Source organism: Neomonachus schauinslandi, chromosome 11, assembly GCF_002201575.2.
Source record: "Neomonachus schauinslandi chromosome 11, ASM220157v2, whole genome shotgun sequence".
Classification (NCBI taxonomy): Eukaryota; Metazoa; Chordata; class Mammalia; order Carnivora; family Phocidae; genus Neomonachus; species Neomonachus schauinslandi.
The window spans coordinates 50,820,968-50,893,056 of NC_058413.1; the positions used below are offsets into that span (position 1 = coordinate 50,820,968).

Genomic DNA, 72,089 nt, shown 5'->3' on the forward strand with positions numbered 1-72,089 from the left:
AATTTGTATCCAGAATATGATGGGGCAGTAAAGATTTTTGGGTATGGTGTAGCTAGTGAGAGGGTCTTGTTAAATATTTAAACTGGGGAGGGACATAGAGTCTGTGCCCTAAGAGCTGTAAGTGACTCAAATTCGGTTCTATTATTACACACTGGATAACAATGAGATTCAGTTATGTGATCTGCCTCCCTCAAAATCATACAACAGTGGGTATACGGAAATTTGTGTTCCTTCCACTCAATTCTGCTGTGAATTTAAAACTGCTAAAAAATAAAAGCTATATTTAAAACTACATAAAAAGCCATAAAATCAGTATTATCCCTCAGATCTGATTGGCTGGGTGGTCCCTTCTTCATTGTGCCATAGAGTTCTTTTTTTTTTTTTTTAAGTTTTTAATTTAATACCCATCACGGGGCTAACCCATCCCCCACCCCCTCCCCTGTAGAACCCTCAGTTTGTTTCTCAGAGTCCATAGTCTCTCATGGTTTGTCTCCCCCTCCGATTTCCCCCTCTTCATTTTTTCCCTCCTACTATTTTCTTTTTTTTTTTTTTAACATATAATGTATTATTTGTTTCAGAGGTATGCGTCTGTGATTCAACCGTCTTACACAATTCACAGCACTCACCATAGCACGTACCCTCCCCAATGTCTATCATCCAGCCACCCCCACCACTCCAGCAACCCTCAGTTTGTTTCCTGAGATTAAGAATTCCTCATATCAGTGATATGATACATCATACATGATACATATCCGTGATATGATACATGTCTTTCTCTGATTGACTTATTTCACTTAGCATAATACCCTCTAGTTCCATCCACATCATAGCAAATGGCAATATTTTGTTTTTTGATGACTGCATAATATTCCATTGTGTGTGTGTGTGTGTGTGTATATATATATATATATATATATCTTCTTTATCCATTCATCTTTTGTTGGGCATCTTGGCTCTTTCCTTAGTTTGTGCCATAGAGTTCTTGATGCAACAGATTAATATGATTGATTTGATTAAAAAGAGGCTTTTCCTCAACTATTAAAGTTCTATATTTGTCAACAATATTGACTCCAAATATCTATTTGTGATTGAGCAACGCAACAGGGTGGCATGTGCACTAATGAGTAATCAGAAATCTCTAATTGGGATGGAAGTTTCAGTTGTAATGTTAGATCTGTTTGGTCCAGCCTACTTTTAAAAATGTGGGCTTCTGTTAATTTTTCCAACCCTCATCTTGATCTTGGCAATATTGGTCTAATTATGATGCCTAACAACTTTACCCTGTGTCCACTCCACTCAGATGTTATCTATTGCACATATATCCTAAATCACTGATCTTTAGGCACTGCTGTATTTAATACTTTCAATTGAGAACTGGCTTTTTCAGGAGTTGATCACCTCAGTATAAATAATAACTCTCCTACAGAAAATCTACTCAATTACTAAAGAAATTTGCCATCCACTGATCTATGAAAATGAGAGATTATTTATAGCTTAACAGTCAAAAATCCCTCACAGTTCCATCTTTGAATGTCTTCTTATGGAATTGCCAGATAAATGATCTGAACTTACTGACTTACCTGGCATTGGATGCCTCCCATTCTCATTATACTTTAATTTCTTTAATATGAATTTAAATCATTCTTCACAGATTTTCCAATAAAGCAAATCAATAATAACATACATTTTGAAACCTCTGCTGATTTAAGTAAGCCAAAACATAGGGAATTTTAGCCTATGGAGAAATTACAATGCCTATAAATGTTTAAGTAGAAATTATTTTTATCATATGATGGAGTATCATATATTATTTCTGAGTTACTCTATCTCAGCAAGGGCACTATCCAAATAAATATATAGAAGTTGTCTTTAGTGACAGACAACTGCAAGTGTATTTTGTTTCCTTATTGCAAGGCACTGAGATGATCTCTGTAAATATTTCCTTATTCATGAACAGAGAAGCTTTACTAACTTTTACTAATATATTTCCGCAGATGTATTTTCATTCATGTATATGTATTGATACGGAAATTGCTATATGACCAACGTAGGGATGCTAAATGAGGAAAAATACTAAGTACCAATATCCAGAGTTAAATGAATGAAAATCCAAAAATCTTCCATTGGGAAGATAGTGATACCACTTGTAAACTGAAGAATATGTAAGAATCTTAGGTTTGGAGTACTTAGTAAGAAATAGTACAGTTGTAAGACAGTAAATAAAGTGAGACATGGTATGATAGACAGTTTTCACTAGAGAATAATTCCCCCCAGATTTTTTTAAGATTTTAATCTAAACAGTTTAGGGACTGCCAAATTGTAGGGCGGGGCTTTGAGATTGAAATACCAGAATTTGTGAGGATATGCTGCTTGCTGGGGAATGAGCCGAAGGAGGTTCATTTGCACCAACATGCATTTCATTCAGCATGATGACAAGGTGAGCTTGATGAGTGTGTCAGGAATGGAACAGCTCCTTGAATTGCTGCTGCCTCTCCACTTGTGACACAATTTGTATTTACTTCTGACCTCAGCAGGCAAGAATTGCACCAATTCTTACAATCCACACCCTGAGCTTCCTTCACTTCCTGACATGCATTCAGTTAGTCAGACAACTTTATGACTTTCTCTCCATTCAGTCCCCTCTCTAGGCAAATTCATCCAAACTTCCCTGATGACCTTTCCTTTGCTCTGCACACTTCTCCTGCATGGGCCAACCCCTCTCCCCACCCCATACTGTGATTTGCTGACTATACTTGTCCCATTTCTTAACACCATAGTACAACATTTTGAAAGTCACCCTGGTCCCATAATAAACAGCCCCCCCACACACACACACACACTTTCTTCTTTTTAGGAGCACAACTGAGACTATTCCTCAGACACTCTTTTACTTTACCCACTGATACCGGAGACTGGAGAAATTCTCGACGCCTGAGACCTCAACCACCAGCCAGTGCCAGATTCTTGATTTCGCTGGAGAAAAGAATTCAAAGACAAGTCAGAATAAAGTATAGCAGAAGAAGCTTTATTGCAAAGCAAAAGTTTACACTCCAGATGAGGAAGTGTGGGCAAACTCAGAAAAATCCGAGTTGTGCCAGGTGGATGTTGGGCTCTGATGCTTATGGGTGGTTATAATTTGGAGACAAAATATTCATGTGGTGTTCTGGGAATAGGAGTGGATTTCTAGGAACTGTGTGTAATTTTACTCATGCTCTATGGTAGGTACTATGCGCAGGCAGTCTAATTTTTCTCTTGCAGATACTCCATATATAGACATATAGACAGGGCTTACTAGGAGTCCTCTGGCATCCCAAATGGAGGGGTCATTCTCAGTCATTTGAGAGCTAGCTGGCTTTTTGCATGCATGTATGCCACAATTAATCAACAGCAGCAGGATGCTTGTGGTCACGAGAAACCACAGATCTATCGTAAGTTTGCTTAATCACCACAAACTGTCAGGTGTCAGACTTGGTTCCCCGTGTTTTGTTACTCTTGCAAATATCCAGGGCTTCCCTCTTCTGCCTACCTCACCACTATCAAAGACACTTAAAGATTATGGAGTATTGTGATCAGGAAAAGTAACCCTTAAACCAATGTCCATTGAAACAGGGTTTGGAATATGTATAGCAGACTGAGCATCAATACTGAGTTACAGTGATCCACTTACTCTGCTGTTGAAGTTTCATACCCCAGATTTCTGCTTACTGTGGTCATATGGCCTTCAAGGTCCCTACGGATGAATATTCTCTTTTGAATGTGAAAACATCTGGATGTGTGGGTCAAGGAGTAGGGAGTGTCTGGAGAATGACATTTCTGAATCGTGATATAAACTGGAACACAAGAGGAATACAGGGAAACCAGATTATTGGGGAGTTATGTAATAATTTGTCATTCCTAAATGTTTACTAGGAATCAGTTGTTTTCTGAGAATATTCCATGTATTAACCCACATAAATTTTAACTCCAATCAATATAAGTTTAAGTGACTTGTATAAGGTTAGACAGCTGACAAGTAATAGACCTGGTTTGTCTCCACACACTAACTCCAGAGCCCTCATTCTTAAATGTTTTGATAAATTGTCCTAATGATATGATAGTATATTTGCATTTGTGTATGTGAGACAGTGGATGGTGATTATTCTGTACCTAATATTGGAAAATACCATCATCATTAATTTGATTAATAATGCTGGTCGAAAATCTCCCTTTTAAAAAATTCCATAAAGGAGCTGGTCCACATCTGAGCCTTTCTCTTCCTAATTAACACTTTCCCAGTGCACTTACTCACTGTATATGAGCTTTTACCTCAGAATAAAAATTATCATCACCAGACAAAAGCCCTCTCAAGCTTACCCTGTCCTACCATTCAGTTTATGTACACTCTTTGAGCAAATACATTTTTACATATTTTCCCTTTTTTTGGTCCTAAAATAAACAGTTGTATCTTTTTTCTGTGTTTGTGGCTTCATCAAGAGTTTCACATTTCACATACACTTTCACATTCACACTTTCTACTTTCTCTATCCCATTGCACTATCCCATAATTATTTTCTTTTTTTAAAAAGATTTTATTTATTTATTTGACAGAGAGAGACACAGGGAGAGAGGGAACACAAGGAGGGGGAGTGAGAGAGGGAGAAGCAGGCTTCCCGCTGAACAGGGATCCCGATGTGGGGCTCGAACCCAGGATCATGGGATCATGACCTGAGCCGAAGGCAGATGCTTAATGACTGAGACACCCAGGCGCCCCTATTTTCTTTTTTTATTTAAATTCAATTAGCCAACATATAGCACATCATTAGCTTCAGACGCAGAGTACAATAGTTCACCAGTTGCATACAACACCCAGTGCTCATCACATCACGTGCCTCCTTAATGCCCATCACCCAGTTACCTCATCCCCCCACCCACCTCCCCTTCAGCAACCCTCAGTTTTGTTTCCTATAGTTAAGAGACTCTCATGGTTTGCCTCCCTCTCTGATTTCTTCCCGTTCAGTTTTCCCTCCCTTCCCCTATCATCCTTTGTGCTGTTTCTTATAGTCCACATATGAGTAAAACCATATGATGATTGTCTTTCTCTGATTGACTTATGTGGCTCAGCACAATACCCTCCAGTTCCATCCACATAGATGTAAATGTTAAGAATTCACCTTTTTGATGGCTGAGTAATATTCCAGTATAGATATATAGATATAGAAGATATAGATATAGATGATATAGATATATATACCATGTCTTCTTTATCCATTCATCTGTTGATGGACATCTGGGTTCTTTCCACAGTTTGCTGTTATGAACATTGCTGCTATGAACAGTGGGATGCAGGTGCACAATTTAAATTTAATTTTCCCAATAGAAAATGAGTGGACAGATTATGCAGAGAAAAAATTCACAGTGAAGTGACTGGATCACTTAAAATAGATCCTACCCTCACTTGCAATCTGGAAATTAAAGATTAAAATGAATATGATAGAAAACACATATTGTATTCTTTTTTTAAAAAAAAGATTTTATTTATTTATGTGAGAGAAAGAGTGAGAGAGAGCACAGGCAGGGGGAGAGGCAGTGGGAGAGGGACAAGGAGGCTCCCCACTGAGCTGGAAGCCCCATTTGGGGCTTGATCCCAGGACCTGAGATCATGACCTGAGCTGAAGTTAGATGCTTAACTGACTGAACCACCCAGGCGCCCCCCACCCACCCAACAAAAACACATATTGTATTCTTAACTGAAAGAATGTCAATACTGAAGACAAACCTTAGTGATGTTTGGGTTAAAGAGCAACTCTTATGCACAAATGGTGGAAGGGTGAATTGGCCTATGCTTTAGAGGAATATTGTGTAGTAAACATTATTACCAAAAATAATATTTTTAGTAGAGCTCTTTAACTACTTGCCACCTTAGGGAATAATTTTCAATATGAACATGGAAGTATAAACAGTATTTATCACTGCAAAACTTCCTGTAATAGAAGAAAATTACAGTATTCAAAATATCCATCAATAAAGTAACAGTTAAGTTAAAAAATCTGTGGCATAATTATATTATGGAGTGCAGCACTTAAAATAAATAGCAGTACTTAAAATAAATATATTTATATAATTGATATAAAAGACATCCAAATTTTTTTTAAAATGAAGAAAAATTTGAGTTTTCCATTCATATGGAGACATGTATTTATATATATATATATATATATATACACATATGTATGTATATATATATATGATATGCACATATATGCAACTATATATGTATATATATATACATATATATATATAGTTGACCCTTAAATAACATGGAGCTTAGGGGTGCTGAGCTCATGCTGTCAAAAATTTTCCTATAATTTTTTACTCTCCAAAAACTTAACTACTAATAGCCTACTGTTTGCCCTACTGATAATGTAAACAATTGATCAATTGATTAACACATATTTTGTATGTTATATTTATTATATACTGCATTCCTAGAATAAACTATAGAAAATAAAATGTTAATAAAATCACAAGGAAGAGAAAATACATACACTGTATTGTATTTATAAAAAAAAACAAACACATGTATATATAAGAAAAAAAAAAAAAAACACCTAGGCTGTTCAAACCTGTGTTGTTCCAAGGTCAACTGTATAATATATACACATTTATAGTGAGAATTACCTAAACATAGAAAATAACCTAAAAGAATACTCATCCAAACTAGGAGTCTAAAATGTAGGGTGGATGGAAAAAAGTACAGAAAATGTATAATTTAGTTGAATCTCTGGGGTTTGACTTTTTTAACCATGCCAACGTACTCAGTGTGTTCCTGTCTTACCTGTGTTACTGGAGGCAAGCGAATAAATAATGCAGTTAAAATTGTATTCATCAGAAAAATATATACCAAGAAGTTACAAAGAAGATGTAGCTTTCCGTGAAACATTCAGAAATCTTTCTTTCTTTTTTTTTTTTTTAAAGATTTTATTTATTTGACAGAGAGAGACAGCGAGAGCAGGAACACAAGCAAGGGGAGTGGGAGAGGGAGAGGCAGGCTTCCCGCCGAGCAGGGAGCCCGACGTGGGACTCGATCCCAGGACCCTGGGATCATGACCTGAGCTGAAGGCAGACGCTTAACGACTGAGCCACCCAGGCGCCCCAGAAATCTTTCTATCCTCTTAAAATACCTTTTCTATATCTCTTTGCATAGAGAACTGGTCATCTACTCAATTCATGAAGGTGGTAACTCTGTCTTTGTTCTTCATGGCATTTTCTTCACACATAAAAAGACCTCTCTTGGTAACTTGGTTAGAAGTGGTGACTCTCTTCACATACCAGCGCACATTAGAGTATTTTTCTGGGAACTTTGAACCCTCATTGACATCCATCCTCATGTCCATAGAGCATGTGCACTTACCTGGCTTTTATCTCTTGTCATATTGTATTTTATATTTTTGCATGACTGTCTCCTTTATTATAGTGCACATTGTTCCTTAGTAGAGACCATGTCTTTTTCATATAGTTGCTGCCATTCCAATGAATGAAGAAAAGGAGAAGCAAAAATAAAGTAAGGGAGTGTTATTATTTTTCTGGTAAGTAATTTCAATATAAATTTGACAAAACCAGTTAATTGTCATAAAGTTATTAGAGCCCACACTTATCTCCAAATGCTCTAATGCACTAAGAGTTTCCTGATTATAATATTAAATCTTTCAGGCATAACCAGGGATCAGTCTCTAATGAAATTGGATTCTGTCAACATCTTGCTCCTTATTTAACTTCAGAATTGAGAAAAAAAAGAAAATAGAAGAAAGAAACTCTCATCTTCTTTCCAGAAGAATAAAATAAATGACCTATAATGTCTTCTGGCTAAATCCTACATCCTTTCTATCTCTTTACAATTAATTAATTAATTAAAACAAATAAGCAAACAGGTATTGAGCATCTATGAGGGCTATGTGAGTTGCATTACAGGCATTATCCTATTTAATTCTTTTTTTGTTTTTATTTTATTTTTTAATTTAATTCCAGTATAGTTAACGTACAGCATTATATTAGTTTCAGGTGTACAATATAGAGATTAAACAATCCTATACATTACTCAGTGCTTATCTTGATAAGTATATTCTTAATCCCCTTCAAGTATTTCACCCATCCCCCCACACACTTCCCCTCTGGTAACCATCAGTTTGTTTTCTATAGTTAAGAGACTGTTTCTTGGTTTGCTTCTCTCTTTTTTGTTGTTCATTTGTTTTCTTTCTTAAATTCCACATATGAGTGAAACGACAGTACTTTTCTTTCTCTAAATGTGTCATTTCACTTAGCATTATGCTCTAGATGCATCCATGTTGTTGCAAATGCCAAGATATTTTATATATATATATATATATATATAAATGCACACACATTATCTATCTATAGGAATATCTATATAGGAATTCCTATATCTACCTATCTATCAATCATCTTTATATACATATCCCACATCTTCTTGATCCATTAATCTATCAATGGACACTTGGGCTCCTTCCATAATTGGGCTATTGTACATAATGCTTCAATAAACATAAGGGTACATATATCTTTTTGAATTAGTGTTTTTGTATTCTTTGTGTAAATATCCAGTAGTGGAATTACTGGATCATATCATAATTCTATTTTTAATTTTTTGAGAAATCTCCATACTGTTTTCCATATCCCATTTAATACTTAAGTAATTTCATGGGTATATAATCACAGTTAAGCAAACAAGCTAAGGATGTTCAATTCATTTGCCTAGAACTATTCTAGTATGAATTCATTATACTAGAATTTGAACCCAAATATAATTACAAATTTGTAATTTTTACATTAACATTGTAAACTTAGGAGTCATATAGTTACATATCATTAAGTCAGTAGTAACTAAACTATTAGTAGTTAAGTTTTGGGGAAGTCAACTTAAAAGGTAAGTACTCCAAAGAATTTTGTAAATCTAAAACAACATAGTGCATTTAATACTGCTTTGAGCAGCATGAAACATTGCTCAAATACCATAGATTTCTAAAGTTTGATCAGAATATGGGACTCCTACATCTACTCTCCCACCCCTTCATCAGCCTTCCTCTGATGGACTGAACTAAGCTGAGGCACCCCTGCATGAATTCATCTTCAAGGAAACTGCAGTCTAATTCCAAAGTATAACAGGGTAGAGATGCTGGTGCTTGTAAGACAGGGGAAGTTGTACAATCTTAAGATCCATAGATCCTTTATTCTACTTAGAGCTTTAATCAGTTGGAACCCATCCACTCGTACCATGTATTTAAGCTCAGCCAGCCATCAGAAATACAAAGTTTGCTTTAATTTGTCCGCGTAGGTCTCCCTTAGGCATTCTCTGTTCCTGTGGAAATCCCCACTATCTCACCCTGAGCGACATTCATCCCTCAAGCCCATGGGTTCCTACTCCTTAAGTAGCATTAGTGGGTATGGTTCCCTCAGGCTTCCAGGAATCCTATATAACCAGGAAAACCTCCTATGCCCTCCTATGTTAACATTATCTCCAACTTGCGCACTCCGAGGAAGAAAGCAAATCAATGAAAGTTCATTAAGTGATGGGAAAACAGAAGTGGCTATAGATTCAAGTAAGTCCGTTATGGGGAGGAGGGCTAATCTTGGAGGAAAAAAAATGATCAATTTGCCAACAGAAAGGAGAGAAGAAAATGTGGAGTAAAGAAAAGAAATTGTGGGTAGTTGGAGATAAGGACTTGAGGAAGGTGGGAAAAGGGGATTTTGTAGGAAAATAATGCATAATGTGGTACAGTTATGTGAGATGAGATATGGTTGAGTGTTTTAGGTAAGTGGACAGAGAATATTTGAATAGAATTATGAGAAGGACACTTGGATTATTTTACAGAGAAAAAGAAAGAATGTGTGTAGTTTGATGAATAAGGGTAACAATAATATGTTTTGAGGTCAGAAATAGTAAAGCTATCTGAGAGGCACTCTGGGGGATTTGAGCACAAAGGTAAAGAGAAAGGGGAGTAGGTGCAAAATCACATATATAAATCTATCTCCTTTTCCCCATACACTGGAAAGGATCTTATTAGTAATGACAGTGGCTTTCCTTTCATCCTGAGATCAGTAGGCAGCAGTTAATGTATTTTATAAACAGGAATGAGGGGTGCCTGGGTGGCTCAGTCAGTTAAGCATCTGTCTTCTGCTCAGCTCATGATTCCAGGGTCCAGGGATCAAGCCCCACATGAGGCTCCCTGCTTGGTGAGGAGCCTGCTTTTCCCTCTCCCTCTGCTTGTGCTCTCTCTGTCAAATAAATAAAATCTTAAAAAGAAAAAACAGGAATGATTTACCTTGCCTATCTTTCAGAATTTACTACTATAAGAAAAATTGATTTGAAGGAATGACACAAAAAAGGAACAAATTATATGAGTTAAATGGCTAACCAAACAGTTTAGAGGAGAAATCATGATAGGGGTAAAGGGCAGAAGTGAATTAATCAAATACTTTGGTTATAGAAACAAGAGGACATATTGATGGGTGGATAGGAGTAAAAAGGTTTGAATAATCAAGGACAATGCCTAGTTTTTACATATTATCAACTACACAGCATGAATTACATTTACTAAAATGGAAATATTAAGGCAATTATCAAGAATTCTTTCTTGGCCATGTGATATTTGATGTGCCTTTTAGACACACAAGCAGAGATATCCAGTAGACTGTTTCTTATTTCCCCATTCTTGTTGGAGATTCTTATAGCTCTTCCCACTTCACTCTCTTCTCCGCCCAAAAAAACCTTTTCCTTTCAAGACCTGCCTCCCTCAGTGTTCTTCTAGACCTATCTTTTGGGTAGAATAGTAAAGAAAAGTGAGAAAACAACACATGCTCAGGTGTTGGAGGCATTTGCAGGAGAGAACAGAATATTACTCAGGGAAGCCTGGTAAACATGCTCTGCAGTCTGAGTGGGAGGGGCCCTTTATGAATTATATCCATCTATTTCCTAGTGTGTGACTGAGGGTCATCATAGTACAGAATTGGGACTACTTTCTGAAAGAGGGTTAAAATGTTTCAGTAGCAGTTACAGAACGTTTAGAAGCAGGGCTTAGATTCTAATTCTAATGATTCTTTTTATTTATTTTAAGAGAGAGAGACAGAATGAGAGCAGGGGGCAGGGCAAAGGGGGAGGGAGAGAGAGAATCTTAAGCAGGCTCTGTATCCAGCATTGAGCCTGATGTGGGGTTCCATCTCATGACCCTTAGATCATGACATGAACCAAAATCAATAGTCAGGCGCTTGTCTGACTGAGCCACCCAGGTGCCTCTAATTCTAATGATTCTTATAGTTGCTCAGTAACATTTCTGAACCTCAGGCTACTCATATGTAACATGGCCTCTGTTGATCTCATATAGGTATTTAGTGGTTCAAATATAGTAAGTGTATAAATAATTTTAAGGAGTCTAAAAGTACTCTTGGACATTGGGATATGATTATAATTCATGAATAAACTTAAGGAATTGGATAATGATATCTGTTTTTTCTTTAAGTAGATATCACCATTCATAACTATGAAAGAATCATTGCATGCATTAAGAGGAATAAGGTATAGATGTTTAAGTGACCAGGACTTTAGTAACACACATAACATGCTGTGTGGTTGTTGTGACTGAAGGAAAGTGTGGCAGAAAAAGTATAGATTGGTAAAATATTGAGCTAGTGAAGTGTCTGAAGAAACTGAATTTGTTGTTTTAACATTGCTTTGGCATTAGGGACTGCATGTGGTGGTAGGCTGGAGCTCAAATGTTGACCAAGCTAGTCACATGGCTTCAAGAAGCAGACAGGTGAGGCAGTCACTATTCTGGGAAATCACCATCTACATGAGCAGAGCCCTGAAACTGATATTTATGAAAGCTATTATTGTAACTGTGTGACTTCAGGCAAACCACTTCAGTCTCTAAGCTTCAGTCTACGTATCTATAACATGCCTCTCTTTTGATGTCATTGGAGATATTTTACAGTACAAATGTGATCATTAAAATGTAAAAATTCAAATTGAAAGAGGACTGGGGTAAGCACTTTCATAAATTATTTAATGTAATTATCTGTACCATCTTGTGAGATAGGGTTTATTCACTTTGTAACTGAAAGACATTAAAACTGAATGAAAAAAAGAAGCAAAAACAAGAAAATTAAGGGGATGGCACCAGACTGTTGAAATTATAATGCGCCACTGGATCATAGTCTGAGGATGTGGGGGGTACTAACTTCATTCCAAGACCATAGGGACAGTGAGGCTGAGATTGCTGGTATTTTTCCTGCTTCTGTCAGAAATAGCCCAAGGCCATGTGCAGAGAGGAGCATTAGAAAAAGAGTTGCAAGTTCCAGTGACACCAAAAAGGAGGCTCCAGGATCAACAAGGCTGATGTAGCTCACAAATCAATTGCATCAATGGAAAAAAATGTTAACAATTCACTTAAGTAAAACCCTGGCCTGACTGCAGTTTAAGTACACATAGATGAACCTTGGTAGAGAATATGAAATGGAAAACAAACTCCAAATACCCATGATTGAGTAAGTGAGGTAAGTGCTATTTACCCTTGGATGGGCTTCTGGTTCCCATTTAAAACAGTCTGAGGGCTCATTTATTTTCCTCTCTAATTCGTACCAACTCTCACTACATATACAATGTTTTTGAAGTATCCATTCATATCTTATGATATGATTTGATTAGTCTTATGGGTTTTTTTCCATTGTAGCTAACTATTAAATAGGTATTATGCATTTATTGCCTAAGCTTTTTCTGACATCCGTTCTGAAATGTTTCCATCCAGTGTCCTTGTCAGAGGAAAAAGATTGCTTAACATGGAGAGATCAGGGTCTTGGAAATATCCTTACTTAACATCATACACAAAAATAAACGGCAAGTAAATGATGAATCTGAAAGTAAATAGAAACAAACAAACCTATCAAAATATTAGTAGAAAAGATAGGAAAATATATTATAAATTTAGGGGAGGGAAGAGTATCTTGTGACTGACTCAAAATCCAGAATCAATGGAATAAAAGATTGACAAAAAACTACATAACAATTAACCATGTAAAGGATTAAAAAGTAATATATTAAAAGAGGATGGTGTACTATATGCTGGCTAATTGAACATAATAATAAAAATAAACAAATAAATAAAAAAGAAAAAAGGTTCACAAAAGAGATTACAATAAAAAAAAGATGATGTATTTGGGTAATTTTTCAAAATCATTTTACAAACTGTAGAGATAATGTCTCTACAAAGCAATAAGAGTTAAGAAAAAACCTAATGTAGAAACATGAGTTGCTGTCTTCTAAATGTTGTGTGTTTTTCTTCCTTCTAGGAGCTCACATTTTTATGGTACAAAAATGGCTACTTGGGACAGCCTCGTGACGGGTTCTAACTCCAGTACTGAACAGTTTGTTTCATTCTATCTCACTGGGATTCCTGGCTATGAGAATGCTAATCACTTTATTTCCATACTTTTTTGTGTGTGCTACCTGATTGGAATAGTGGGCAACTGCACAATCCTTCACATCATCCACACAGACAAGAGTCTCCACGAGCCCATGTACTACTTCCTGGCCATGCTGTCTCTCACTGACATGGGCATGTCATTCTCCACCCTGCCCACAGTATTAAAAATCTTCTGGTTTGATGCTAGGGAGATTGAGGTGAATGCTTGTTTTGCCCAGATGTATTTTATTCATACTTTTTCTCTGATGGAGTCAGCTGTGCTTCTAGCCATGGCTTTTGACCGGTATGTTGCCATTTGTGATCCTTTGAGGTATTCCAGCACACTCACCCCACAACGCATTATCTACATAGGGGTCTTCATTATAATCAGATGCTCCATTGTCCTTCCTGTCATCCTTGTTCGTATTCCCACATTTTCCTTTTGTCACTCCCATGTTCTCTCCCACTCTTTCTGCTTGCATCAAGAAGTCATCCAGTTGGCCTCTGCTGACATCTCATTCAACATTTTATATGGCTTGTTTGTTGTTGCATTTTATTGGGGTGTAGATTCGCTAGGAATCTTGTTATCTTATGCTTTCATCCTCCATTCTGTGCTAGGCGTTGCATCCCAGAGAGGGAAGCTCAAAGCCCTCAATACATGTGCTTCCCACATTTGTGCTGTGCTCATTCTGTATGTGCCCATGATAGGGCTATCCTTAGTGCATCGCTTTGCTAAGCACTCCTCCCCCATTGTCCACATAACCATGGCCAATATTTACCTGTTAGTTCCACCAGTACTTAACCCAATCATTTATAACATCAAGACAAAGCAGATTCGCCAAGACTTCCTAAGGATATTAACACCCAAAAGTGTTGGACTTGCTCACACTTAGAAGGGATAAGATTCTCTGTTATTTTGACCTTTGCATCCATGACCTTCATTATGAAGATAACCAGCTTAGAATTTCTTGGACACATTTGGTGTATAGTAAATACATGATAGTTAATAAATTCAACATATCTCTATAAGAAAAATATTGTAATTATTTCTATCATTACTTCCTAGCTTTAATGCATCTCATAATCCTGATATAAGGAGGTTTAGTAAGAGGAAATTCATTTCATCCAAAACATTTATGGAGATATTTTTTGTTCAGGTTTGAGGATAAACCCAATTTTCCATGTTAAAACTAAGACTTACAGAAGTTAACTATGAAAGGGTAACAGAGGTAATATGTAGCATACAGCACCAGTAACTAGGTACATTTTCTTTCAAATGAAGCAAAGTAGACATTATTCTTCAGATTTTGAGCCAAATCATAATAAAATGGGTATTTCAGTTTGGATACAGAATAAAGAATAAGATTGCATTTCTTTGCTTTACTTCTGTTGGAATGAATGTCTGAAAAATCTTGGGCTATGAATGCATTGGGTTAGTTTTCACTAGACCAATCAACACTTCACACTTACAGGGCTGTATACTCATGCTGAGTATAAAATATATCAAAACCCCTTGGTCAGTGTACACTCCTATGAGGAAAAATGTCTTCAGAACTTTAAAAAAATAGAGTAAAAGAGAGATGCCAAAAACTGCCAAAGGCTCTTGCTGTCTCACCTAATTCTCTAGGAGAGAAGAGGAAACAAATTTTCAACATTGAAGCTTAAAGTGTACACTAATGGGAGGATAGAAATGTATCAGAAGTGGGGGGAGGAGCAAGATGGCGGATTTTTGATGACGGCTTCAATTTCCTTAGTGGTTATAGGTCTGTTCAGGTTTTCTATTTCTTCCTGCTTCAGTTTTGGTAGTTTATACACCTCTAGGAATGCATCCATTTCTTCCAGGTTATCTAATTTGCTGGCATAGAGTTGCTCATAATATGTTCTTATAATTGTTTGTATTTCTTTGGTGTTGCTTGTGATTTCTCCTCTTTCATTCATGATTTTATTTATTTGGGTCATTTCTCTTTTCTTTTTGATAAGTCTGGCCAGGAGTTTATCAATCTTGTTAATTCTTTCAAAGAACCAGCTCCTAGTTTCTTCTATCTGTTCTACTGTTCTTTTGGTTTCTATTTCATTGATTTCTGCTCTGATCTTTATTATTTCTCTTCTCCTGCTGGGTTTAGGCTTTATTTGCTCTTTTTTCTCTAGCTCCTTTAGGTGTAGGGTTAGGCTGTGTATTTGAGATCTTTCTTGTTTCTTGAGAAAGGCTTGTATTGCTATATACTTTCCTCTTAGGACTGCCTTTGCTGCATCCCAAAGATTTTGAACAGTTGTGTTTTCATTTTCATTTGTTTCCATGAATTTTTTAAATTCTTCTTTAATTTCCTGGTTGACCCATTCATTCTTTAGTAGGATGCTCTTTAGCCTCCATGTATTTGAGTTCTTTCCGACTTTCCTCTTGTGATTGACTTCTAGTTTCAAAGCACTGTGGTCTGAAAATATGCAGGGAATTATCTCAATTTTTGGTACCAGCTGAGACCTGATTTGTGAGCTAGGATGTGATCTATTCTGGAGAATGTTCCATGGGAACTAGAGAAGAATGTGTATTCTGTTGTTTTGGGACGGAATATTCTGAATGTATCTGTGAAGTCCATTTGTTCCAGTGTGTCATTTAAAGTCTTTATTTCCTTGTTGATCTTTTGCTTAGATGATCTGTCCATTTCAGTGAGGGGGGTGTTAAAGTCCCCCTCTATTATTGTATTGTTGTTGATGTGTTTCTTTGCTTTTGTTATTACCTGCCTTATATAATTGGCTGCTCCCATGTTAGGGGAATAAATATTTACAATTGTTAGATCTTCTTGTTGGATAGACCTTTTAAGTAGGATATAGTGTCCTTCCTCATCTCTTATTATAGTCTTTGGTTTAAAATCTAATTTGTCTGATATAAGGATTGCCACCCCAGCTTTCTTTTGGTGTCCATTAGCATGGTAAATGGTTTTCCACCCCCTCACTTTCAATCTGGGGGTGTTTTGGGTCTAAAATGAGTCTCTTGCAGACAGCATATCGATGGGTCTTGTTTTTTTATCCAATCTGATAGCCTGTGTCTTTTGATTGGGGCATTTAGCCCATTTACATTCAGGGTAACTATTGAAAGATAGGAATTTAGTGCCATTGTATTGCCTGTAAGGTGACTGTTACTGTATATTGTCTGTGTTCTTTTCTTGTCTATGTTACTTTTAGGCTCTCTCTTTGCTTAGATGACCCCTTTCAATATTTCTTGTAGGGCTGGTTTCGTGTTTGCAAATTCCTTTAGTTTTTGTCCTGGAAGCTTTTTATCTCTCCTTCTATTTTCAATGACAGCCTAGCAAGATATAGTATTCTTGGCTGCATATTTTTCTCATTTAGTGCTCTGAAGATATCCTGCCAGTCCTTTCTGGCCTGCCAGGTCTCTGTGGATAAGTCTGCTGCCAATCTAATGTTTCTACCATTGTACGTTACATATCTCTTCTCCCAAGCTGCTTTCAGGATTTTCTCTTTGTCCCTGAGACTCGTAAGTTTTACTATTAGATGTCGGGGTGTTGACCTATTTTTATTGATTTTGAGGGGGGTTCTCTGTGCCTCCTGGAGTTTGATGGCTGTTTCCTTCCCCAAATTAGGGAAGTTCTCTGCTATAATTTGCTCCAATATACCTTCTGCCGCCCTCTTTCTTCTTCTTCTGGGATCCCAATTATTCTAATATTGTTTTGTCTTATGGTATCACTTATCTCTCAAATTCTGCCCTCGTAATCCAGTAGTTGTTTCTCTCTCTTTTTCTCAGCTTCTTTATTTTCCACCATTTGGATCACATCCTAGCTTACAATGGTTTGATCCCTATCTAGCTGAATTCCTGGGACCAGACGAAATTTAAGTCCCCTACTCCTCCACCATCTTGCTCCTCCCCTCTCTCATAATGGTTTTGATTTGTATTTCTCTGATTATGAGTGATGTTGAGCATTTTTTCATGTGTCAGTTAGCCACCTGGACGTCTTCTTTGGAAAATATCTATTCATGCCTTTCATCCATTTTGAATTTATTTTTGTGTATGATGTAAGAAAGTGCTTCAGTTTCATTCCTCTCCATGTTGCTGCCCAGTTGCCCAACACCATTTGTTGAAGAGACTGTCATTTTTCCATTGCATATTTTTTCTTGCTTTGTCAAAGATTAGTTGACTCTATGGTTGTGGGGCCATTTCTGGGTTCTCGATTCTGTTCCATTGATCTATGTGTCTGTTTTTGTGCCAGTACCATACTGTCTTGATCACTAGAGCTTTGTAATATAGCTTGAAATCTGGAATCATGATGCCTTCAGCTTTGTTTTCCTCTTTCAGAAATGTTTTGGCTATTTGGGGTCTTTTGTGTTCCACACAAATTTTAGGATTGTTTGTTCCAGCTCTGTGAAAAATGCTGGTGTTATTTTGATAGGGATTGCATTGGATGTGTAGATTGCTTTGGGCAGCATAGACATGAACAATATTTGTTCTTCCAATCCATGAGCATAGAATGCTTTTCTATTTCTTTGTCCTTTTCAATTACTTTCATAAGTGTTCTATAGTCTTCAGAGTACAGATCTTTTACCTCTTTAGTTAGGTTTATTCTTAGGTGTCTTACTGTTTTTGGTGCAATGCCAGTAGAATCGATTCCTTGATTTCTTTTTCTGCTGCTTAGTTATTGTTTATGGGTATTTCTGCACATTGATTTCATATCCTGCAACTTTGTTGAATTAGTGTATGAGTTCTAGAAATTTTTTGGTGGAGCCTTTCAGGTTTTCTACATAGAGTATCCTGTTGTCTACAAATAGTGAAAGTTTGATTCTTCCTTCCCAATTTGGATGCCTTTTATTTTTTTTGTTGTTTGATGTCTGAGCCTAGGATTTCTTGTGCTATGTTAAATAGTAATGGTAAGAGTGGACATTCTTGTCTTGTTCCTGACCATATGGGAAAACCTCTCAGTTTTTCCCCACTGAGGATGATATTAGCTGTGGGTCTTTTGTACATGGCCTTTATGATGTTCAGTATGTACCATCTATCCCTACATTGTTGAGGGTTTTTATCAAGAAGGGATGCTGTATTTTGTCAAATGTTTCTTCTGCATCTATTGACAGGATCATACAGCTCTTATCCTTTCTTTTATTAATGTGGTATATCATGTTGATTGATTTGTGAATGTTGAACCACACCTGCAGCCTGTGATAAATCCCATTAGGTTGTGGTGAATGATTCTTACAATGTACTCTTGAATTTGATTTGCTTAGAGTTTTATTGATAATTTTTACATCCATGTTTGTCAGGGTATTGGCCTGTAATTCTCCTTTTTAGTGAGGCTTTTGGTTTTAGAATCAAGGTAATGCTGGCTTTCTAGAACGAGTTTGTAAGTTTTCCTTCCATTTCTATTTTTTTGAAACAGTTTGAGGAGAATAGGTATTAATTCTTCTTTAAATGTCTGGTAGAAACCCCTGGGAATCCATCTGGTCCTAGACTTGTGTTTGCTGGGAGATGTTAGGCATCATAATTAGACCAATAATGCCAAAATCAACAACCACAGTTGGAAAAATTCATAGGAGACCACATTTTTAGAAGTTCCTATACCAAACAGGGCTAACATTATAATTGGAATGTCCACCCTAATTAGAGATTTCTGATTATTCATTAGTGCACATCCTACCCTGCTACACTGTGCAATCACAAATAGACATTTAAGAGCCAGTATTGTTGACAAAGAGAGTTTCAATAGTTGAATAAAAGCTTCTCTTTTTAGTCATATTAAACATATTAATCTGTGTCATTAGGAAGAACTTTATGGCACAGTGAAGAAAATACCATACCAGGCAATCAGATCTGAGTGATGATATTGGTTATATTGCTTATTAGGGGGGTTTTAATATAGATTTTATTTTTCATAGCAGCTTTAGGTTCACAGCAAAATTGAGTGGAAGGAACACAAATTTCCATATACCCACTGTTGTATGATATTGAGGGAGGCAGATCACATAACTGAATCTCATTGTTATCCAGTGTGTAATAATAGAACTGAACTTGAGTCGCTTACAGCTCTTAGGGCACAGACTCTATGTGCCTCCCCAGTTTAAGTATTTAACAAGACCTTCTCAATGGCTACACCATATCCAAAAATCTTTATTGCCCCATCATATTCTGCATACAAACTAGTATTTCATCTAAGGTTGCACTACCTCGTTTGTTCCAGACATTGAGGCAATAAGCATTGGAGAATCTCAAGAGCCTTCTTGCCCCTGTATTCCCAAACTGCCATCCCCTGCTGCAGCCTGAGTGGTGGACAGAAACTGAACTGAACTGACAGGGTTACATGCATACACTGTCCTGCATCTATCCTGGGGCCTCATGTCTCAGAAGACTAGAGGAAGACATACGAACTGATCCTTCTTTCTCTGAGAATTAGAACGGTCTCTAATGACAAGAGGAACTCTTCTGCCAGGTATGTGAGGACTGGGGACAATAAAAGTGGGAGGTAAGAGGAAAACACAGAGGGGGACTTGAGAGACAAAAGAGAGGAGGATGGACACCCAGTGAGGTGGAGGACCAGGAGACTGCTCCAGAAGGGAAAGGTCTTCAGTTCATCAAAGGACATAATTTTCACCAAAATACCTTCATTGTTCACTCTCATTCTTATAGTAGTCAAGCCAGACTCAGTCAGACTTTTCAGATTGGACTTGCCCGAGATACCTTAGACCTTTATGGTATGTGATATCTGTGTCCATGGGCAAGATATAATACTTACACAGGGTGACGATTTATTTTTCTGACATGCCAGAATGGAGATTCCAGAGTGTGATTGAGATTGTATCAGATAACCTTCAAAGTCCTTTAGAATTCCAAGTATCACTGCTTTTTAATATAACATTAATTGCAACTCAGAGGTCTAAACCCCAAATTATAACTTCTTCTGATTTTTGAGTTTATAAACTAACTCTTCAAACTCCATCCTCCTCTTCTGAGGAATGGTAGAAGACATCACAAGGCCATGTGAATGAATTTGAAATTAGAGGATCAGAAGCAATAGGAATTAGGCAGTCAAAATGAACCCATGTCACAATAGAAGGAGTTGTGGAATAATAGGCAGAGCACATCCTAGTGAATATGTGGAGTATTGGTGAATATATGTTGTGGCAACTTCAGAATACTAACATGACTGCTCAGATTCCAGGCTCATGGTAGTCCCAAATCTCATTCCTTTTCTTGGAGAAATGTCCCATTTTATCCTGGGATGTATCTGTTTTTTCCTTCCCAAATTGGCAATGAATAGAATGAAAAGTGTATAAGTAAAGCCATCAAAATTACCAGAAGAATTTGGGGGGTAGAGAAAAAAACATGAAGCCATTTATACCTATGGCTATACTGAATTTTCACTGGATGAAACAGAGATGAATCTGATATCCTTCCCTTCCTACCACTCAGCCAACCTAGATCACTTTTGTGAGATGCCCACTCAGGGTGTTTCCTCTCTGGAAGGATATTCCAGCTTCTCCTCATATCTTTCTACCTCCCATTACACTTTAAAGAAATATTGTTATTGTCATTGCTGACTGTCATCATTATCACTATTATTTTATGGTCACTATATGTAAGGCTCTATGCTAAGTATTTTACCCACAGGATCTCCTTTAATCTGAAGCACAATCCTGTCAAAATTGTTTTTATCTACAGTTCACAGATGAGGCTACTTTGCTACAGAGGAAAATAAGACATTTGTCCAACTTAAAAAGTGAGGAAGTGTTGGAACCAGAATATTCCCGATGTGGATAGTCTTGTGGAAGCAGAGGGAGAGTCTGAATGAGGAGGATGGTGGAGAATTGTCTCCTAAAACCTCAATAGAAAGTCATGATGATAAAGCTGCTTCAGACTTGCCTCCAGCTCAAGTATCTTCCAATTTTCAATTAAACTTCAAGTTCATCTCTTCTTTACAGAGGGAGAGAGCTGCTATAAAATCAGAGAAATGGTCTGAACCGGCAGGTTCAGGAAGACAGATTTCTACATTTGGATTAGGGATGAGATATTGGAAAATAATTAACAAAAAGAAGTAATAATATTGGAAAATCTTGGCATTAAAGGTAATGAGTACAAGTCTAGAAAGGTATAAAGGAAGGTGAGAGAGACAGGGCAAAAGAATCAGGAATTGTTGGTGGTAATAAGCCAGGAAGATTGAAGAAAATAGCAGGACCATGGGTACCAGGTCATACAATATGTAAGCAGTATTCAATTGTAATACAAGTAGTCAGAGAGACTGAATTTATCTCTGGCATTTATTTATTTGATTTTTTGATTATGGGTCTTCCACTTCCTAGAAAATTGTGATTATTAATCCTTCCAGTCAAAACTGCTAAATTCAGGTTTTATCTGTGTGGAGCTAGAGAAGATTGAAGGAGATTTGAAGTTCCCAAAGGACAAAGTAGACATTACATGATAGGAATACACCAGTTTATTCTTTTACAATGGGAAGTAATCTGTCTCCTGGATCATAAATTCTCAAAACAGCATTTTGGTGAGCAGGGATTCTTGGCGAGTGATGGGCAATTGGGATGTTGAGAGGTTGCTCATCTTTCTTACTTCAGAGATGTTTTTCTGGACCACAGAAGAAATACTGGAATCCATTGGGGGAAAATGTATTTTCTCATTTGTTCTGAGTAGGAAAGATTTCATATCAAGGTCAGATGCTTTTTCTGAGCATTATAGTTTTTTAGTTATCTTATTTTCTTTTGTTTTTGATTTGAAGCATGAGTTTCTACTCTATCTTTCTTTATAACACATATCTTTTTTTTTTTTTTTTGTAAAAGGTACCACTCTCTAAATGACTAATCAGATCTGAAACTTAATAGAAAGTAGGTTTTGAATCTTTAACATCAGAGTCAGAGGTAATTATACTTTTCTTAAATTGTATATTTTATTACAATAAGAACATTATATATAAAATTCTATATTTCATTATTATAATTTTTTAAATTCAAAATTGTTTTAATTAAGTGTATTTTAACCCATATTTAGTTCCTGGCAATGCTAGTCCAAGACCAAGCCTGTGGCCTCAATTATACAATTGAAGATATGTTAGTGAGACCTGTTTGTGTTAATAAGTACTGCTGACCCATACTTTCTTGAATCCTGTAAAGATACCCTGCGTGGTGTTCTAGTATTATTGAAAATCTATGCGGTTTAGACAGAATAAGGCATTGTGTGTAAATCACTACAGGAGTCATTAAAAAAAAAAGAAGAAGAATTTTAAGATCAGTACCCCTTCCAAGATAATCCTGGAAGAAATTTATAAAATGAGAGATGTAATCTAGAACACTTTGTGTATGTGCTGCTCCTTGTAGTGTCTTTAGAAGAATATTGTCCATATTTAGAGTGGATGTCAATTGGTCTGCATCTGAGAGGCGAGACAAAAGGTCCTTGTGGTCGTGAAGTCCATGTTTTGTTTAACTCACCATGCTCAGCAGGGCAATGAAGAAAGACAGAGCAAAAATGTGGGGATGAATGGAAGAGTGTTTACAGAAGGCACTGAAGTTGCATTTGTTTTGTTTTTTTTCCAGACTCAGATGCTGATCTCATCATTGCCCTCCCCACTGGAGTGGGATCCTGAAATTGGATTATGGTTTGACAGTGAGTTCCATGGCAACCTTAAACTCCAGTAATACCCTGACCTCCACATTCTATCTCACAGGTATCCCTGGCTATGAGGAATTTCACCACTGGATATCCATTCCATTCTGTGTCCTCTACCTTGTTGGAATAATGGGCAACTGCACCATGCTGCATATTGTCTGGACAGACCCCAGTCTCCATGAGCCCATGTACTACTTCCTGGCCATGCTCTCCCTCACTGACATGGGCATGTCCATACCCACAATGATATCACTCTTCAGGGTGTTGTGGTCCATTTCCAGGGAAATCCAGTTCCATATCTGTGTGGTCCAAATGTTTTTTATTCACACTTTCTCTTTCACAGAATCATCTGTGCTCTTGGCCATGGCCTTTGACTGCTATGTGGCTATCTGCCACCCTCTACGATATGCTACCATTCTCACCCCAAGACTTATCACTAGAATTGGAATTGCCGCCCTGCTTAGGAGTGCTTTTGCCATGATTCCACTTCTGGCCCAGCTGGCTTTCTTTCCTTTCTGCCACTCCCTCATCCTTTCTCATTCCTATTGTCTGCACCAGGACATGATTCACCTAGCCTGTGCCAACACCAAGTTTAATGTTATATATGGATTGGTACTAATCACTGTGCTGTGGGGCGTGGACTCTTTGGGTATTTTTGTGTCTTGTATGTACATCCTTCAGTCAATATTAAGAATTGCATCACGTGAGGGGAGGCTTAAGTCTCTCAACACATGTGCATCCCACATCTGTGCTGTACTCATCCTTTAAGTGCCTATGATTGGGCTATCTATTGTCCATCGTTTTGCCAAACACTCCTCCCCCCTCATCCATGTCTTCATGGCTCATGTCTACTTATTGGTTCCACCTGTGCTCAATCCAATCATCTATAGTCTGAAGACCAAACAGATCCACCAAGGAGTCCTCCACCTGCTTTCCCCCACAAAATTCAGTTCTACTATGATGTAGGCATGTCTTCAAGGCAATGATGGCATCCATCTAAATGATTTAAACACATACTGATTTGTGTGCTCTAGGTATGTTGGCCTCATAGTTGCCAATAAAAGAGTAAATAGCAGAAATAGAGGCAAGGGGGATCACAAGAATGTCCTAAAGGAGAAAGTTGATGTCTACTGGGACAATACAGCTTGACTTAACATATGCTTCATAAATTCCCTCTAAATATGAATATGTTGGAGTGGAGTGTGTTAGAAATCATTTCCATCTATTCCCTTCTATTTCCAAGGTCATTTATCCATTAATTTTTCATTAAATATATTAAACCATGTATCTTTGCTTCCTGATACTCTTTATTTGCCAAGAAATTTAATATTATCCTTCTTGTTATATTAATGTCTGTATATCTAATTTTTCTTTCTTTCTTAATAATGGGAAAAATCATATATTGACATAAGAGCATACTAGGGCTTGAGGCAGAAGTTATGAATCCTCATGGTGCATCTGCATCTACACACATGTTCTGCCCTTTCTGAGGATATTTGGTTTCCTTAGGAATAGAAAAGGCCAGTGCTGGTTAGTTACAGCAACACAGACACATAATGACATTTTAATAGCTAATTTTTGAAAGATAAAACTCAAGCAGATGTTCCTAGTTCTGGCTTTCCTTAGTCTTACCTGGAAAAATAAATGTCTTGGCTTTATTTGGAATCCTTAATACTTCCATTTCCATAGATCTTTTTCCTTTATCAAGTGTCCCTGCCTCAGCTGGCACTGCAATCAATTTTTTTATTCCCATGATGATTTAGCACAGAATCCCAGGTTCTTTTTACAATTTATAGAGAAGAATAAGAGAAAGAGATGATGGTAACTGCTATTGGCTTACCCAGGTATCAATTAAAATTCCTGGGCAACTCCTATAATGTTCTTTCCTTTGATCATTCCTGTTACTATATGTAATCCCAATACCAAGACAACAGCTTCCAGTGGTCCAGTATTAACTGTTCACGTGTATGGATACACCACCTTAATTAAGAGATGAGTATATAAAACTGTCATTACTAGCCATGATCTTTGGTATTATACATGAAAAGATCAAAGGAATATACACATTATAAATTAAAATGAGTCTATGTATATATGTTTACTTGAGGGAAAAACAATTGACTCATTAAATACTGATGAGCCAGACAAGTGAGACAATTCATTGTAATGATTAGATAATACCAATAAGATGGTAATAATATTCCATTAGTGAAGGTAAATAATTATGATACTGCTCAGTGGTTAGAGATGTAAAACAATGCAGTTTATCTTTGCATTTTTATTTTCAGGTTAATTATATTTGTACTTTCAGGTACTTCTTAACTCTGAAGTCACATACCCTCTTAGTTCAAAGTGATTTAGTAAGTCACCTATTTTATTTTATTAATTTTATTTTTAAAGGTTTTATTTGTTTACATATTTATTTGATAGAGAGAGAGAACATGTGTATGAGGGAGGGGTGGGGCAGAGGGAGAGGGAGAAAATTTCAAATAGACTCCACACTAAGTGTGAGGTGGAGGAAAGGCTGGAACTCATGACCCTGAAATCATGACTTGAGCCGAAACCAAGAGTCCCACTTTTAACTGACTGAGACACTCAGGCACCCCAGTAAGTCAACTATTTTAATTCACCAATCTGAAATTATCATGAAATTCTTCTATGGACACCCATGAACTACCTCATCCACCAGATTTGAAAAATTATTTAGTATCAGTCAGAAAACACTGGAAAATGCTGCATTTTCCACTGAGGAACATTCAAAGCAGGGTTCAATAATATGATATTCATTTAGAATGTTCTTACATGCCAAATATAGGTCTCAGCTTCACCTTTGCTGTTGATCTCACAGTCATGTCTAATCACAAATGTCCTGTTATTCCCAGAGAAAAATCATGTATGTAACTGCTTTTCCCTATGGCCCTTAAGATTATGTAATTTATTCCTTGTTTAGATTATGACACTGATTTTTTTTTGTCTACTTCATGGTTTACGTCTCAAATAATTTGTGACCATATATTTATTTCTTGATTCTTTCAATACATATTTTGTAGATCTCACTTACCCTGGGTTTCTTGTTAGTGTGGATACTCATTGAAAGATACATTTTCTCCATTAATGAAAGAGATACATACTCTATAACAAAAAAAGAAAGAAAAAAAAATGTTTTCCAGGTAAGATAAGGACATTGAATTCCAAAAGTAAAGAGTTCTGGAATGATATGAAAGATGAAAATGACAAATGAGAAACTAAAAATAACAATGGCAGAAAATGTCCATTGGCTTTCCAGAGTGTCTAGACAGTGTGTCCAGGGCTGGCATTAGATTGTTTACAAGCACGCATGAGGCAATGAGTTAAATTTACAAGCTCTGACTTTACCATACAACCATTAAGAAATACTATGAATTTCCTATTCATGTCCAGAAATCTTTGTAAGTATAATGTTGTAGAAATCTGTTAGTTTGTTGGTTTTCCTTCAGTAGATACAGGAAAGTCATAGAAATCAGCAAAACATGAGATGAGAAACATTTAACACCCTATAGCCTCTGGGAAGTTGAAGTACTGGCTCATGAAGTAGCTCCTTCTTATTCTTGGCAGGATATGCTGCAAATGCAACCCACCTGAGGCAGTTATTTCTCATTCTTGTCATTATTTTAATGACTCCTTGGAGGTAAAAACTATTTAAAGTGAGTACCGTTCAAATCTTCCCCATATCAAAACTTCTCAGCAGTACACTCCCCAACAGATACTGAGTCAACAGCCTACTTTCACTTAAGTTTAGTTGCATAATTTCATAAATCAGAAGAATGCTAATTATCAATAAAAATATGAGATAAAGTGCAGTACCTGGCATGCCATAACACAAGTTCATGTCAGATTTTCAGTCTTTTCTTTAATTTCTGGCCTAGATTTCTAGGCTTTATATGTGTACCTATCATTAGATGTCAAAGAGGTTGAGTCAGTGCATGGTAAAATAGGATAATACATTTCTAAAGTAATACCTGAAGACAAAACTCTCACAAGTGAAAGCTGAAAAAATTATATAATTTCAAAGATAGCTAGTAAAAAGTCATGGAAGAGACATTCATGGAAGATATCATCAGAAGTTACATTGTAGGTTACATGGGGTCAGGTGATAGCATGGCCTCTACTGGATGCCTTATGATTTGCATTATACATCTTCTGACATATCTGCTGGTCCATTGGTATTGGGGCTTTCTGACAACATAGATGACTGAGAACTCACCCTTTATTTGTACGATTATTTATCACCTATCTTTGTTGAGTTACTTGAGGGAAATGAAAAGTCATAAGATACTGTTACTATATTCAAAAACTTCCAGAAGAGTGAGAGACAAATATGTACATGGGGACTGTGAACATATGAATATTTCTCAGAGATATGTGCTTCCTTTGTGCAAGTTAGAAGTTGATTTCATAAGGATTATTCCAGAAATATATAAGTGACCCTAAAGTACTATCTGCTATAATTTCAGGAGATTACCTAGAATTTCGGGTGCATATCTCCTGGGTTTTAACACAGTATACAACAGGGTTGAGAACAGGAGGAATCAATAGGTATACATAACCCAAGATAACATGCACCATGGGTGGAACATGCTTCCCAAAGCGATGGATAATAGATACCCTACCCCCAGCATAGGGATATACACCAGCAACACAGCATAGGTATGGGAGACACAAGTGTTAAGGGCCTTGAATTGTTCTTCCCGGGAAGCAATGCCTAGCACAGTGATCGGAATCTTCACATAAGAGAGGAGAATGAGTACAGAGTCCACTCCAAAGGTGATGAGAATGATGATGAGGCCATAGATGCTATTTATTCGGTGGTTAGAACAGGAGAACTTAATGATACCTGCATGCAGGCAGTAGGAGTGGGAGAGCACATTAACCTTACAAAACCTGAGTCGCTTAATGAGATAGGGTCCTGGGAAGATGACAGCCACAGCCCGTAGCAGAAGCCCCGCACCTATCTTGGCGATGGTGGAATCAGTCAAGATAGTAGTGTACCTGGGTGGGTTGGAGATGGCCACATATCAGTCAAAAGCCATGGCGAGAAGGATGCCTGACTCCATTAAGGAAAACACATGAATGAAGAACATCTGGATGAGGCAGGCATCAAAGTCTATTTCACGATCATTAAGCCAGAAAAGCTTGAGCAGCGTGGGCAGGGTGGCAGCACAGAGTCCCAGGTCAGTAGCAGCCAGCATGGAGAGAAAAAGGTACATGGGTGCATGAAGTGACTGTTCCACCTGAATAACCACCAAGATGGTGATGTTCCCCATTAGGGCAATCAGGTAGAGGGCACAAAACAAAATGGAAATCACTGGATATGAGTCTTCCAGACCAGGGAAACCACTCAGAAGAAAGGGTCTGTAGGTACTACCATTGAAAAAGACCATGATGTGTCATTTGGAATAACCAATAGTCTTTGTGTCTAGAGTAAAACAGTCTGGATTAGCACACCATCACCATGAGCCTTATGTCATGAAGTCGACATTCTGTGTTTATGCTGTTAACTACATAAATTTCCTTCACCACCTATGCAAAGCTGTAATCAAAGAGAAACATGCAGGTACTAGTAAACTTTCAGACAAGAGATCATAATAAGAAACTTATATTGGCTATTTAGTTTCCCCATATAACATTATTTTAATCAAGATATGAAATAGCATATTAAAACATTGTCTCTGCTCTGAGAAACAAACTGAGGGTTCTAGAGGGGAGGGGGTTGGGGGGATGGGTTAGCCTGGTGATGGGTATTAAAGAGGGCATGTACTGCATGAAGCACTGGGTGTTATATGCAACAATGAATCATGGAACACTACATCAAAAACTAATGATGTAATGTATTGTGATTAACATAACATAATAAAATAAAAAATATAAAATAAAATTTAAAAATTGTCTCTGAATTTTTCTAACATTTTCTTATAAAATGTGATATGGTTGCTAGGAAAGGATACCGTAAAACTAGTTTAAGGATTAAAGTCTATGGAAATATGTGGAAAGTTGAGAAAACCTCTCCAGTATTCTTATGCCTGTGTTCCCGCTTCAGTCCTAAGAGAATTGAGTGCTGAAAGTAGTGAAGTGTGAATGTTATCCACACAGAGTTCCTATTTTTGCAGAGAGAACAGCCTCATATCCCTGACTAAATTAGAATCTCTACAAATACATAATCCTGTTTATCAATCCATCTTTATCAATACATAATCCAGGGTCCTGTTAGGAGATGATGCTAACTCCATTATTTCTGTATCTTTATTCTCTTTCAACTTCATCTTGAAAGTGTGGACCAAACAAGAAGACTGGAGTCCAGGAAGTCCATATTCTATTCCTCATCTGACACTAGCTATATGATAGTGATGAAGTTGCTTCTGATCTCTGAACTAGTTTTTTGGGGTTTTTTTTTTTAATATTTAAGTGATGTGGAGTTGAGTAAATGATCTTCTAAGAGCTTTTTCCAAGAGGATCTATTTGATTAAATTTATAAATTTATTTTTACCTGATGGTTATTTAAAAATTGATTATGTACCTTGAAAACCTCTCATTCTAGATATTGCCCTGTGCAGTCAAAATATAAAGTGGACCAGATGACACTGCTATGGAGGTACATGTAGCATGTGCTGGGGAAATCTCCCTAGAAGGTAATGGTGGAGGTCATATTTGGGTGATCATAAATATGAGAAAGAAATGGCCACACACAGTTGCGTGGTGCAAAAAGAGAATTCCAGAAAGGAAGAAAAACCATCAGGCAAAGGAGAAGATGAAAAATTTGGAATTTATAATAACTTGCAGACTAAATTTTGGATATGGATAAATCCTTGATTTGAGAAGCATTATGAAACCAGACTGGAGACATAAGAAATTTTAGGAAGTTCTTTTTTTTTTTTAAGAAGAATTTTAAGAAGCTAATTTTGAAGGAGTGTGTGTGTGTGTTTGAGAGGACGAATGGCATGATCATGTTCATATTTTTAAAAGATGACCTAGTTGCACTGTGGTGAATTAATTGCATGGGAAAATTTTATAATTCTCATTACGGTTATTACCCTGTTTGGGAAGGTGTATGTGTATAACAATAGCTAACTTCTACTGAAAGGACTAATAACATACCTCTGGGGCTATAACACTTTTAAAAATTATCTCCATAAAATATACGCAACCCCTATTAAAAAAATTCTTGTTCACTCTTACTTTTCTGATGAAGTATCAAGCTTTTGGAAGGAAAGTGACTTTCTTCAGAAATAGCTATTAAGCAGCAAGACAGAGTTGAATTCAGAGGAGGCAAGAAAGTGCACAGTCCGTGAATTTTGCCATACTAGTGCTGATTTCCTGAATGGACCATATCTGTACAATCAAAGAAAAACATGGATTCTCCTTGGGTTCAGTAGCTGTGTGGTTTCAGGCAATTAATTTAACCTTTTTGAGCTTAGGTGTTGTACCTCTACATTATGAATAGTAATAGTAATAATATATATAAGATAGTTTTTTGAGAAGTAGATGAGATGACTCATATTAAGAATTTATAACCCAGCCTGATACATAGAATATTCTCAGAAATATTGGTTATTAAGAATATTTCTCAGGAGAGTGCCACATGTATCTTTGCTATATTAAAGAAAACAAATAGGTTGCGTGAGTCTGTGTTGCTGGCTACAGAAACATTTAGGAGGTAAGGGTCATACATTCCATAAATAAGATCCCATGAATTCTTCCTATAATGGTGGCATGGCTTTCCCTACCTACTTACTGACGATTGCTTGCTTGCATCTAACATCTCCATTGCTCATTTTGTAAATCTAGTGAGTCAGAGAAAATTTGCATCTTTAGGAAGAAGTACAGTGAACCAAGATCAAAAGAAAGCAGTGTTCCACTGGTCTTGGTCTCATTATACAAACAGACCTGAAGAGGAAATAAAATCTGTGGATAAAAATGACCTTTTAAACCTCTCCGTTCCTGGAACTTCCGTTAGGAACAAGAGAGGTAGCTGGTTTATCACCATAGATAGTAAGTCAGTACTTTGGGATCATAAGCATAAAAGCAATATTCTTAAAATTATGTGTAGGAGCAGGCAGTTATTTCACTGTGTGTGCGTGTGTGTGTGTGTGTGTGTGTTTATCAGCCTGTATCTCAATTCCTTTGAGGTTTCCCCATGAAAATCATATCTACCTTCCATGAGAACCATGAGTGGTTCCCAAAATCCATAAACCATATGTGGCTATTTTCTTCTGCCACTTCATAAAGCATAAATAAATCTTTCTTTTGTATTAACTGCTGTGTTTTTCTGTTTTAGGTAATATCTTAATGCACATCACTTAGGAGAAATGTTATGCAATTAACATTTGATCCTGTGGAGAGTTTTAAATGAATTACATGGACTAGTTTTTAATTGTACTATTTTACTAATTATAGAATACATGAGCAAGATCTTTTGCTTGTTTTTTTTCACTTGTTAACCTGTTTTTTCACTGCATTTGTGTTTATGGTTGAGGAGATCATTGTTTACCTGACTGCATGGGCACGCACACCTGAGAGAAATAGATGAAGAAAAAAGAAAAGAAAGAAAAGGAAAAAAGCCACAGAGAAACATATAGTAGCGCTGGGTAAGGTTGATGCTGACCTGACCATAGTATATTAACTGAGAAAGACTGCAATACTTCAAGTTATTAAACACTGTGGAGATGGGCTGAAAATACTTTCACTTTAAATATAAATAGGAATTGATATAGTTTATAATGGTGACGGTGTTAATGATGATAATCATAGTGACAACATTGATGATATTCAATCAGAAAAAGAAACCCTCTGTAAGAGTTTAAGTGTGCTCCTTTCTGAGTCTATATGATAACACAAGGCAGGAATATGGGTGTTCCTGCAGATGAAGCAAGTTAACTATTGACCTTCAAGAAAGGAGAGAGGAAACATAGGGAATGGATAGTAAATGTTGCAGTGATTGATTGGATATGAACTTGTTTGAGCAGAAAAGGTCTAAAAAGACAATTGCCTAAAAGTGGTACCTTCAAAATGATCCATCCTTAAATAAATATGTAATCAGAATGGACATCAGTACACACGTTATGAAAATGATACATAGTAACAGTGGTACTGAGGACATCAAAGTTAAAGACAGTGCAGGATTATATGTTATAATACACATAAGCAGAAGATAAAAGGAGGGGATTCTGTCTTTTTTTTTTATTAAATTTTTTAATTCTTATGTTAATCCCCATACATTACATCATTAGTTTTAGATTTAGTGTTCCATGATTCATTGTTTGTGCATAACACCCAGTGCTCCATGCAGAACGTGCCCTCCTCAATAGCCATTACCAGGCTAACCCATACTCCCACCCCCCTCCCCTCTAGAACCCTCAGTGTGTTTTTCAGAGTCCATCATCTCTCATGGTTTGTCTACCCCTCCGAATTCCCCCCCCTTCATTCTTCCCCTCCTGCTATCTTCTTCTTTTTTTTTTCTTAACATATATTGCATTATTTGTTTCAGAGGTACAGATCTGAGATTCAACAGTCTTGCACAATTCACAGCGCTTACCAGAGCATATACCCTCCCCAGTGTTTATTACCCAGTCACCCCATCCCTCCCACACACCCCCCCACTCCAGCAACCCTCAGTTTGTTTCCTGAGATTAAGAATTCCTCATATCAGTGAGGTCATATGATACATGTCTTTCTCTGTTTGACTTATTTCACTCAACATAATACCCTCCAGTTCCATCCACGTCGTTGCAAATGGCAAGATCTCATTCCTTTTGATGGCTGCATAATATTCCATTGTATATATATACCACCTCTTCTTTATCCATTCATCTGTCGATGGACATCTTGGCTCTTTCCACAGTTTGGCTATTGTGGACATTGCTGCTATAAACATCGGGGTGCACGTACCCCTTAGAATCTCTACATTTGTATCTTTGGGGTAAATACCCAGTAGTGCAATTGCTGGATCATATGGTAGCTCTATTTTCAACTTTTTGAGGAACCTCCACACTGTTTTCCAGAGTGGCTGCACCAGCTTGCATTCCCACCAACAGTGTAGGAGGGTTCCCCTTTCTCCACATCCCTGCCAACATCTGTCGTTTCCTGACTTGTTAATTTTAGCCATTCTGACTGGTGTGAGGTGGTATCTCATTGAGGTTTTGATTTGGATTTCCCTGATGTTGAGCGATGTTGAGCACTTTTTCATGTGTCTGTTGGCCATTTGGATGTCTTCTTTGGAAAAATGTCTGTTCATGTCTTCTGCCCATCTCTTGATTGGATCATTTGTTCTTTGGGTATTGAGTTTGATGAGTTCTTTATAGATTTTGGATACTAGCCCTTTATCTGATATGTCATTTGCAAATATCTTTTCCCATTCTGTCGGTTGTCTTTTGGTTTTGTTGACTGTTTCTTTTGCTGTGCAAAAGCTTTTTATCTTGATGAAGTCCCAAGAGTTTATTTTTGCCCTTGCTTCCCTTGCCTTTGGCAATGTTTCTAAGAAGAAGTTGCTGCAACTGAGGTCAAAGAGGTTGCTGCCTGTGTTCTCCTTTAGGATTTGGATGGACTCCTGTCTCACATTGAGGTCTTTCAACCATTTGGAGTCTATTTTTGTGTGTGGTGTAAGGAAATGGTCCAGTTTCATTCTTCTGCATGTGGCTGTCCAATTTTCCCAACACCATTTGTTGAAGAGACTGTCTTTTTTCCATTGGACATTCTTTCCTGCCTTGTCAAAGATGAGTTGACCATTGAGTTGAGGGCCCATTTCTGGGCTCTCTATTCTGTTCCATTGATCTATGTGTCTGTTTTTGTGCCAGTACCATGCTGTCTTGATGATGACAGCTTTGTAATAGAGCTGGAAGTCTGAAATTGTGATGCCGCCAGCTTTGCTTATCTTTTTCAACATTCCTCTGGCTATGCGGGGTCTTTTCTGGTTCCATACGAATTTTAGGATCATTTGTTCCATTTCTTTGAAAAAAGTAGATAGTATTTTGATGGGGATTGCATTGAATGTGTAGATTGCTCTAGGTAGCATTGACATCTTCACAATATTTGTTCTTCCAATCCATGAGCATGGAACGTTTTTCCATTTCTTTGTGTCTTCTTCAATTTCTTTCATGAGTATTTTATAATTTTCTGAGTACAGATCCTTTGCCTCTTTGGTTCGATATATTCCTAGGTATCTTATGGTTTTGGGTGCAATTGTAAATGGGATCGACTCCTTCATTTCTCTTTCTTCTGTCTTGTTATTGGTGTATAGGAATGCCACTGACTTCTGTGCATTGATTTTATATCCTGCCACTTTACTGAATTCCTGTATGAGTTCTAGCAATTTTGGGGTGAAGTGTTTGGGGTTTTCCACATAAAGTATCATATCATCTGCAAAGAGTGAGAGTTTGACTTCTTCTTTGCCGATTTGGATGCCTTTGATTTCTTTTTGTTGTCTGATTGCTGTGGCTAGGACTTCCAATACTATGTTGAATAGCAGTGGTGATAGTGGACATCCCTGCCGCGTTCCTGACCTTAGGGGGAAAGCTCTCAGTTTTTCCGCATTGAGAATGATATTCGCTGTAGGTTTTTCATAGATGGCTTTTATGATATTGAGGTATGTACCCTCTATCCCTATACTCTGAAGAGTTTTGATCAAGAAAGGATGCTGTACTTTCTCAAATGCTTTTTCTGCATCTATTGAGAGGATCATATGATTCTTGTTCTTTCTTTTGTTAATGTATTGTATCACGTTGATTGATTTGCAGATGTTGAACCACCTTGCAGCCCAGGGATAAATCCCGCTTGGTCGTGGTGAATAATCCTTTTAATGTACTGTTGGATCCTATTGGCTAGTATTTTGGTGAGAATTTTTGCATCCATGTTCGTCAGGGATATTGGTCTGTAATTCTCCTTTTGGATGGGGTCTTGGTCTGGTTTGGGGATCAAGGTAATGGTGGCCTCATAAAATGAGTTTGGAAGTTTTCCTTCCATTTCTATTTTTTGGAACAGTTTCAGAAGAATAGGTATTAAGTCTTCTTGAAATGTTTGGTAGAATTCCCCTGGGAAGCCATCTGGCCCTGGGCTTTTGTTTTTTGGGAGATTTTTGATGACTGCTTCAATTTCCTTAGTGGTCTCTTCAGGTTTTCTATTTCTTCCTGGTTCAGTTTTGGTAGTTGATACATCTCTAGGAATGCATCCATTGCTTCCAGGTTATCTAATTTGCTGGCATAGAGTTGCTCATAATATGTTCTTATAATTGTTTGTATTTCTTTGGTGTTGGTTGTGATCTCTCCTCTTTCATTCCTGATTTTGTTCATTTGGGTCATTTCTCTTCTCTTTTTGATAAGTCTGGCCAGGGGTTTATCAATCTTGTTAATTCTTTCAAAGAACCAGCTCCTAGTTTCATTGATCTGTTCTACTGTTCTTTTAGTTTCTATTTCATTGATTTCTGCTCTGATATTTATTATTTCTCTTCTCCTGCTGGGTTTAGGCTTTATTTGCTCTTTTTTCTCTAGCTCCTTTAGGTGGAGGGTTAGGTTGTGTACTTGAGACCTTTCTTGTTTCTTGAGAAAGTCTTGTATTGCTATATACTTTCCTCTTAGGACTGCCTTTGCTGCATCCCCAAGATTTTGAATAGTTGTGTTTTCATTTTCATTGGTTTCCATGTATTTTTTTAATTCTTCTTTAATTTCCTGGTTGATCCATTCATTCTTCAGTAGGATGCTCTTTAGCCTAATGTATTTGAGTTCTTTCCGACTTTCCTCTTGTGATTGAGTTCTAGTTTCAAAGCATTGTGGTCTGAAAATAGGCAGGGAATGATCCCAATGTTTTGGTACTGGTTGAGACCTGATTTATGACCTAGAATGTGATCTATTCTGGAGAATGTTCCATGGGAACTAGAGAAGAATGTGTATTCTGTTGCTTTGGGATGGAATGTTCTGAATATGTCTGTGAAGTCCATTTGGTCCAGTGTGTCATTTAAAGTCTTTATTTCCTTGATGATCTTTTGCTTAGATGATCTGTCCATTTCAGTGAGGGGGGTGTTAAAGTCCCCCACTATTATTGTATTGTTGTCGATGTGTTTCTTTGCTTTTGTTATTAATTGCCTTATATAATTGGCTGCTCCCATGTTAGGGGCATAGATATTTATAATTGTTAGATCTTCTTGTTGGATAGACCCTTTAAGTAGGATATAGTGTCCTTCCTCATCTCTTATTACAGTCTTTGGTTTAAAATCTAATTTGTCTGATATAAGGATTGCCAGAGGGGATTCTGTCTTGAAACAAATTTCAAATATAATGAATGATCACCTTAATAAACTTAACCAAATGAACGTATGTTTTAAAAATGTCTCAGGCCCCATTTTATTGAAAAAATGTAATAATCATCCTCACATGGCATCCTGGCTTACAGATGTGAGATGAAATCTTCATTAACTTATATAGTTTATAAAATGGTATCATTCTCCTAATAATTAAAAATGTAAAGATTTCTTCATGAGAATAAGATCAGGATAACAATTCTATCAATCTGTGGATTAAGAAAGACTGGCTAATATTTTATTGGATTCCTCAGCATTTTTAAACCTGATTTTTCCACCTTACAGTCCTGGAGTCATTCAATGAACATACGTCATGTGTATCCTTGACATCTGGATGATTATGTGTAGAATGAAACACAACATTATTACTTCATTGCTGGGACTGTGACAATGAGTAAAAGGAACCCACATTTACAGACAAGCTGGGAAGCCCTGAGGGGTGCTCTTATGCACCTGCCACATGTTGCAGCCTGCATAACCTGCAAGGGGAGGGAATTCTTTTGACAGGGGAGGATACTTTTCACATAGGAATTTTATCTCTTGCTTTTTTTTAAATTTAAATTTAATTAGCCAACATATAGTACATTGTTAGTTTCAGATGTAGTGTTCAATGATTCATTAGTTGCATATAACACCCAGTGCTCATCCCATCACATGTCCTCCTTAATGCCCATCACCCAATCACACCCTCCCCCCACCCATCTCCCTTTCCCCAACCGTCAGTTTGTTTCCGGGAGTCAAGAGTCCTTATGATTTTGTCTCCCTCTCTGATTTCTTCCCTCTCTTGCTTTTAAAAAAAAGAAAGAGGATTCCCCGCCCCCCCCTCATTTTAACAATAACACCCTAACCACTTGCGTGGCAGCCAATGAGAATCTGCCACAACCTCCAAATCTCCTTCTTCTCCATAAACTTTTGTACAAAACAGCTCTCCCCAAAATCCTCCTAAAACTGAATAAAAGCTTATCTTCCCTTGGTTTCTTCAGACTTGCCTGTGGTTTGATATCATTCGCTTGTCCCAAATTGTAATTTCTCTGCTATTCCTAAATAAACTCATTTTGCTTCTAATACAACTGGCCATTTTATTTTTAAGGTTGACATTACCCAGGGACAATGAACACAGACTCCCCTGAAGTCAGCCTATCTGTGTGGTGTGTAAGTGTGCCTCCCATTAGTGTCCTGTGTAGAACTGGAAAAAGGCAGGGAAGAGGGCCTTCAGGGTGCAGATAAGGATCAACTATAGACTCCTGTGCCTAATGGAATAGGCATTACATTAAAGTAGTGAATAAACAGGAAATGTACAAAAATGAGCTATAAGAGTAATGACTAGAATCTGAAGTAGTACACAAAGGAGATCTGCTGTGCATTGCCTTACCTGACCACGGGTTCTCTGGGGATGAGGATGAGCACCCACCTCACCTGAGGAGGACCTCAGTTCTCTCATGGCCTTATAGCTTTTCCAAATGAGCTCAGCTATAGGCATGTTTTCTGATGTCACAGGCTCCCAAGGGCATGGAGGCAGATGGTGTCAAGGTAAGACACTATTGGGAATTGGAGATTAGGTTCAGAACTAAGATTCTAAATCTTTAGACTTAACATCTTAGTAATAAGAGAATCCAGGATGGGGGTGGGGGTGAAATTGGAGATGAATCCTCCTCAACTGGCTCTGGAGCCTGCTCCTTACCAGAATTGCTCGAGTCTCAGAAGTTTTGATTTTTTTCAAAATCATATGCATGCATTAGAAAAGGAAAGGTAGATCCATCTGGGAGGGGGGAAAGATGGCAAAGGAGTAGGGGACCCTATTTCAACTGGTCCCCAGAATTGAGCTGGATATCTACCAGACCACTCTGAGCACCTACGAAACCAGCCTGAAATGTAAGAAGATCTGGATCTCTACAAACAGAATATCACAGGCAGTTGGTTTTGAGGTAGGAAGCAAAGAGCCGTGATTCTGTGGGCAGATATCGGAGGATAAAGAGCAGCAGGAGGGTGCCTGGATGTGGGGATCCTACACTGCCGGTGAGTGACAGCCTCGCCACTGCAGACGGGGCACAGACTCGCAGACCGGTAGCCTCGGGAAGGGACTTTAGGGCAGCCCCCGGGGTGGAGGACCAGACTGGCGGGGTCGTGCGCACGCCTGCAGCCCCCCGACAGAAACCGGAGCGACGGTCGCGCACACACGAACTGCAGCCTCCGAGATGGAAACCCAGTGCGCCCAGGGTCCCGCTGGTGAACTGCAACCCCCGGGGGTGGGAACCCCGAGTGGCAGAGTCACACGCGCATGAACTGGGAGCAGCTGGCGGTTTTAGAAGCACAAAGGGCAGAGACGTGCCCCGACCTGGAGGCAGGACTGGGAGCGCTGCCGAGGGGCGCACAACCCAGGACGCTGCAGTTTATAGCAGCACGGACAGAAATGGAGACGGTGTGGCCTGGAAAGCTCACTGAAGAACAGATTGCGATCTCTCTGCTCTGAGGCAGAGGGTTGGAAACGGTCCCTTCTGCTCTGACTCACAGAAGAGACGCGGAAAGCCACCAGGGAAAGGCGCCAGAGAACAAAAGCCCCAAAGACTGATTCCCACTGAGCCCATCACCCACCACAGGGGCGCAGGGCAACTCCGCCCAAACAGGGTTGCCTGAGTAACAGCGCGGCAGGCCCCTCCCGCAGAAGACAGGCTGGGAAAACAAGAGGCCAGCAACCCTAAGGTCCCAAGAAAACAGGTGCATCTTGCTTGGGTTCTGGTCAATAATTTGGACTCTATACATTCCCTCAAACACCCATCAACAGAATGACTAGGAGGAGGAGCCCCCAAAACAGAAAAGACTCAGAGATTATGACTTATGCTGCAGATTTACAAATGGATGCAGATATAACCAAGATGTCGGAGATGGAATTCAGGCTAGCAACTGTGAAGACAATGGCTAGAATGGAGAAATCAATTAATGGCAACATAGAGTCTCTAAGGGCAGAAATAAAAGGTGAATTGGCAGAACTTAAAAATGCTATCAGTGAGATCCAATCCAATCTAGATAATCTAACAGCTAGGGTAACTGAAACAGAAGAGAGAATAAGCGATCTGGAAGACAGTATAATAGATAAAAAGGGAAAAGAGGAGGCCAGGGAAAAACAACTCAGAATCCATGAAAATAGAATCAGAGAAATAAGTGACACCATGAGGCTTTCCAATGTCAGAATAATTGGAATCCCGGAGGGAGTGGAGAGAGAGAGAGGGCTAGAAGATGTATTTGAGCAAATCGTAGCTGAGAACTTCCCTAATCTGGGGAATGAAACAAACATTTGAGTCCTAGAGGCAGAGAGGACCCCTCCTAAGATCAAGGAAAACAGGCCAACACCCCGGCATGTAATAGTAAAACTTGCAAATCTTAGAACCAAGGAAACCATCTTAAGGGCAGTTAGGGGGAAGAGAGTCCTTACGTACAGAAGGAGGAACATCAGAATAACCTCAGACCTATCCACAGAGACCTGGCAAGCCAGAAAGGCCTGGCAAGACATATTCAGGGTACTAAATGAGAAGAACATGCAGCCAAGAATACTTTATCCGGCAAGGCTTTCATTTAGAATGGATGGAGAGATGCAGAGCTTCCACGACCGGCAGAAGTTGAAAGAATATGTGACCACTAAGCCGGCCCTGCAAGAAATATTAAGGGGGGTTCTATAAAAGGAGAAAGACCCCAGGAGTGATCTACGACAGAAATTTACAGGGACAACCTATAAAAACAACGTCTTCACAGGCAACATGATGACAATTAATTCATATCTTTCAATAATCACTCTCAACGTGAATGACCTAAACGCTCCCATAAAATGGCACAGGGTTGCAGATTGGATAAACAGACAGGACCCATCCATATGCTGTCTACAAGAGACTCATTTTGAACCTAAAGATACATCCAGACTGAAAGTGAAAGGATGGAGATAGATCTTCCATGCCAGCAGACCTCAAAAGAAAGCTGGGGTAGCAATTCTTATATCAGACAAATTAGATTTTAAACTAAAGTCTGTAATAAGAGACACAGAAGGACACTATATCATTCTTAGAGGGTCTATCCAACAAGAAGATCTAACAATTGTAAATATCTATGCCCCCAACATGGGAGCAGCCATCTACATAAGCCAACTGTTAACCAAAATAAAGAGTCATACTGATAACAATACATTAATTGTAGGAGACCTCAATACTCCACTCTCAGCAATGGACAGATCATCTAAGCAGAAAATCAACAAGGAAACAAGAGCTTTGAATGATACATTGGACCAGGATGGACCTCATAGATATTTACAGAACATTCCACCCTAAAACAACAGAATACTCATTCTTTTCGAGCGCACATGGAACTTTCTCCAGAATAGACCATATACTGGGTCACAAATCAGGTCTCAACTGATATCAAAAGATTGAGATTATTCCCTGCATATTCTCAGACCACAATGCTCTAAAACTGGAACTCAATCACAAGAAAAAATTTGGCAGAAATTCAAACACTTGGAGGCTAAATACCACTCTGCTCAAGAATGTTTGGGTCAACCAAGAAATCAAAGAAGAACTTAAACAATTCATGGAAATCAATGAGAACGAAAACACATCGGTCCAAAACCTATGGGATACTGCAAAGGCGGTCCTAACGGGGAAATACATAGCCATCCAAGCCTCACTCAAAAAAATAGAAAAATCCCGAATTCACCAACTAACTCTACACCTTAAAGAACTAGAGAAAAAGCAACAAACAACTCCTAAGCCACGTGTTAGAAGAGAAATAATTAATATTAGAGCAGAAATCAATGAATTAGAAACCAGAAACACTGTAGATCAGATCAATGAAACTAGAAGTTGGTTCTTTGAAAGAATTAATATGATTGATAAACCACTGGCCAGACTTATCCAAAAGAAGAGAGAAAGGACCCAAATTAATAAAATTATGAATGAAAGGGGAGAGATCACCACTAACACCAAGGAAATAGAAACAATTATTAGAAATTATTATTAACAACTATATGCCAATAAACTGAGCAATCTGGATGAAATGGAGGCCTTCCTGGAAACCTATAAGCTGCCAAGACTGAAACAGGAAGAAATTGACAACCTGACTAGGCCAATAACCAGTAACGAGATTGAAGCAGTGATCAAAAACCTCCCAAAAAACAAGAGTCCAGGGCCTGATGGATTGCCTGGGGAATGCTACCAACCATTCAAAGAAGAAATAATACCTATTCTACTGAAGCTGTTTCAAAAAATAGAAACAGAAGGAAAACTTCCAGACTCATTCTATGAGTCCAGCATTATCTTAATCCCCAAACCAGGCAAAGACCCCATCAAAAAGGAGAATTTCAGACCGATATCCCTGATGAATATGGATTCCAAAATCCTCAACAAAATCCTAGCTAATAGGATCCAACAATACATTAAAAGGATCATCCACCACGACCAAGTGGGATTTATCTCCGGGATGCAAGGGTGGTTCAACATTCGCAAATCAATTAATGTGATAGAACACATTAATAAGAGGAGGGAGAAGAACCATATGGTCCTCTCAATTGATGAAGAAAAAGCATTTGACAAAATACAACATCCTTTCCTGATTAAAACTCTCCAGAGTATAGGGGTAGAGAAAACATTCCTCAAGCTCATAAAATCCATCTATGAAAAAACCACAGCGAATATCATCCTCAATGGGGATAAGCTGAGAGCTTTTCCCTTAAGATCAGGAACACGTCAAGGGTGCCCACTCTCACCACTGTTGTTCAACATAGTACTAGAAGTCCTAGCAACAGCAATCAGACAACAAAAAGAAACAAAATGTATTCAAATTGGCAAAGAAGAAGTCAAACTCTCTCTTTTTGCAGACGACATGATACTTTATGTGGAAAACCCAAAAGACTCCACCCCCAAATTACTAGAACTCATCCATCAATTCAGTAATGTGGCAGGATACAAAATCAATGCACAGAAATCAGTTGCTTTCTTATACACTAACAATGCAACTGTAGAAAGAGAAATTAAAGAAACTATTCCATTTACAATAGCACCAAAAACCATAAGATACCTCAGAATAAACCTAACCAAAGAGGTAAAGGATCTATACTCTAGGAAGTACAAAACACTCATGAAAGAAATTGAAGAAGACACAAAAAGATGGAAAAATATTCCATGCTCATGGATCAGAACAATAAACATTGTTAAAATGTCTATGCTACCCAGAGCAATCTATACCTTCAATGCCATCCCAATCAAAATTCCAATGACATTTTTCAAAGTGCTGGAACAAACAATCCTAAAATTTGTATGGAATCAGAAAAGACCCCAAATCGCCAAGGAGATGTTGAAAAAGAAAAACAAAGCTGGGGGCATCACGTTGCCCGATTTCAAGCTATATTACAAAGCAGTGATCACCAAGACAGCATGGTACTGGCACAAAAACAGACATACAGACCAATGGAACAGAATAGAGAACCCAGATATGGACCCTCAACTCTATGGTCAAATAATCTTTGAGAAAGCAGGAAAAAACATGCAATGGAAAAAAGACAGTCTCTTCAATAAATGCTGCTGGGAAAATTGGACAGCCACATGCAGAAGAATGAAACTCGACCATTCTCTAACACCATTCACAAAGAGAAACTCAAAGTGGATGAAAGACCTCAATGTGAGACAGGAATCCATCAAAATCCTAGAGAAGAATATAAGCAGTAACCTCTTTGACATCAGCCACAGCAACTTCTTTCAAGATACATCTCCAAAAGCTAGTGAAACAAAAGCAAAAATGAACTTTTGGGACTTCAGCAAGATAAAAAGCTTCTGCATAGCAAATAAACAGTCAACAAAACAAAGAGGCAAACCACAGAATGGGAGAAAATATTTGCAAATGACACTACAGATAAAGGGCTGGTATCCAAGATCTATAAAGAACTTCTCAAACTCAACACCCAAAAAACAAATAATCAAGTCAAAAAGTGGGCAGAAGATATGAAAAGACACTTCTCTGAAGAAGACATACAAATGGCTAACAGACACATGAAAAAATGTTCATCATCATTAGCCATCAGGGAAATCCAAATCAAAACCACATTGAGATACCACCTTATACCAGTTAGAATGGCCAAAATGGACAGGGAAAGAAACAACAAATGTTGGAGAGGTTGTGGAGAAAGGGGAACCCTCTTACACTGTTGGTGGGAATGCAAGTTGGTACAGCTACTTTGGATAACAGTGTGGAGGTTCCTCAAAAATTTAAAAATAGAGCTACCCTATGACCCAGCAATTGCACTCCTGGGTATTTACCACAAAGACACAGATGTAGTGAAAAGAAGGGCCATATGCACCCCAATGTTCATAGCAGCAATGTCTGCAATTGCCAAACTGTGGAAAGAGCCAAGATGCCCTTCAACAGACGAATGGATAAAGAAGATGTGGTCCATATATACAATGGAATATTACTCAGCCATCAGAAAAGATGAATACCCAACTTTTACATCAACATGGATGGGACTGGAGGAGATTATGCTAAGTGAAATAAGTCAAGCAGAGAAAGTCAATTATCATATGGTTTCACTTATTTGTGGAACATAAGGAATAACTGGAGGACATTAGGAGAAGGAAGGGAAAAATGGCAGGGGGGGAATTGGAGGGAGAGATGAACCATGAGAGACTGTGGACTCTGAGAAACAAACAGGGTTTTAGAGGGGAGGGGGGGAGGGGGGATTGGTTAGCCCGGTGATGGGTATTAAGGAGGGCATGTACTGCATGGAGCACTGGGTGTTATATGAAAACAATGGATCGTGGATCACTACATCAAAAACTAATGAAGTAATGTATGGTGACTAACATACCATAATAAAATTAAAAAGAAAGAAAGAAAGAAGCAGAAAAAAAAAAGGAAAGGTAGTGGGGGAGGAGCAAGATGGCAGAGGATTAGGAGACCTAAATTTTGTCTGGTCCCAGGAATTCAGCTAGATAGGGATCAAGCCATTCTGAACACCTACGAACTCAAAAGGAGATCAAGGAAAAGAATAGCAGCAACTCTCTGAACAGAAAAGCGATCACTTTCTGGAAGGTAGGATGGGCGGAGAAGTGAATCCGAGACAATATTCGGGAAGACAGACCACGGGGGGAGGGAGCCTCCATCAGCCACTACTGGCAAGTGATAGAGCAGCAGAGCACAAAACTGGAACTTCTAAAAGTCGACTCTGCTGAGGGATGTTGCTCCAGTGGCTAAGCGGGGGGTGGAACCCTCGCTAGGACAGTGTGGTCTCGGGACCCACAGGGTCACAGAATGACCAGGGGTGCCTGAGTGTGACAGAGCTCCCACGTATCGGAGCGGGGAAGCCAGCTGCAGAGACGGAGCCAAGGAGTGGGCTCTCAGCTCAGGGTTGACATAAACTGTGATCCGAGGCACAGTCGGGCCACTACTCTTCCAGCAAGGACCCAACAAGCGGCAGATCCAGGGAAACTCCCCTTCCTCCCCCAGTATGAGCGGCATGGGAGCACACCACAGGACTCTGCTGGGTTTGGAGACTCCAAACGGGGTCGGGTGCAGGGGAAAAAAATGCTGGTCACAGGCAGGGTGAGCATGGAGTGCAGCCCGAGACTGAGGAGACAGGAGTGATTGACTGCTTTTCTCAGCTCCTCCAGCAGAGATTGGGAGGCCACCATTTTCACTTTTGTCCTCCAAAGCTGTACAGAAAGCTTGCAGGGATCAAAAGCACCCGAGACCAAACCTGAGCAGATTACTTAGCTGGGACCCAGCAAGGGCGGGGCAATTCCGCCTCCAGCAAAGACATTTGGGAACCATCGCAACAGGGCCCTCCCCCAGAAGATTAGCAAGAACAGCCAGCGAAGACCAAGTTTACCAATGAATGAGAACAGCAGAATGCCAGCATTAGGGGAATACAGTACATAGCATTCATGGCTTTTTCCCCCCTGATTCTTTAGTCTTTCAAAGTTAATTTTTTTAATTTTCTTCTTTTTCTTTTCCTTTCTTTTTTTTTTTGGAAGTCTTCTTTTTCCCTTTTTTAAACCAACATCTTATCAATCCTTTTGTAAAAATCTTTTTTGTTTTTCATTTTTAAAGTCATATTCTATCCCTTCATAGTAGTTAACATTATTTTGGGTATATACATATAAGGTGTTCTCTCAGAGACAAAGAGAAAATCCTGAAAGCAGCTTGGGACAAGAGATCTGTAACCTACAATGGTAGAAACATTAGATTGACAACAGACCTATCCACAGAGACTTGGCAGACCAGAAAGGACTTGCATGATATCTTCAGAGCACTAAATGAGAAAACTATGCAGCCAAGAATACTATATCTTGCTAGGCTGTCATTGAAAATAGAAGGAGAGATAAAAAGCTTCCAGGACAAACAAAAACTAAAGGAGTTTGCAAACACAAAATCAGCCCTACAAGAAATATTGAAAGGGGCCCTCTAAGCAAAGAGAGAGCTTAAGAGTAACATCGACCAGAAAAGAGCACAAACAATATAAAGTAACAGTCACCTTACAGGCAATACAATGGCACTAAATTCATACCTTTCAATAGTTACCCTGAATGTAAATGGGCTAAATGCCCCAATCAAAAGACACAGGCTATCAGATTGGATAAAAAAAAAAAAGACCCATCAATATGCTGTCTGCAAGAGACTCATTTTAGCCCCCAAAACACCTCCAGATAGAAAGTGAGGGGGTTAAAAACCATTTACCATGCTAATGGACACCAAAAGAAAGCTGTGGTGGCAATCCTTACATCAGACAAATTAGATTTTAAACCAAAGACTATACTAAGAGATAAGGAAGGACACTATATCCTACTTAAAGGGTCTATCCAGCAAGAAGATCTAACAACTGTAAATATCTATGCCCCTAACATGGGAGCAGCCAATTATATAAGCCAATTAATAGCAAAAGCAAAGAAACACATTGACAACAATACAATAATAGTAGGGGACATTAACATCCCCCACACTGAAATGGACAGATCATCTAAGCAAAAGATCAACAAGGAAATAAAGACTTTAAATGACACACTGGACCAAATGGACTTCACAGATATATTCAGAATATTCCAACCCAAAGCAACAGAATACACATTCTTCTCTAGTGCCCATGGAACATTCTCCAGAATAGATCACATCCTAGCTCACAAATCAGGTCTCAACCTGTACCAAAACATTGGGATCATTCCCTGAGTATTTTCAGACCACAATGCTTTGAAACTAGAACTCAATCACAAGAGGAAAGTCGGAAAGAACTCAAATACAAGGAGGCTAAAGAACATCCTACTAAAGAATGAATGGGTCAACCAGGAAATTAAAGAAGAATTTATAAAATTCATGGAAACCAATGAAAATGAAAACACAACTGTTCAAAATCTTTGGGATGCAGCAAAGGCAGTCCTAAGAGGAAAGTATATAGCAATACAAGCCTTTCTCAAGAAACAAGAAAGGTCTCAAATATACAACCTAACCCTCCACCTAAAGGGGCTGGAGAAAGAACAGCAAATAAAGCCTAAACTCAGCAGAAGAAGAAAAATAATAAAGATCAGAGCAGAAATCAATGAAATAGAAACCGAAAGAACAGTAGAACAGATAGAAGAAACTAGGAGCTGGTTCTTTGAAAGAATGAACAAGATTGATAAACCCCTGGCCAGACTTATCAAAAAGAAAAGAGAAATGACCCAAATGAACAAAATCATGAATGAAAGAGGAGAGATCACAACCAACACCAAAGAAATACAAACAATTATAAGAACATATTATGAGCAACTCTATGCCAGCAAATTAGATAATCTGGAAGCAATGGATGTATTCCTAGAGATGTATCAACTACCAAAACTGAACCAGGAAGAAATAGAAAACCTGAACAGACCTATAACCACTGAGCAAATTGAAGCAGTAGTCAAAATCTCCCAAGAAACAAAAGCCCAGGGCCAGATGGCTTCCCAAGGGAATTCTACCAAACATTTAAAGAAGACTTAATACCTATTCTTCTGAAACTGTTCCAAAAAATAGAAATGGAAGGAAAACTTCCAAACTCATTTTATGAGGCCACCATTTTCTCTATCCCAAAACCACACAAAGACCCCATCAAAAAGGAGAATTACAGACCAATATCCTTGAGGAACATGGATGCAAAAATTCTCACCAAAATACTAGCCAATAGGATCCAACAGTACATTACAAGGATTCTCCCCCATGACCAAGTGGGATTTATCCCTGGGCTGCAAGGTTGGTTCAACATCCTCAAATCAATCAATGTGATGCAATACATTAATAAAAGAAAGAACAAGAACCATATGATCCTCTCTATAGATCCAGAAAAATCATTTGCCAAAGTACAGCATCCTTTCTTGATCAAAACACTTCAGAGTATAGGGATAGAGGGTACATACCTCAATATCATCAAAGCCATCTATGAAAAACCTACAGCGAATATCATTCTCAATGCAGAAAAACTGAGAACTTTCCCCCTAAGGTCAGGAACGCGGCAGGGATGTCCACTATCACCACTGCTATTCAACATAGTATTAGAAGTCCTAGCCACAGCAATCAGACAACAAAAAGAAATAAAATGCATCCACATCAGCAAAGAAGAAGTCAAACTCTCACTCTTTGCAGATGATATGATACTTTATGTGGTAAACCCAAAAGACCCCACCCCAAAACTGCTAGAACTCATACAGGAATTCAGTAAAGTGGCAGGATATAAAATCAATGCACAGAAGTCAGTGGCATTCCTATACACCAACAACAAAACAGAAGAAAGAGAAATTAAGGAGTCGATCCCATTTACAATTGCACCCAAAACCATAAGATACCTAGGAATAAATCAAACCAAAGAGGAAAAGAATCTGTACTCAGAAAACTATAAAATATTCATGACAGAAATTGAGGAAGACACAAAGAAATGGAAAAACATCCCATGCTCATAGATCAGAAGAACAAATATTGTGAAGATGTCAATGCTACCTAGAGCAATCTACACATTCAATGCAATCCCCATCAAAATACCATCCACTTTTTTCAAAGAAATGGAACAAATAATCCTAACATTTGTATGGAACCAGAAAAGAGTCTGCATAGTCAGAGGAATTTTGAAAAAGAAAAGCAAAGCTGGTGGCATCACAATTCCGGACTTCAAGCTCTATTACAAAGCTGTCATCATCAAGACAGCATGGTACTGGCACAAAAACAGACACATAGGTCAATGGAACAGAGTAAAGAGCCCAGAAATGGACCTTCAACTCTATGGTCAACTAATCTTCGACAAAGGAGGAAAGAATGTCCGATGGAACAAAGACAGTCTCTTCAACAAATGGTGTTGAGAAAATTGGACAGCCACATGCAGAAGAATGAAACTGGACCATTTCCTTACACCACACACAAAAATAGACTCCAAATGGTTGAAAGAGCTCAATGTGAGACAGGAGTCCATCCAAATCCTAAAGGAGAACACAGGTAGCAACCTCTTCGACCTCAGCCGCAGCAACTTCTTCCTAGAAACATCGCCAAAGGCAAGGGAAGCAAGGGCAAAAATGAACTCTTGGGACCTCCTCAAGATAAAAAGCTTCTGCAAAGCAAAGGAAACAGTCAACAAAACCAAAAGACAACCGACAGAATGGGAGAAGATATTTGCAAATGACATATCCGATAAAGGGCTAGTATCCAAAATCTATAAAGAATTTATCCAACTCAACACCCAAAGAACAAATGATCTAATCAAGAAATGGGCAGAAGACATGTGAATAGACATTTTTCCAAAGAAGACATCCAAATGGCCAACACACACTTGAAAAAGTGTTCAACATCACTCGGCATCAGGGAAATCTAAATCAAAACCTCAATGAGATACCACTTCACACCAGTCAGAATGGCTAAAATTAACAAGTCAGGAAACGACAGATGTTGGCATGGATGCAGTGAAAGGGGAACCCTCCTACACTGTTGGTCAGAATGCATGCTGGTTAGCAACTCTGGAAAACAGTACGGAGGTTCCTCAAAAATTTGAAATTAGAGCTACCATATGACCCAGCAATTGCACTACTGGGTATTTACCCCAAAGATACAAATGTAGGAATCCAAAGGGGTATGTGCACCCCAATGTTTATAGAAGCAATGTCCACAATAGCCAGACTATGGAAATAGCCAAGATGTCCATCAACAGATGAGTTGATAAAGAAGGTGTGGTATATATATACAACTGAATATTTTGCAGCCATCAAAAGAAATGAAATCTTTCCATTTGCAACAACACGGATGGAACTGGAGGGTATTATGCTGAGCGAAATAAGTCAATCAGAGAAAGACATGTATCATATAACCTCACTGATATGAGGAATTCTTAATTGCAGGAAACAAACTGAGGGTTCCTGGAGTGGTTGGGGGTTGGAGGGATGGGGTGGCTGGGTGATAGACATTGGGGAGGGTGAGTGCTATAGTGAGCACTGTGAATTGTGTAAGACTGTTGAATCATAGACCTGTACCTCTGAAACAAATAATACATTATATGTTAAAAAAAAGAAGAAGAAGAAGACAGCAGGAGGGGAAGAATGAAGGGGGGGAAATCGGAGGGGGAGACGAACCATGAGAGACTATGGACTCTGAAAAACAAACTCTAGGGTTCTAGAGGGGAGGGAGGTGGGGGAATGGGTTAGCCTGGTGATGGGTGTTAAAGAGGGTACATATTGAAAAAAAAAGAGGGCACATATTGAATGGAGCCCTGGGTGTTATACGCAAACAATGAATCATGGAACACTACATAAAAAACTAATGATGTAATGTATGGTGATTAACATAACATAATAAAATAAAAAATAAAATGAAATAAAATACAGTACAAAGTTATAGTAATTAAAACGTATGGTACTGGAATGGAAGCAGAAAAATAGATCCATGAATCCACAACCCAGAAATAAATCCATACATCTATAATCAACTAGTCTTCTACAAGGGTGCAAAACAATGGGAAAACAGTAGTCTCTCCTATAAATGGTGTTGAGAAAGCTGGGTATCCACATACAGAGAAATTAAATTAAATCCTTATCTCACATCATTCACAAAAATGAACTCAAAATGGATTAAAGACTCAAAGGCAAGACCTGAAAACATAGAAGTCCTTGAAGAAAACATAGGGAAAAAGCTTTTTACCATTGGACTCCACAGTGATTTTTTAGGTATGACATCATAGCAGAGGCGACAAAAACAAAAGTAGACAGTCAATTGCATCAAACTAAAAAGCAACTGCATGGAAAAAACAAAACAAAACAAAACAAAAAACAGTAAAGTGAAAAAGCAATCCATGGAATAAGAGAAAGTTTTTGTAAGCCAGATAGTTCATTAGGGGTTAATATCCAAAATATTTGAGGAATTCATACTACTCAAGAACAAAAAAATAAAATAAAATAAAAAATAAAAACAAAACAAAAAAATAACTCCATCACAAGATGGGCAAAGGACCTGAAGAGAAATTTCTCAAAAGGAGGCATGCAGATGTGCAACACGTATATGAAAAGGTGCTCAACTTCACTCATCCTAAGGAAAATGTAAATGAAAAGCACAGTGAGGGGGGACCTGGGTGGTTCAGTCCATTAAGTGTCTGCCTTAGGCTCAGATAATGATCTCAGGGCCCTAGGATTGAGTCCTGCATTGGGCTCTCTGCTCTGTGGGGAGCCTGCTTCTCCCTCTCCCTCTGCTGTTCCCCGCCCCACTTGTTCTCTTTCTCTTTCTCTTCTTTCTCTTTCTCTTTTCTCTTTCTCTTTCTCTTTGTCTTTCTCCTTCTTTCTCTTTCTCTCTCTCTCTCTCTCTCTCTCTCTCAAATAAACAAAATCTTAAAAAAAAAAAAACACACAGTGATATATCACCTCACACCCTTAGGATGACTGGTATCAAAAAGACAAGAGATAAGTGTTGGATAGCTGTGGAGAATAGAGAAAATTTATACACTGTTGGTGGGAGTGTGAGCTAGTACAGCCATGATGGAAAACAGTATGTCCTCAAAAATGAAAAACATAAAATCAAACTACAATATGATCCAGCAATCCCACCTTTGGTTCTACATCCAAAGGAAATAAAACCACTGTCACTTGTTTCCGATTGGAATTAAATTGGGTTAATCAAAAGAATAAAGAATATGTTATTGGCCTTTTCAGTCCCCTTCAGGATTTCGGGTCCTGTTAAGTGGTTGACAAATTAAATGATATCATATTACTGAAGGATGGCTACATCTGGAGCTAAAACCTGAGGATATGCACAGGCAAATCTAGGACTGATAATGTAGACTATCAATCATTACCAAGTATACAAACCATTCTCCCTTCTAGCAATGATTCTATAGGGACCCGTTTGTGTCAAGTGTTATTCTTGCTTACCCTCTGAGAATATGATGTTGAAGCTGCTGCATATAGAAGCTACATCTTTGGGTTGCTTGTTGGCTCTGAATCAGTTTCCTGTATGAGCTAATTAGTGTTGTTATCAAAGTAGAGAAGGGTGGAGAAAAGGGGCTAGCCCAGGTGATCTCTGTAAAATTTTTTAGGACATGAGGACTCCTCCAAACACCACCCTTTTGTTTCCTGAATCATAGATTCAATGGAGGAGAAATAAATCTTTAAGCAGAGGAAATAAACATTTTTTATTCTTAATGGATGAAATGATGAAAGAGCCAGATTTTAGGAGACAAAGATCTTTTTTAAGGATATCATAGAAGTGAGGATTATCTCCCCTCTTGAAATTATTTTCATATTGCGTGACTTACTTGAAGGAATACAATATGGAGAGAGAAAATAAGGCTAACCTTCAGTTAGTGAGATTTGGAGAGTTTAAATGTGTTTTCATGGTTCTGGCATGGATACGAAGGGATAACTGTGCATGTTTTTTATGAGTGCATATTGTATTTATGAGGACTTGTTTGAGATATAGGAAAAACAGATTCCTCTTCAAGAGCTGATGGCAATACCACTCAGTGTCTGTGCCTCAGTGGGAGATGGGAGAGAACAGAAAACTAGTAAAGGAAGGTTTCTTTACAAACAAATAATTTGTAGCAATCTAAGAGTCTTTCTCTTCTTTAACCCTCCCAACCCCTGCCTCCACACTTGTCCCTTTATCTGGGGATATCCCCATGGCTTCTCTGCCGTGGAGGCTCATTTCTTCCCTGGAACTGTGAGAAGCATAAAGGACCATGCTTTATTCAGTAATTGATATTTTGCACATCATTAGACCAATTTACCAATCCAGTAAATGACTGCTCTGCATGTATCAGAATGCAGTTTTCTGGATGAATAAATGAGAGAGCACAAAAAGGGTCCATCTCTACAGTGAACGGATATAAGTCTGAAACACTGAGTATGGGAAGGTAGTGAATGACATTAAGGTTAAGAAATATGTTATTCGTGTGTGTGTGTGTGTGTGTGATCCTCATCGATATATTTTTTCAGGAGAACTTATAATGTCTCTATTTGTACAGGGTACAAATATGCTTCATGTTAGTCACATATGGAGTGTGGCAAATGAGATTTGGAAGGCGAGGAATACATTATTCTCATTTAAGAAGCAATGCCAACAATGTACATATCATGTTACCATTTAGAAATAGTCCAAGTAATGTCACACTCTTACCACATGTAATCCTACAAGTTTTTAGTTGTCCAAATTTAATAACTTACTCTGAAAGCTTGATTGCCTGGATTATAACTTTCTTCCTCTTAAATCAGGAGATAAGAGATAATTTATTTCTACCCCTACATCACATAGAGTATGGGTTGTGCAATCCTCTGCCTAAAACAAGAATCCCTTCAATAACTCTCTGAAAGTTTCATAAGGTTTCTGCTTGCTCATTTATACTCACTGGAGAGAAATACTGACTGAGAAATTAAAGAGTAAAATTTCAAAGTCTTGCATCCTTCAATATAGTTTCTGATTATCACTGTTATGGAAGCAACCCATAGAAGTTATAATCCAAAATGGCTTTGGAAGGTACTTCTGCATTCTGAGGAATAATATACTGCATTATTCACCTTGGAGAATCTGAAGAATACTCTTTCTTGGACTCTAACTTATCAGTAGTCTTAAATACAGTTTAAATATTAACTGCACTTACCACATTTGACACTGGATTTGACATTTTTAAAATAACGAATATGTGAGAGATATAATTTTCAGACAGGTACTAATAGGAAGGAGGAGAAAGGAAAAATAAACACAATACTATGTAATAAATGATAAGGAGAACTACAGTGAGGGATAGATGAAAATATCCCAAGTCAAGTTATCCACAACATATAATCAAGGCAAAATTAAGTATTTTACAGAAAGTTCTAAAAGAAGAAAATGAAGCAGAGAACTTTAGAATATTCTCAAGAGAGTTGTTCATGCAGTTAATTTTTTTTAAACGGGCAGAGGAAAAGGGAAGACATGAAACTATTAACATAGAGAAAATGTGCCTCACCTCCTACCACTTTCCCCTTTGACTTTTAAGTTCCCTAAATACAGGCATTTTTGTCTGCTTCTGTTTGTCCCTGTTTCACAACAGTTTTTCTTGCTGTTTTCATTCCCAGAATGTGAAATAGTATCTCAGGCTCTGAAGGCTTGAGCTCAATCACTCAGATATCAACTTCAATATGGCGTGCTCATCACCCACACATACCACTCATTGTTTCTCAGATTCTGATGTTATCCTCAAGGAGTGGAACCTCCATGAGATGATCTGATCTGTGCATTTCTTTACTACCAGTGCCTGGAGCATGCTTTGTCACACAATAACTGCTTACTGAACAGTTGTTGAATTAAGTACAATTGAATAGGGAATCTTTTTATGGAAATGAATGGTTAAGGTAACATATGCCCCTGTGATAATATGAAATGATACATGAATTATTTTTCTGTATTTTCAAACACAGTATTTTATATGATGTTACAAATATGATTACTCTGGTGCTAGTGAATTTAAATACACCTTATTATGACTTTGAATTGTTTTTAACATAAGGGTCTTCCTGAACTGAATCTCCATTTTCAGCATCTGGTTGTGCTGCTTCCTTTTCAGAAGTAGTGACAAAAAGCAAAGGGAAAAGCATCATGCCTCCTCTCAACACTTCTCATCCCTCTCCTGTCACCTTCTTGCTGATGGGCATCCCAGGACTAGAGCACCTGCATGTCTGGATTGGGATTCCCTTCTGCTCCATGTACATGGTGGCTGTGGTGGGGAATGTGACTACCCTGGCCGTGGTGAGGGCAGAGAGAAGTCTCCATGAGCCTGTGTTCCTCTTTCTCTGCATGCTCTCTATCACTGACCTGGTCCTCTCCACATCCATGCTGCCCCTCAGGCTCTGTCTCTTCTGGCTTGGAGCCCATAACATTGCCTTTGATGCCTGCCTGACCCAAATGTTCTTCATCCATAGTTTTACTACCATGGAATCGGGCTCTTTCCTGGCCATGACCTTTGACCGTTACGTGGCCATTTGTGATCCGCTGTGCCATACCACCATTCTCACCCACGCTCGCATTGCCAAGATGGGAGCGTCTCTGGTACTCTGGGGAGTGGTCTTCTTCTCTCCACATCCCATCCTGCTCAGGCAGCTGCCCTACTGCAGGACTCGAATCATTGCCCACACCTACTGTGAGTTCATGGCTGTGGTGAAGTTGGCATGTGTGGACACAGGAGCTATGAAACATTACAGCCTCAGTGTGGCCTCTGTCATTGGTTCCTGTGATGGCTTTTTCATTGCTGTCTCTTATGCTCTAATCCTCCGTGCAGTCTTTCGCTTTCCATCACAGGAAGCAAGTTTTAAAGCTCTAGGCACCTGTGGCTCCCATGTCTGTGTCATCCTTGTTTTCTACTCCACAGCTGTCTTTACCTTCCTCACTCAAGTCTTTGGCCACAATGTGGCCCCCCAAATTCATATCTTTATTACCAATATGTACCTTCTGGTATCACCTTTCCTTAACCCCATTGTTTATAGTATTAGGACCAAAAAAATTCGAGACCATGTCCTTAGTTCTCTAAAGGTAAAAGTTACTTGATTATTCTAAACTTGTTTGCAAAGATGGTATCATAATAGGAAGGGAAGTATGGAAATAATCAATCCCATTTTTGTAACTGACATGAAAATTTAGCCCCCTGAAATCAGACATTTTAGTGGGAAAGAGTGACCACACATAATAGAAATTCCCCAGTTGTAATGAAACCAGAAGGCATGAGATATTTTGTGCACACCTGGATTTAAGGGAGCTTACTCAAAACTTGTTGAATTGGAAAGAAATCCCCTCTGCTTCTTGCTGCTACTGATCATCTGTGTTGTAACTGAGGCTAGTAGTTTATTTTAAAATAGAGAATGATTAAAAATGTGAAGAAACCCATGGGAACTTCAGAAAATTCTGCATGAAGCATCTGCATTGAAAAATTAATGAACACTGTCAATATTCTACAGAAGAGGCAATATAACAGGGTTGATGTCTTTTTAATACAACAAATAATCCTGTGTTTTATTCATTCACAAGAATGGACACACAGGAAAAGTTGTCAAACAGAAATGTGGAAAAGTTCAATATTGTAATAATGCAGCCCACAGAAGTTTAAACATTTTATCACTGATAGAATATTGTGACTCCACAAAGAATGACTTGTGCCTGCTATTGTTTTGTTACCTGAACTCTGGGTCTCTTTAAAAATATTCTTTGCCTTCATCACAGAGTATCCTGAAAACACAAACAACTTTGTGCTTGATGCTACATACTTGGGAATTTGCCCAGAGCTTAGACACAAGCCCACTGAGCTAGATTCAGCTCTGCTGGTCTTCAGATATTACATGTCCTTGCTAAAGGAGGAAGTCTATTATTAAAAATAACCCAATTTAATAAATTTTTAGTGATTATGCTACTGGTGATAATTAAAAATAAAATTATTAAAAAGGATATAAGTATTTTACCGGAAAAAATCTGAGTATTTTCTCTTTAAAAAAATACAACTCTCATGGGAGCCTGGGTGGCTCAGTCAGTTAAGCGACTGCCTTCGGCTCAGGTCATGATCCCAGGGTCCTGGGATCAAGTCCCGCATGGGGCTCCCTGCTCTGCGGGGAGCCTGCTTCTCCCTCTCCCACTCCCCCTGCTTGTGTTCCCTCTCTTGCTGTGTCTCTCTCTGTCAAATAAATAAATAAAATCTTAAAAAAAAAAATACGACTCTTCACTTCTTGACTTGTACAAAATGGAAATTACCCCACCACAGAGTCACTCAATAAATACATGCTGAATTTCATTGAATTGAGGTTCTTTTTTTGTGATTTACTACTTGTAAAGTATTATTTGTACTTTCTTTTCTAATTTCCTTCTATTTAGGAGCTTCTTAGAGGTAAATATCACGGCTGCTTCTTTCCATTTCTCTTCCTTAGACTCTATTAAAATATTGTTCAAGGTTTTATTGTTTCCCAGTTGGGCTATTTCAACAGTTGCCACTGATATTTTCAAGGCATTAACTTTTAATTACTATACCCAGCACATCCTCTACATTGAGATCGTAGTTATCTTCCTAAAAGTTAAAAAACACACAGAATTGATTTGTCAGACCCATATAAGCACCAGAATAGCAAAGCAAAGCTTAATGAAATTCTTTTCTGCTGTTTCTCTTCTCATTCTTATATATCCCTTGAACTCGTTGTCCTGTTCATGAAGACTCCCACCTTTATTCAAATAATAGGTCTCTGGGGTGCTTGGATGGCTCAGTTGGTTACGGGTCTGCCTCTTGATTTCAGCTCAGGTCATGGTCTCAGAGTGTGAGTTCAAGTCCTGCGTTGGGCTCTGCATTCAGCAAGGAGCCTGCTTCTCTCTCTCCCTCACTCTCCATCTGCCCCTCCTCCCCACTCTGTCTCTCTCTTTCTCCCTCTAAGATAATGGAGAAAAATGATAATGATGGTAGGGACAGATCTAAAGAAAAGAGAATGCCTAGGGAAATGTAAACTTTGAGACTATTGCTATTATGTTGGATGTTTCCTGAAGACAAATTCGTAAGTGTGGACCATCGTGCTGTATTTTTCTTTTTGAGCACCATAAATCATGGAATTTAATTATAATATATTCCTTGACAAGCATCAGGGTTGCTTACATGTTAGGTTTGGAAATAAGAACTAAGTAGTTAGCACTTACAGGTTATGTACCAATGGATGGCAAATAGGAAATGTCCAACAATAACAAGCACAAAATTAAATCTTCAAAGATTCTGCATTAAATTCTAGTCCAGAGAAAGAAGATATGCAACTTATTCATGTATTCATACAGTAAAACTTTATTTATGGAGTGGCTAAAATGGGCTAGATTGTGCTGGATTCTGAGGAGAGGTGAGCAAAACAAAGTCCACGTCTTAGGGACTTTACATTCTGGTGTAGGTGAAATAATCAAGTGATGCTCAAATGTGCAATTACACTAGATATTAACTGCTGTCAAGTAGAAACAAAGATTTCTGTAAGTGCATATAACATGGGGTTTTGATCTAGTCTAGAGCAATCAAGGAAAGCTTCCTTAAAAATGACATTTACTTGAGTCCCAAATGGAAGTCGAGCAGCTGAGAAAAGAAAAAGAGGTCATGAAATGGGACTGGTCATGTTACAGGGAGAGAGAATAGGATGCATGCACATGTGTGGATCTTAAGATGGGAAGTGGTGTCATACATTTGAAGAACTGAAGGGAGTCCATTTTGTGGGTTGGAGGACAGAGAGTGAGGAGAAGAGCGGATGGGTGAGGTTGGGATAGTAGCATGCAAGGGTGCATAGGCCATACTGAGGATTCTCAATTTTATCCTAAAAATGAGAGGAAGACTGAATATTTTATGCTCAGGAGTGACATATCAGGTTTGTGTTTTAAAAAGATCATTGTGGGAGCACCTGGGTGGCTCAGTCAGTTAAGCAAGGAGCCTGCTTCTCTCTCTCCCTCTGCCTCCTCCCCTTCACGCTCTCTCTTTCTCCCAAATAAATAAATAAAATCTTTTTTTTTTTTAAGTAAAAAGAGCATTGTGGCTGCAGTGAGGAAAATGAGTTGAGACAAAGAATGGAAGAAATTAATGCAAAAGACCATTTAGGATGTTATAAAAGTTTTCTAGGACGATATGATAATTTGATCCAAGTTGGTAGCAATCATGACAGAAAGAATTCAACTGATTTAAGTACCCTGAAGATACTTTAGGATGGGGTAACATGGCTTAATGAAGACTTGGATAAGCTCACAGGTTATATGACTGTTGCTTACACTTACAGTGTTATTATTATTGGCCTAGGGTCTAGGGTGGATGCTTGATGAAGACCTGTGGGGGCAGGGGCAGAGTATGTGCATTTATTCATATGAGAACATTTGAAGACCTACAACTTGCGAGGCACTGGGGAAATAATAGTGAACAAACAAGACTTAGTATCATTAGGATGTTTACATTTGACCATCTGCAAAATAGTTAACAGTTTCTCTCCCTCTTTACTATTTACTCTCAAATTGAGCTTGTGACTTCTGCCCAGAGTCTTTGTGAAACTCAGTCTCTCCTAAACCTAGTATTTTGCAATATTTTTTTCTAGAGCCCCTCTCTTGTTCCTACTTTAATCTTACCCCTTTATGTTTCTTTTAACATATCTTACTTACCAAACTATGGTCTTAATTTAGTCAATTAAAATTTTTCTCAGTGCATACATTTTTTGAAGTATAATATACAGTGTTATATTAGTTTCAGGTGTACAATAGAATGATTCAGTAATTATACATTTCTCGGTGTTCATCAAGATAAGTATGCTCTTAATCCCCCTTTTTTTCAGCTTCTTGTAGATTTTAATTGCTTCCAGGAAATCAAGATTCTTAATTTTAGTTTAAGTTTTGTTTATGGAGGCCCCAAAGTCACTGAAAATGAAAATGGTTTAAACTACTGGTTCTGAAGCAAGCTAAAGCAATTTGTATATAATTATAGCTGCAAGCAGCTCTGCCCTCTGTTACAGCAGGTATTCTTTAATTTCCATCCTAAATGATTCTCCCATTGTCCTTACTCTTTCTCCCCAGGGTTTCTAAACCATACTAACAATTATATTTACAAACGCCCCTTAATTTCTGCTCTTACCCTCATGTGGTATCCTCAGTGATTAGCTCTAGGATTTGTTTCCCAGAATATACAGGCTAGGTAAGGCACTTTGCCTAACAGAGAGGCCACTAGGGACCCAGAAGGACCAGAACAAACCAGCATAAATCTGCCTCTAGCTTAGACACTCCATCTTATTCTGGTCATCAACAGATCTTCCTCATACTTCAAGCAGATGGATACTTTGCTGGTCCCAGTCCTACTGTGACCAGACTCACAACCATTACAGGTATTACTCTAGGAAAAGGGAGAAAAGGGGGGAAAACAAGTAGAAAATCCTGGGAGGCAAAGTCACGCAAAGAAAAAGAGATTCTCAAATCTTTTAATCCACATACTACCATCACCAACCCTTGTAAGGCCATTGTTGGGGTCCCAGTTAACATTCTCTAGAAAATAATAAGTACATTTCTAAATTTTATGTCTTAATTGATGGTGTCTTATAATTAATGTTGATATGGTTGTTCCTGACAACTGTTCCTGATCACTCAGACAAAACTTTACTATGTTGCTTAAAACTCTAATGTCTTGGGGCACCTGGGTGGCTCAGTCGTTAAGCATCTGCCTTCAGCTCAGGTCATGATCCCAGGGTCCTGGGATCCAGCCCCTCATCAGGCACCCTGGTCCGCGGGAAGCCTGCTTCTCCCTCTCCCACTGCCCCTGCTTGTGTTCCCTCTCTTGCTGTGTCTCTCTCTGTCAAATAAATAAAATCTTAAAAGGAAAAAAAAAAAACCTCTAATATCCTGATGTCTCTATCCCATGGAGATTTTTCATCTGCATAATTCCTCACAGATCATCCTTCAGTTTCTACCTGGAAACTCCCAGTGGTAGTGAGTTTCTGGTTTCACGAGGCTGTCTTTTCTGTTTGAAACTGTGATAGGGCCATTTCCCTTATTGAACTAAAATGTACCGTTTAAAATTTTTTAGCATCCTTTATTTGGCCAGGTATCTATTTCTGGTGACACTAAATATTTTTTTTTGCTCTCTAATAAATAATGAATCTAAAAATATTTGAGGATAAAATTACCAGGGCCATCAAATATCCCTTTTTGTGGTGTCAATTCAAGACTATTCATTATCCTAGTTAGAGTTCTTTCCAAGAAACAACCAAAAGAACATTACTTTTTGAATATCTCAAAATTTATACTTCATAGAAAAGGAAGAAAATTTACATTTATAGAACACTGAAGCATGTTGCATGTTTTATACAATGTTGGAATTTAATGATGGATCTCATCCTCACTGCAAGCTTTGTAAGGTAAACCTCATCTCACTTTTGAGATGAGGAAATGAGGATTACAGTCTTAAAGAGCTTGGTCAAGTCACTTAAGTAACAGGACTGAGATTGTATCCCAGATATGTGTTATCTCAATGACTTGGCAATTTTCACTGCACCGAGTTACCTTCCAGGAGGTCTGCCTATCTATCATTTGGCTGTGGTATGCTTTTTGCCAAATGCAGTTGATACATGAAATACTTAGATCAGACTAACTCATTTTTCAATGTATAAATGATACAGTAGTATTTTGGCAGATATGCCACTCTATTTTGGGCTCTTAAATATTTAGAATAAATTTATTAGCAAAAAAAAAAAAATACAAATAATCCAAGTTCGTTGACAACCAAAACAAAAAAGGTCACAGTATTAACACTACTATACTTTTATTTTTAGAACAACTTTGTGTTATATTGTTTTATCTCTTTATTTAAAGCTTTTATAGAAACTTTTCCTCTGCGATTATCTTTTATAAATATGTAGTTGGGATATTTCTAACAAAATATGGAGTCTAAACCTTAATAGTGGAATTTAATTTCAATCACAGTAATAAGAAAAAAGCCTTATTCCTTTGTTATTTTTGTATTTATTTCACAACTGTTTGGTTTCTACTTCTAATGGAGTCATTAAGTATACTCTTTATAATTTTCATCAAATAATTTATAAATTTGTAAATATGTATTTTGATTCAAAATAGTTGTAGATGAAAATATTTACCAAATGCAATAGTCAAAATTTCTATAGAAATATGTATTACCATTAATCTTAACTATATTCCCTAGATAAATACACATATACACAGAAGATTATTCAAAATGGATGAAAGACCTCAATGTGAGACAGGAATCCATCAAAATCCTAGAGGAGAACATAGGCAGTAACCTCTTCGACATTGGCCAGAGCAACTTCTTTCAAGATACATCTCCAAAAGCTAGTGAAACAAAAGCAAAAATGAACTTTTGGGACTTCAGCAAGATAAAAAGCTTCTGCACAGCAAAGGAAACAGTCAACAAAACAAAGAGGAAACCCACAGAATGGGAAGACATTTGCAAATGACACTACAGATAAAGGGCTGGTATCCAAGATCTATAAAGAACTTCTCAAACTCAACACCCAAAAAACAAATAATCAAGTCAAAATTTGGGCAGAAGACATGAAAAGACACTTCTCTGAAGAAGATATACAAATGGCTAAGAGACACATGAAAAAATGTTCATCATCTTTAGCCACCAGGGAAATCCAAATCAAAACCACACTGAGATACCACCTTACACCAGTTAGAATGGCCAAAATGGACAGGGAAAGAAACAACAAATGTTGGAGAGGTTGTGGAGAAAGGGGAACCCTCTTACACTGTTGGTGGGAATGCAAGTTGGTACAGCCACTTTAGAAAACAGTGTGGAGGTGGCTCGGGAAATTAAAAATAGAGCTACCCTATGACCCAGCAATTGCACTCCTGGGTATTTACCCCAAAGACACAGATGTAGTGAAAAGAAGGGCCATATGCACCCCAATGTTCATAGCAGCAATGTCCACAATAGCCAAACTGTGGAAAGAGCTGAGATGCCCTTCAACAGATGAATGGATAAAGAAGATGTGGTCCATATATACAATGGAATATTACTCAGCCTTCAGAAAGGATGAATACCCAGCTTTTACATCAACTTGGATGGGACTAGAAGAGATTATGCTAAGTGAAATAAGTCAAGCAGAGAAAGTCAGTTATCATATGGTTTCGCTTATTTGTGGAACATAAGGAATAGCATGGAGGACATTAGGAGAAGGAAGGGAAAAATGGGCGGGGGGAATCGGAGGGAGAGATGAACCATGAGAGACTATGGACTCTGAGAAACAAACTGAGGGTTTTAGAGGGGGGGAGGTGGGGGGGGATGGGTTAGCCTGGTGATGGGTATTAAGGAGGGCACGTACTGCATGGAGCACTGGGTGTTATATGAAAACAGTGGATCGTGGATCACCATATCAAAAACTAATGATGTATTATATGGTGACTAACATAACATAATAAAATTAAATTAAATTAAAAAATATATATTAATTTACTTTTACTTCTGTCCACTCCCCAACAATGCTTTATTGAACAATCTGGAACTTTAATACTAAATTATTATCAATTGAGGCATTTTGGACTCCACATTTGTCATCCAAAATATCAGTTATTGCACCAAAATAACATCATGCTTTTCAGGTATAAAATCGGTAGAATTCCTAGGTTCTCTGTCAAAATCAACAAACAGTCCAGAGAAGAATAGCAAAGCACCCAAGGCCAGTCTCAAGAACAGAAGACTCTAGGATGATGAAATTCAAATTCCTCAATTTTGAGCAAAAACCATGCTTTGTAGCTTGTCCTGACCCCCACCTCCTGCCTAGAATGTTGAAAATGTCGTGTCTCCCATCAGATCCTATATCTGGAAAAAAACATCCTACAGCATTGCACACATTGGTTATTAAATAGGATCAGAGCCATAGGAGAATCTAGAGTATGGGGTTGATATGTCTTTATTGAGCATTTATCCCTGACACTGCTTCTGCAGAGAGAGTAGCCTAGGATTATCTCCATCCACACCTTAAGTAGCTGAAGCATTCATTTGATCATTGGTTTATATAATTTAATTATGATTATCACTGTAAACTATTAGAATACCCAGCATTTTAGGTGCCAATGATGGAGTAGTTTCAAAGTATCCCTTGTTTCTTTCTCCCTAGGAATCAGACTTTGAGGAGCTCAGGTTAGGGATAACTTCTTGCAACAACTCCATTCTTCAACCTTTGATATTTTTCCTGGCTGGAATTCCTGGCCTGGAATCTTCCCATGGCTGGTTCTCTGTGCCCTTTTTCTTGGTATTTGTCATTACAATTATTGGGAATGCCACCATCTTATGCATCATCCGAATGGAGAAGAGTCTTCACGAGCCCATGTTTCTCCTCCTGGCCATGCTATCTGTTGTTGACCTGTCCCTGGTCAGTGTCACGGTGCCCCACATGCTGGGTATCTTCTGGATGAATGCCAAAGAAATCAGCTTCAATGCCTGCCTCACGCAGATGTTTTTCATCCCTTCCTTTTATGTCATGGAGTCTGGGATCCTCCTAGCCATGGCTTTTGACAGATTTGTGGCTTTCTTGTTCCCTCTGAGATATACCACCATCCTTGCTAACAACATACTTGTGAAGATGGCCCTGGCTGTCCTGGCAAGGGCAGGGGCAGTGCTGACTCCAGCACCCATTCTGGCAAAAAGACTGGAAAGCTTCCAAACCCACATCATCACTTACTCCTACTGTGCCTACATGGCTGTGGTGCAGATAGCCTGTGGAGACGTCTCCAAGCACATTGTCTATGGCCTCATGGTTATTGTAGCAACTGTGGGATTTGATTTGTTTTTTATTATTCTGTCATATGGACTGATCCTTTGTGCTGTCTTTCAGATCCCCTCTTGGGAGGCACGGGGCAAAGCTCTCAGTACATGTGGCTCTCATCTTTGTGTTATAGCTCTCTTTTATTCTCCTGTTGTCTTCTCTGTCCTGGCCCAGATCTTAGGCTACCATATGGCTCCCTCTCTACAGATTATCCTTGACAATCTCTACTTCCTAGTGCCTCCCATGGTCAACCCCTTGATTAAGGGGGCCCAGATTAAGCAAATGCGGGAGCGGGTGCTGCAGATCCTCCACTGTCATAGAAACTGAGGGTGATATCTGAGGTGGACAGGATACCTATGATACGGGGCTGGAAATCTTGTTAGGTTGGAGGCAGAGATAATGTCTGCCAGATTTGAGGCTTCATGGGATTAGGAATAGCCAAGGCAAGAGAAGGACTCGGTGTGGGAATGTAACTGGGGCATGTCCTCTCCATCAGAATGTAGTTGTCATTATGAAACCCTCATGACCAGAGCCTTCCCCAAATGTTTATTATGCAAGTAATAAAATAGGAGAATATGTTGTTTTTAATGGTATTATTTAATCCCATCAAGTAACATAAATTGTAAGCACATTTTTTCAAATGACCTAAAATGAATTTAGTCATATTCTTAAGATCTATGGACAAAATTAATTATCCAAAATTTTTTGTTGATTTCATGACTTTCCTTCCACAGTTATGTTTCAGATATTTCACAATGTGGAATCATGTAGCATGGAAAATAATCCTAATGGGAATAAGCATGTGTAAATATCTATGATCATATCTATGAGTAATGAGCTCCTTTTTGGTCTGAAGTCTTTTAATAGAGAAGAGTCATCTTTAGAGAGTTACTGTTACTGTCAGAATATGGAACCAATATGCAGTGGACTGCGCTTGATAGGTAAGTATTTTACAAAGGATAAAAAAAGACCTAACAAAGTTATTTTCTTCACTAGCTTTGTTTTCTCCCTTCCACCTACCTGACCTCATAGGCTTTCAAAAATTTAAAACACCCAAATGTGTATCTTAAACCATTAATTATGTCTGTGTTCCAGAAAACATATTACAATAGCCTTGTGAACCACTCTTCTTAAACACCTTAAACTTAAATCTTCCCAAACTAAACTCTTAGTCTCCTTGCCAGCTTGATTGTCCCCATTTTTTTTCTTTTGACTTAAGTTAGAAACCTTGAAATTACTTAATTATTTTTATTTCTTTTCCTTCATCCAGACTCTGGCCAAGATTTCCCTGAACCTTTCCACTCTCTTCTGTTCTACCTCATACTTTCATCACTGTCAGTCTCTGTACTGAAGATTCTAACTTTCCTATGCCCAATATCTCTCATATTCAAAGTTGTTATTCACACTACAACACTGCTGTGTTTCCCAAGCAAATATCTCATTTTGTCCACTGAAATCTTCACCACGTATTCCTCAAGACAAAATCTTCACTCCACACCACAGCATGGCACTCAAGTTATTGCAAAACTTGACTCCAGTCTGCCTGGCCAGGTGCTTTATTTTCACTAAATCATAGAATAGACATCAACCCAGCTACCCTTGGCTGCTTTGTTTGCAAAAAACTACACATTCCTTGCTACTTCAGCTCATTCTTTGTGCTATTTGGGAGGCATTTTCCTTTGATCTCTCTTACTCAAAATTCTTCCCACCTCAAGAGACACTTTCTTCAATTTGTTTTTCTTAATGCTCGTCTTCAAATTATATCAACCAGTCATTTTCTGTATCACCAGACACTTTAGGTTTCCTTGACACTCATTTGTCTGTGATCTGTCCTGTACTTTAGATGCCAGTCTGCACGCCTTGCCATGACTCCTACACTGACATTTCTTTAAGGACAAGGGCCATGCCCAGAAACTGAATTTTGCACTGCACATAAGCAGGTTGTAATCCTCCTTGTCTTAGTTTTTCAAAAATGGTATTAAACATCAACTCATAAACCAATGGATGACTATACATGTAAATCATACCCATCTCCCTATCTCTAATGTTCATAATTTAGATATCCCTAGGTCTACCTGGATCAAATATCATAGAGATGACATTTGTTTCCCACAAACCTATACAAATATACATGCTTTTTCTTTCATATGCATGCTTCCAATAATCTTATTTGTCTATAAACATCTCTTTCTCTCAGTCTCTCTCTGTAACATGCTATCATATTCATATCTATACACATTCATACACTGCACCTGAGATACACAAGCATTCATAAGAGCACATATGTGCATGTATATCTGATATACATATCAATTACATCAATAAATATGTAAAAACACTATTAATCTCCTCACAGTTTGCCTGCACCAGTTTTCAAAGACCTAAGTTGCTCTAGTAAATTAATGACTCCTCTCAGAATGCCACCACCACATGCTCTTTATCAACTTTTGGGACTCATCTTATGCAATACTTCCTCTGTAAGCCTTCCCTGACCTCCCAACTCTTCTTTTTCTCCATTCTATATTGGGATCATTTTCAGTGGTCCCCAGTGCTACTTAATCCTTTCTCAATCATAACACATATCTTAACATATGATAATTGCCTCTTTACATGGTCTTTTTCTACACTAAAATGACTGTTTTCCACATCCCCACCAACATCTGTCGTTTCCTGACTTGTTAATTTTAGCCATTCTGACTGGTGTGAGGTGGTATCTCAAAAAAATTTAAAATGAATGTTTTCTCTATGCTTGCTTTCATACTATCTAGAATTCCCATGTTATGAGTTTAATAAGTATCTATTGAATAAATTAAGTCTCATTTCAAATACCTTCTTTGATGTAACAACAAGATCATAAAAGAATGCACAGACTTACACAGTAAGCCCATGCACTGAAAATAAAATAAAGGAAGGGAAGATAAAAGGAAGGAAAGGAAGGAGGTAGGAAAAAGGGACAGAAGGGTGGGGGGAGATAGAGGAAAGAAGGGAAGGAGAGAAGGAGGCAGGGAGGAAGGAAGTATTTTGTTTGCCTGGTCAGAATTCTTCTACATTGAGGATCCTTTTATAGTAGTCAAATCTCTTTGACTCCATTTCTGAATATTATTTAGGCATGTTCTTTCACCTTCAGTGGGCCAGTGGTGTTCCCTCAAATATAATTCCCCTTCTCAACTTCTGTAATTATATTTTGCTAGATTGCAAACACCCCAAAATTAAGAATTTAGGGTTGATTGGTCTTAATATTCTCACTTCAGTTTTCTCACATGGTTGCATGACAAAAAGTTACATGGGCTGGAACCCTCTGAAGGTTCAGTAAGGATGGACATCCAATATGGCTTCACTGACAAGCCTGGTGCCACAGTGCTCCTCCCCCCAGGCTCTCCATGAAATTAACCTGGGTTTCTTACCTGGTGTTTCAGAGCTTTAAGAGATAAAAAGCAGAAGTTGCTAGGCCAGATATGACCTATACCTAAGACTTACACAGCATCACTTTTGTAGTATTCTATCGCTCGAGGCCGTCAAAGGATTTGACCAAGTCAAGGGGTTGGAAAGTAGACACATCCCTGATGATTATATTGCAAAAGAACAGGGAGTTTAGAAAATACTGTTATAGCCATCTTTGACAGATCCAATCTGGCACAGTTTCCTCTCTGACTACAAGAGTTCACATCCCTTTCATATGCAACATATACTTAACACCCCCTCCAAACTTCCAGGTCTCACCCTATTTTGATATCTATCCAGAATTTCATCATCTAAATCATATCCAGATGTAAATGAGGCTTCATAGGTTTGGTTCCTTAGATATAGTTCATTGAGTATGGTCTCTCTTTCTCTGAACCTCTATTAACTAAAAAGATAAGTCTTCTGCCTCCTACACTGCCAATGTATAATGTTAATATAGCAATAGGATAACTGCAAAAACATTCCCATTCCAAAAGAGGGAGAAAGAAGGAGCATGGTAGTTGCTGGTCCATAGCATACTGAAATCTAAGCAGTGTTCCCAGCTTTTTTATGAAGGCATATCCTGCTCTATGAGGATAATTCTGTTTCTTTGATCTTTCTGAGATCTGGGGTCTGTACTCTGCATAATCATTCATTTTCTAAAAGAAGTGAGCCAAATTTTCACTTTATCTTTCTAAGCCTATAGGTTGGGGACTCCAGTGGTACTTTTCATTTTGAACTGTCTCCGTCCTTTTCAGTCTAACCAGGCAGTTCTTGACCATTAAAGGATTTTTAAAATGCACACTTTTACGAAAACAATGGATCGTGGATCACTACATCAAAAACTAATGATGTATTGTATGGTGACGAACATAACATAATAAAATTTAAAAAAAAGAAGAAGAAGATAGCTCTTACTTTAAGAACATATAATGTCTGGAGAAAAAGTAAATGAGAAAAATTTTGTGTTCAAACTCAGAAATTCCTGAAGCTTTATGGTTTTTATGAGTACTATTTGAATGTTAAACACTTATTTCTTTAACTCATTTTTCTCTCTACATATTTTGTTACAAGTGGCACTTTCAACATTATCCAGAAGTTTCCTTCATGAAACCCATCAGTTCATTAGGTATATTTTTATTATCTACCTTAACAAAGGTGACAGTTTTGTTAGTTGTTCCACCACTACAAAGCACAGATCGCTTTCTTCTCTGGTACACAATAACAATTTTGTCATTCTATTTAAAGCCTTCATTAACAGTCTTACCGATACCCTTCAAGCTTCTGTCCATGTACTCAAAACCAGTGTTTCATGTTTTAGGTCTTTGTTACGGCAGAACCCAACTCTTAACATCATTTTTTTTCTTACATTTTAACTAGTGTTGTGTACTATAACACCCCAACACTTACTGGCTTTAAATGATATTTTATGATATTTTTTTTCTCAAGGTTCTTTTGATTGTCTGGACTCAGCTGTGTAGTTCTCACTTGGAGTCCCTCAAGCAGTTGCAGATAGGAAGCCAGGACCAGATAGTCAAGCCTTCTCCTTCACTCATATGTTAGGCACCTCGGTCTACCTCCACACTGACTCCTGTTCCATCAGATTAGAATCCTCTGACCTGGGGATCATGCTCTGTCCATGACTGGTACATGTGAGAAGTGTTGGGAAGGTGATATTTCAGGAATTACCATATAATAAGAGGTGGAGATTGATAGATAAATATGCCATTTTGAACTCCTCAAAGGAAAAGTTTCAAGGTGTGACCTTTACCTTTTTCCAAGCACCTCCAACAGGAGAGAGCTCTGGTAATTCATAGCAGTAACCTGCTCAGTCATACACACATTATTGGCTTTCTTCCCTTCACTGTCTTACTTGCTCAATCCCTTACAAAATTTTTTCTTGAATCAATTCCCAAATATACCACATACATTAAAATTATTTCTTTGCATCAAAAGGAATAAAATCTTGCCATTTGCAATGACGTGGATGGAACTGGAGAGTGTTATGCTGAGCGAAATAAGTCAATCGGAGAAAGACATGAATCATATGACCTCACTAATATGAGGGATTCTTAATTTCAGGAAACAAACTGAGGGTTGCTGGAGTGGTGGGGGGTGGGAGGGATAGGGTGGTTGGGTGATAGACATTGGGGAAGGTATGTCCTATGGTGAGTGCTGTGAAATGTGCAAGACTGTTGAATCACAGATCTGTACCTCTGAAACAAATAATACATTATATGTTAAAAAAAAGAAGAAGAAGAAGAAGAAGATAGCAGGAGGGGAAGAATCAAGGGGGGGAAATCGGAGAGGGAGATGAACCATGATAGACGATGGACTCTGAAAAACAAACTGAGGGTTCTAGAGGGGAGGGGGTGGGAGGATGGGTTAGTCTGGTGATGGATATTAAAGAGGGCACGTTCTGCATGGAGCACTGGGTGTTATACGCAAATAATGAATCGTGGAACACTACATCAAAAACTAATGATGTAATGTATGGTGATTAACATAACATAATAAAAAAATATTATTGCTTTGGTTTGCTTTTGGGGGAACCCTTGATAGACACTCTTATGTCATATTCACCTGTTTATAGATTGAGACCATCAGAGGATAAACTTTAATCTTCTCTTCCTACTGTAAGTAATAGTATAAGTTATTATCATTAGCTTGACCATCAAGAGGAGGGAGATAAACCACTGTGGTAAACAGAGAAATGAACTGTGTTAAAATTATTGGTGTCCATGTGGTGATAATGAGGGTGGTATACATGCTTTCAAGCCACAGAGACACTGGACAAGAAGGTCTAATATGAAAAGGGAACTAAAGGAGATATGGCTAAACTTAAAGCCTTTGGATTTTCTTCACTAGCTTATAAGACCTTCTGAACAGTAAGAATAAGAAGGATGGGAGAAAAGAAGTTGTTATGTTCCTAATCAAAAAACTTGTTCAAATTGATGGATTGCATCTCAAAACTTTCCAGAATATCTCCTAATGACCTTTTGGGGGAAAAAAAAATAAGTTCATAATGAGTTGCCACACAATACAGAGCATGAACTCCTTCCAAGGCCATAAAATCAATGCTAGTTAGTCAGTGGCAATTCTGCAAAGGTGACTTGTTCATTTACCCAAGAAAAGGACTGTATTTGTGCAATTAAATAAAACCATGTATCAGGGGCGCCTGGGTGGTTCAGTCGTTAAGTGTCTGCCTTCAGCTCAGGTCATGATCCCAGAGTCCTGGGATCAAGTCCCACATCGGGCTCCCTGCTCAGTGGGGAGTCTGCTTCTCCCTCCCACACTCCCCCTGCTTGTGTTCTCTCTCTCTGTCTCTCTCTGTGTCAAATAAAATAATAAATAAAATCTTAAAAATAAATAAATAAATAAAACTATGTATCAGATACTGCTATACTAATACCTTATTTCCTACTTCAGAATGATTTGTATATTTTGATCACTGATGAAAGCACAGATGAGCCTGCTTTTTCCTGAATCACATGCTCAAGGAGGTTAGATTCACACACACCTGCATATACTTCTCCACATCTACATGAGTTATAATGATATTAGTGTTTTAAAAACTTGAAATCTTGGTTAATAATATTTCATCATCTTAAGTAAAATGCATTATTCAAACCTCACATTTGCCATGACTTCCTATATAAGGTCTTTTCTGATTTCTTCTAAAATCTAAGTTAGTTGCTTCTCACATGTGAAAATAAATCTTTTCTTCTTCTTTTATCATGGCCTAAATAACATTAAATTATATTTGCTCAGTATTTTTATATCATCACTGTGCTGTGAGCTTCTGAAATCATGGAATATGTCTTTGTCACTGTTACACATCAAAGGATAAGCTACCTCTTGGTATTGCAGAAAGATACAATAGATGTGTAAACAAGGAAGGATAAAAAAAAACAAGGAAGAATATGGAAGGAAGGCAATAAGAAAAGATAAAAGAAGAATGGAAGAGAGAGATGGGGAAGATGATAGGAACTTATGATATATATATATATACTTTTCACTCAGATTCATCTCACATCTGAGTTCTTTTGTTTGAGGAATATAAATCCTTTAGAGGAGATCCTTATCAGGTAAAAGTTTCACCAACATAGACATAGTACAAGGAGTTTGCATCTTAAATGGGTAAATATATATTTTTCCTGTGTCATAGTATTTTTGGATCACTGCTTCGTGTCAGGCTTCAGAATACAAATCTGAACAACCCTCATGTGGATCTCCTTGGTCTTCACACCATAGATAATGGGGTTAAGGGCAGGGGGCACAAGCAGATAGATGGTAGACAAGAGGATATGAACATAGGGTGATACATGTCCAAAACGGTGGCTGAAGAAGGAAAAAAAGGCAAGGATATAAAACTCCAGGAAGACAGCAATATGGGCAGTACATGTATTGAATGCTTTGAGTCTTGCCTCCTTCTGGGGAAGACGAAAAACAGCCTGAAAAATCAGAATGTAGGAGATGAAGACAAAGATCATATCAAAACCTAGAATTGCAAAGGCCACAAAGAGCCCATATGA

The 72,089-nt window shown here is 38.2% G+C and overlaps 5 protein-coding genes and 1 pseudogene across 5 annotated transcripts in view; 4 read left to right on the forward strand and 2 right to left on the reverse strand.

Moving 5' to 3' along the window:
- The first annotated feature begins 13,360 nt into the window (after window positions 1-13,360).
- LOC110576417 (olfactory receptor 51G1-like) lies at window positions 13,361-14,341 on the forward strand. The gene has a single exon (XM_021685623.1). The coding sequence runs from the start codon at window positions 13,361-13,363 to the stop codon at window positions 14,339-14,341; it is 981 nt and encodes a 326-aa protein (XP_021541298.1).
- An 8,720-nt stretch (window positions 14,342-23,061) lies between these two features.
- LOC110576484 (olfactory receptor 51L1-like) lies at window positions 23,062-24,021 on the forward strand. Its single transcript, XM_044919657.1, is given in 1 exon segment — window positions 23,062-24,021. A coding segment is annotated over 1 exon segment (960 nt).
- A 3,500-nt stretch (window positions 24,022-27,521) lies between these two features.
- Window positions 27,522-28,475, reverse strand: LOC110576416 (annotated as a pseudogene).
- Window positions 28,476-54,448: 25,973 nt separating this feature from the next.
- On the forward strand, window positions 54,449-55,393 carry LOC110576415 (olfactory receptor 52M1-like). Its single transcript, XM_021685622.1, has one exon. The coding sequence runs from the start codon at window positions 54,449-54,451 to the stop codon at window positions 55,391-55,393; it is 945 nt and encodes a 314-aa protein (XP_021541297.1).
- Window positions 55,394-60,675: 5,282 nt separating this feature from the next.
- On the forward strand, window positions 60,676-64,440 carry LOC110576413 (olfactory receptor 52K1-like). Its single transcript, XM_021685621.1, has 2 exons — window positions 60,676-60,723; window positions 63,466-64,440. The coding sequence occupies exons 1-2, from the start codon at window positions 60,676-60,678 to the stop codon at window positions 64,438-64,440; spliced, it is 1,023 nt and encodes a 340-aa protein (XP_021541296.1).
- A 7,292-nt stretch (window positions 64,441-71,732) lies between these two features.
- Window positions 71,733-72,089, reverse strand: part of LOC110576412 (olfactory receptor 52A1-like) — a 951-nt gene continuing 594 nt past the window's right edge. Inside the window, exon 1 of the mRNA XM_021685620.1 lies at window positions 71,733-72,089. This exon is cut by the window's right edge and continues 594 nt beyond it. Coding sequence (XP_021541295.1) covers window positions 71,733-72,089 — 357 coding nt within the window.

Coding starts and splice junctions, on each gene's coding strand:
- LOC110576415 (XM_021685622.1), top strand. CDS start 54,449: ATGCCTCCTCTCAACACTTCTCATCCCTCTCCTGTCACCTTCTTGCTG.
- LOC110576417 (XM_021685623.1), top strand. CDS start 13,361: ATGGCTACTTGGGACAGCCTCGTGACGGGTTCTAACTCCAGTACTGAA.
- LOC110576413 (XM_021685621.1), top strand. CDS start 60,676: ATGTTGGAATTTAATGATGGATCTCATCCTCACTGCAAGCTTTGTAAG. Junction 60,724..63,465: donor CTCACTGCAAGCTTTGTAAG/GTAAACCTCATC, acceptor CTTTCTCCCTAG/GAATCAGACTTTGAGGAGCT.